Genomic DNA, 72089 nt, shown 5'->3' on the forward strand with positions numbered 1-72089 from the left:
GTTTTATCGCGAAAAATAGATATCGTCATTTAAAAATCTAAAAGCGTGAAATACGTACTCCAGGAGTAATAATCTTTCGATTCACGCAATAAAAAAATAATAGGAAACCACCCTATTGTTGCTAACTACACACCGACTTTAATTCAATATTTTTATCGGCAGTACTTCCAACTTTTATGGCCATTTCATGCTTAATACGGATTATACATGAATATGAAAATGTTATTGATGAAGATAATTTGCGATAGCAGCCATTATAAAACGTTCATTACACAAAAAGTAAAAAAAAATGACAAAAGATAAGTACTTATTTAAATTATTTAATGTTGATTAAAAATTTAATGTCTCGGAATATAGGTATAGACTTACACCTATATTCTGATCAACGTTAATACTGGTACCAGTATTGTGATAGTTGTGATATTGGTATAGTGATTTTTGAAAATTAGAGTTACCTGATTATGGCACCACAAAGTCTCATTACTGTAGCTTGCTTTCCTTCGTGTTTACAGCAATTCAAAAATTCTTGATTGGCATAATTTAAACAACTGGGTTCTTTTTTTTTTAATTTGTTACATAAAAATGCTCATATCTTGGAGAACATTGATTTCTAGGTCAAGATATTTCAGACTTTTCTGAACTTATAAGGTCGTAACTATACAGGTTGTCCCATTTATCTTGACCACCCGAAATAACTTTTTGTCCAGATGCAAATTCAAAAATGAGTCAAGCAAATGTTCACTAGCCGTCAGGGGGACATTGATCAGCATGATTGCCTTCCTTGTAGCTTTGTTATTTACAGAGATATTAAAAGGAGGAGTTTATAGGAGAAGAAATGAATTGCCAAATAAAAAATATAGGGTGCCATTTAAAAAAGACATACAGCTGTTCATGAAGGCAAAATACGACTGGCACATAGTGTGAATCTTCCCAAGAGATAGGATCTTCGGGGGAATCTCAGCGTCAGGAATCCCAAAATACATTTGGATCCGAAAATATCCAATCCGAAAGATCCGGCTCCAAAAAAATCCTGGATCCGTCCATCCCTAACTTTTTTTTAAAATAATAAAATAGAAAGAATTACGCCAGTTCTGTTATCTCTTCTTCTCTTATCTCTTCCTTTGCCAAACGTCTCTGATGAGTCTCCAAAACACCACAAAATCCTACACAAGTAATTCTCTGGGAAATAATGATCAAAATCTGAGATGGATAGCATAGGGAACCCATAAAATTGATTCAGTTAACATGAAATATCCCAAAACCATAATTAGGGGTACATACATACTTTCTGGCGTTCACTTTACTTTTTACTGATTGGCATTTGGATTTGCCAGGAGGTTGTAAAGACAATGGAGGCACTGCATTCCAGTTTTAAGCGTAGTCAGAATTCCACCATCTCGGTTTTACCATTTTTGGACTTAGTCTCAAACAGTGTACATGTATAATCAAGTATTCTATCCCTTATATTGCCTCTGATTTATAAAATGAAAATGCAACAATTACTTCTAGACAGTCACCGGATTTTTCCGATCGTTCATCATGCCACTGTGTATATTAAACTGTCCATATAGTCATATCGCGGTGATAATATACATCGTCGTGAATATACTTTCGTACTATTATTGAGACCCGTCCGCTATGGTAAGATTTCCATCGGCTGTAATCTTATTAATTACCAGTATAAGTGCAGGGGAATGGATATTTTACCCTTGTAAAATGTTATTTTTGGCTAAGGTAGTTACTCAGCAGAACCGTGGTGATTGACAATAATTTTTCCTCGGGAAAAGATATTCGAGGCATATTCTCATGAAGCCTTCCCATAATTATAAAAAAAGGTTTACTGTGTTTGTTTGCGATAGTTTATTTTAACCTAACAACGATCGTGACCGAATATTTCACCCCAAATAGTTAGCATTGACTCTTATAGGATAATTAATGTTTTGGTCGAAGTAGGCGTGGTTTCCGAGCACCCCCATTCCTGTTACACTGCGCCCAATGCTCAGAACCAGTGGTGCCCCCTCCAGTGTATTTACAACCTACTTGGGATTTTCTTATCTATAAGAATAGAATACAATCAAAATTAATGGTAACTAGGTGTGGCAATACCTTAGTAACATAATATCGATAAATATGTACAATGTTAACACATTCCGTGCTGACCGTTTTTTGAAGAAAATGCCCTGTGGCTGACTTTTTGGCAAAAATTTGTATTTTTTTATTATTATTTTAAAGACGTGATCTTATGATTTGTGATGCCTGCTACATGTTTTCGCACTTTTTTTTTAAAATAACCCTTCATTTGTTAAAAATTTGAAATTTAAATTTTCTAAGTATCCTGTCAAACTTTTGATACCTTCCCGCAACACACCTACATGTTTCCCACATTTCTTTGCTCTTTGTCAGTACTGTAGCGAAAACCCGTTCAGACTTTATCACTTTATGGAAAAAACTAATGGAAATAGTAATGCAGCAAACTTTATTTTTATAATCTGGAAATGATACATTCAAATACGATTTTAAATGTTTTATTGCTCATAAGAAAATATTTCGAGTATTACCAATATTTCCAGCAAAAGTGTTGCTCCCTATGGTGGAAAAATTATTATAAACGATATGATATCCTCTGGATAAGATTTCATAATTATATACATTGGTTTATAAATGAAAGGGAAAATTTGTATAAACGAAGAATTGTTGCAATGAAACATATTGTTTTACAAATAAAAAATTGATCAGCATTTTTAGAATAATTTTTCAGTTGCTAAATACTTCGCATAAAATAATATATTTTTAAATACATATTGAAATAGAAAATATAAAAGGTAAACATTAAAAAATGATTTTTTCACAAATTCTTGTGATACTTCTGGAAACAGTCAAAACACAATCGAGGATCAGATAGGCAGGTGGGGCTATAATATGATGTATCCTGGTGGAAATTCTTCTTGAAGCACTGCCTACATCTCTTCTGTTTTCGTCTTTTCTGTCTATCGTGTTTTTCATTTAATCGGGTATATGTCCTAATAAGCTCTTGGTTTTGGTTGAGGCAGGCTAGGATGACTATCTCCTCAAAGGGATCGAAGGTACAGATATAGTCATAAGAGATTCTATAACTGGAATTAGAAAGTCGATGAGAGGAATTTTTCAAAAATTTTCTTTGAATAAAAATAACGGTTCAGCAGCAGTAATTTCAGTAGGTGGATTCCCAATTTTTAGTACCAGTTGATGGATTTCCTTTCAATGGGAAAGTCAGTCATCATTTGATCCCAATGATCGATGCCACAATTGTAATTGCTATATTCAACCACCGCCTGTGGCTCTCTTGGCGTGCACCCTCGTCTTTTCGTAGATTCGTTCATTTTTTGCACTGAATTCAGCGATGATCGTACGCACTTCCCTCTTATCCGTCCACCTTAGGATACCGATTTTATACTCATGAAAGGCCTCCACCACCTCACCTTTCTTTAATTCGTCGCAGAGCACCAAAAGAGGAATAACTTTCTTGCCTCTCCTCAGTGCCCCCGTCAAGTTAGGTTTCCATTTGGATGGAATCTAGAACTGGCTACACTGTTATAAAAGTTATCAATATAAAAGGATTAGCCTCAGTCTAAATGATCCTCCATTATTTGTTTACCATCTTCTCCGATTGCCCTTTTCCAGACATTTCTGAGGTGGAGGACCTGCAGCGCCAAACCCTTTGCTTCCGTCAACATATACAACTTTATTGCGTACCTGTAGCGCTTTCCCCTCACATATTCACTATATCCCAGCCTAGCTCTCCATGGAACCATAGACTTTTCCAAACTTAGGTCACGTGAGCGGGTCACTACTTTTTCCATTGATTCCTTAAATGCGTCTATATGGGGCTAATTTTGAATAATCAGTGGGCCAGAGGAGTGTTAGAGTCAGAGAACGTAGATAGGTTCTTGTTGATTTGAAGGACTTGGAGAATTGACATGAATTGATCAAGCGACTTCTCTCTCATGAAGCAATGCAAGTCATATAAAGATTAAGCTTTTCAATTATTGGAGATACGGAAGATTTGGATAATTCTAGCACGAAAAGTAAGGCCAAAAAGTGGGGAAATTCTTCTATGGTTAAATATTTCCATCTAGTAAATTTCCTTCAGGACACGTGTTGCCCATTTTATATCCTCGGATGTATATATCCTCGGGCCGGATCAGTTTCTCCGAGTTCGGCGGCATATGACTGGGTTAGTGGAAATTGTTCTCTTAGGCATTTTTTTGTTGGGGAGGATGCCAAATAAAATGCTTGTAAGTATTTCGAATATTATGGAAAAAATCAAGTAATGAGTCTCTAATTCAAATGCTAGTGAACATAAGGATGGGGAAGTCTAGCTATTGTGCGTGAAATTTAAATAGTAAAAATAAATTGCAAAGTGGAACCAGGACTTTACTGAAGTTATTGTAAAATTTATGCAAATATGCTTATTATTTCATGCACAGCAGCAAATAAACATAGGGATAACAACAAATTTTGCCATGATGAAATCATAGCAAATAAAATTCACTCGGAAACTTTAAAAGTATAAGAAAGGAATCATTTATTATTATCGTAAGGATAAAAATACACATACCTGGAGTATGTCCGAAATTAGGCAACCAGCTTAGCAATTTACCACGATAGCGTTAATTGACGTTAAAAATAAAAATAACAACAAGGGAAAAATATTTCTATTCCTTCTTGTAAAAACCAATTAAATAAACACAATCTAATCATTGCGTTAAAAGTCATAAAGAAAGATAAAATACCTTGTAATAAAGTAATTACCTATCCTCGTCAAATGCAAAAGTATCTTTTTATTATTTCGCTTTGAATATTTGTAAAAGTTTTTTTTTAAGGTATAAGAACAATTGTGAGAATATATAACTGTTTTCTGCATTATAAAGTGAAAGTAATAAAAAAATACATTGTAAAAAGCCACCCCCAAAGACGTCCTTGCAAAGCAAAACCGGGTAAAATAGAAAAACACTGAAAAAATCGATAAAAAATTTTTTTTTCGGAGCTTTCCGCACAGCAAACAGGCGAAGAGTGGTGACTGACCCTCTCCCATACCCTAACAGCGGTGGCTGGCGCTCAGGGTGGAATATAACGCAAAAGGGAATCATGACGTAGCGTCTACGTCATCAGTCACTGGGTAGTGGCTGCCATGACGTAGACGCTACGTCATCAGCACGGAACGTGTTAAGAGGTATGTCAAAACATTTTCTGTATTCAGTTTTTTTTTAATCATATTATTGCAAAAAAAACGTGATCGTAACATTTTTATGTAAAAATATTGTGTATCGTTGTTATCTTTGTATTTTATATTGTTCTCATGTTTTTTTCTTTCATAGCCCTGATGATGATTTAAAATAAATAGAAACGTTGGCTATAACTTGTTTTTGCATTGACCTAAACTCCAGGAAATATTATAACATGCAATAAAAAAGGTCAAGATAAGAGGAGAGAGAAAAAAAAATAATTATCTATAAGAGCCCATTACACATCGGATAAACACTTATCTAAAATCTTATCCAATCCCTGGATGTAATCTTTGGAATTCCCTGTCATTATCATAAATCCTGACAACACTAGGGTCTGATCCTTATCTACTGTATTTCCCACGACATCGGACCACTAGTTAATTGTAGATCTACCGCAATAAATACTCAGGGTCCATACCACAAAGGAGCAAAACTCCACAATTCACTCCCTCAGAATATTAAGAAAATCAGCAATTTGTATACATTCAAAATTGAGCTCAAAAAAATTTTAATAAAAAAACCTTTGTATTCTATTAATGAATTTTATGCTCTATGTAAGGAAAAACTCAAATGAGTAAGGGTAACTATATTATTTATATGTATTATGCCTTTACACTGATTTAATTATTGTCCTGATATATCTTTAATTGCCATTTGTGTACATACTGTTCTATTGCCATCATTTGTTTGTGTTTTTATGCTTTATGTAATGTATTCCACTTGACGAAACTATGCAATTGTATTGCCTTCAGTGAATAAATTATTATTATTATTATTATTAATAGTAAATCATTTCTTGCAACAGCTTGTCGTAGATGCCAACTGAAATTAAAAATTGCAGAACTGTTAAAACATTTGAACTGAAATATTATGATTATTTACTTTCTTGGGAATATCATCAGTTATTCTAATTTTATTTCAAATTCATGGTCATGTTATTGTGGTTCCTTATTTACAACACCATTTCAATATTTTTTTAAGATAACAATACATGAGTTTTTTTTTAGTTGTATCAAACCCAGCTTGGTGTATTGCCATTTACCTTTTTTTTTAAGTAGGCACATACATTTTTAATGCTATGAAATGGGAAGACTGTATATACATACATAGACATTTCAAAAAATGAGAATTTTATCTTTTCCTGCAATGATGGATGCACCTGAAAACTGAACAACTATTATTTTTGTTCTTATGGATTTTTCTGAACAATAAATATATATTTATATCTATCTATTATCCACTAAAAAATTCTCTCCCATTTATGGTTGAAAAAGGCTATTTAATTAAATCTTCAGAGCACTGGTAATTAAAAAATTAATTTATTTTTATGGTATATTATTAGATATAATCTGGGAAATTTTTCTCTGATTTTTCACTACCTTCTCATTATTACTGTATGTTCTCATTATACAGTGTGTCCCAAAAAGAATGGCCCAATTTTAACTTGTAATAATATTGAAAAAAACGTTACTAGGCAAGCGAAACAGCACTACATGTGATTGGCATTGTTTAGAGTTTTAGAAAAATCCGCAGAATGTCACTACAAGCACTGATGTGGAGCGTGCAACCCTTAAACCATTGGTCTAACAATTAGGTCTAACAATAAGGTGCAGCCAGTCTCGCTGAAGATGACGTACAGGACCGCGAGAACAGGCTTTACACTCTTGGCCTCCTAGGTCCCCTGACATAACACCTTGCGATTTTTTCCTTTTTGGGAATGTTATACAGCGTGTTAATTGTTCCTCCCTTACCTCGTGACATTGAACAAAAAACATGAATATCAGCTGCTTCAGTGACAGAAGACACCTTACACTCAGTTTGGGATGAATTCAGCTATCGGCTAATGTCGTCCGCGCAGCCAATAGAGGACATATTGAACATTTATAATGGTTTTTTTATAAAATTTTGTCTTTTGTGAGTAATTTAGTAAACAATATGTTTATGTTAAGCCCTTCTTCCTAATGAATAATCTTATTTAAAATCGGGTCATTCTTTTTGGGACACACTGTATTATGTACTTCTAAGGGGAGACCACATGCTTCGCTACACCTTCTTCAACGCTATATATTTTACGGCATTCGGAATGCCAAACGCTTCACGGAACGATTAGTGATTTCATTGAATGGGCCTTAGTTCGGCTGTAATTATTTTTTGTGCAGTACTTTTCACATGCCTCATATTAGTCCAAAATAGCAGATCTGCACTCATGTAAGTTCCATAGTGTAATGGTTATTAACTCCCAACCCGTGGACAAGGGTTCGTAACTTCATCACGATGACATACTTTATACAATTCGATTCAATCACTTTTGCCCGATTTCAATCAGTGCTAAAACATTAAGGCAGTACTCACCAAAACTTGCAAACTGAACAGCTGAACATTTCCTATATGTACATCCGGCTGCGATTGAAATGCATAACTACAGCTCTAATATTAGTTCCGAGTTGTGCCACGAGATAACTGTGAACAAGCAAATAATTATTTCAGATTTTTCTTTCTGAAATCCATTGAACAATAGAGTAGATTCTTTCGTCAAAGAAAACGAAAGGCATTGATTGCGATTCGTTACCCACCATTAGTGTATTCATAATATACAAATTATTTCGTTATTGAAATACCGGTTTAGACGAATAGCAATGGTCCATTTTAACATGCCATTGTACTCTTGCCAATCGGTGAAATAAATTATTAATATTATTATTATTAACCGCATTTGAAAAAGGCCAGATTGGCGCCCATGCGATGCCACTCCACGTGACGTCACAGGAACCTAGTTTCTATATGAGTAGATAGGAGTTATACATCGTCTGAGGTTACCAATGCATGCATGAGGCACAGAGCTCAGGGAAACATCTCTTAATAATCACCTATTAAAACTCCTATCTAATCACCTATTAACCCTTAACCAGTGACGTGCAATTCTCGTTACACTACCAGTGACGTGCGGTCTGGGAGACCCCAATAAATCAAAAATTCATAAAATATTGCTACTCCATTTTTATTGTTTTGTTTAATTTTTCTACTATATTACTAACTATTTAAAAACTTATATTAAAATTTTTACACTCCCAATACGAGCCAATTTGTCATAAAAATTGTGATTTAAAGAAGGATCAAAAAACTGATGCCAAAAACACTTGCGTTATAATTATTATATTTATGTATCAGTATTTCGCCAGATTCAAAAAAGGCCTTAAATGTTAAAGTTGGAAGGCTAAGTAGTAAGAAGCCATGAAATTTATCCCGCTTATTTCTTTTCTTGATGCATTCTTAGTAAGTGACGTGCGGTCTCACAGACCGCCAATCGAGTTCAATGGCAAATTTACAGAAATTAATAAAAGGAACGTTAAATTTTAAGAGTGGGATGTCCTTGTTATGCAAAAATACGAAGCTAACGAGAGTTATAGATATTTTGAAATCTTAATTTTGAAAATATTCATAGTTTCAGAAACGCAGCGGTCTCTCAGACCGCACGTCACCGGTTAAGGGTTAAACAGGAAAAGGGTTGGAAAAAACCTTGCATTTTTTGTGAAAACGTAAAATCATACTTAATCTTCTCATCGTTCAGGTCCAGGGAACTCATAATTCAACTATTAAAACAAAATGCAAAATAAAGTGATCAACACTACTTCAGTTGACAATGGTAATTACTTTGATGCAAAACACGAGGTATCTACAACGCAACTAGTGGCTTAGGGACATACCGAGTCTGAATATCACTTTGCACAATGTTTACGCTTCACAAATATGAGATAGACTGACAAAAAACAGTTGGGTGGGAGGGGGGTGAGTAGACTTGAAGCTACTAAAGCCGTGTCCCAATTGGCCATTTGGCTATGCCAATTCCAGGATTTAGCCATGACGCCATCTTGGAAGGATGTCCCAACTCGTTAGCCAGCATAAGGGAGGGAATTTAGGCAGCCAACGCGGCCGCCAGATTTAGGCATCGGGGAGTGCATCCTTCGCCCCACTTTTCCCATGATTCAAAGCGTGCAAAGCGTCTTCAGGAAGAAATCAGAGAAAGGGAATCATGGCTGTCGATAAGGGATAGTACTTGTTTGCAAGTAGTATTGATATTTTGAGACTTGTTCAAATAATTATTAATTTTTATTATGTTTATAATAATTAAATTGCGTTAATAGAAGTGTAAGAATTACGGAGACATTAGTTACAGAGAAGGCGGCGTTAATTTTAATGCTTATTAATGTTTTATAAATCATTCCAATTATCTCTTGTTTTGAATTGGCCTAGTGCCCAGTAGATGGCAGCACCTGCGTAAGGATGTCCCAATTCATGCTCCCTTGTGGTTGGCTGCCCAGAATCTAGCTGGCTAAATACATGATGCCTAATGGCTAACAAGTTGGGACACGGCTTAAGTATCTTAGCGATGTTGCCAAATCACCGTGGAATTAAACAACAAATTTACCAGCCTAGGGATCCACCATCACCACACCCCAGTTGTTCGGAAATAATTGAGAGAGAGGCCGCTAGGTGTCGGCCTATGACATGAGCTCAACTGATTGTTGAGTTGTATTGTCGTGTGGATGGGACAGTACGGTGTTGGGCGTGGTGTGACGCGGACCGCGAGCCGAACTCATCGGGGGAGAGGGGAGAAGGCAGAGCAGCGGAAGGTAGGTGGACATCGAAGGGGCGTTCTCTCTCTCTCCTATTCCTATTCAGAATACAGTCCATTTTTTATCCGTTTTTCGGGGCAAATTTTTAAATTTCATATTTTCGTGAAATTATATTGGCCCACCAGTAATTAAGGGTTAACCCTTAGGCAGCCTACAAATATTTTCTTCGCTAATCAGGCATTAACCTTTAGGCTGCGGGAACGTTTATGAAAGGTCTGCATGGTTAGTGCAGGAAAAACGTTTTTCTATGTTTGACCAGATTTCCTTACCACTGTCAGCCTTTAATTTATTAAGATTTTATCGTTTTAATTTCTGCGGTTGCTTGAACTTGACCCAACCTAGTGGCAGAGTGCACCAGTGCTACAGCGAGGGGGGAGGGGTTTTTGGGGGAAAACAACTAATTAATTAGTATTAATTAGTTGTTTTCCCCCAATTTAGGGATTAATTAGTAGACTAGTGTAAGTACAGTGAGTCCTCGTTTAACGTTGTTGATTCGTTCCTGAAAAACTCGACGTTAAGCGAAACAACGTTAAACGATGCAGTGTTTCCCATAAGAAACAATGTAAAAAATTTAAATTGGTTCTTAACAATCCATTTCTTCGTAAAGAATCCAGAATTTCCCGGGCGAGAATCCAAGGAGGCCAATTATCGGAGCCGTAACTTTAAGCAGACTTTGTGACCAATCGGGAGACACCTGAATCAGGCCAAAATGAAAAAAAATCTGAATCTGACACTCGGAAGCACGAGGATGAAGGGCGAGTCAATTTTCGTGATGATATGAATTCTTTAACACGGCGGAAATCGCGAGAAATATTCATTAAAGATTATTCACTTCAGCATGATAACGATTCATTCGAAAAGTAACGAATTTCCATAACGAAAAGGTTGGGACGTAGGCATTATTAAATGAAATATAAAAACTAAAAAGAAAGTATTTTAATGGCGAAACATCGATATTTTCAGTAACAGAAGAAATTTTAATTGTAAAAACTCGACCTGCAAACCTAAAACTCGACCGATCTCTCCAGCAGTTGCACCTTCTTCAATTCTTTTAATAATACCAAGTTTTTGTTCTAATATCGCCGTTTTTTCATCACGTCAGAAGAACCACCAGGATAGCCACTCTTCTTCGTGGACATTTTTTTCGGTTGGCATCAGAAAAATATACGGATAATGGGTAAATGAAGCGATAATTATTCGCTTGGATGCATATTTAACATACGCTACCCACGCCAACCTTTTCTGTCGAACGAAAATTACCAATCGCATTAATATAGTAATATTTACTATACATCAGATGCGCTTGCGTCCTATTCGCCATTCATTTTTTTTTCATCGCGCATAATTTGAATAACGTTATCGCGAAGCAATAACGACGTTAAATGATCAAGGGTTTCAATTTTTGGACAACGTTATCGTGAAACAACGTTAAACGGGACGACGTTAAACGAGGACACACTGTACTAATAAAACATCCCTCAGAAAGCCATAAAACTCACCTTTTTGAACCATTTATCTTAAAATTCCTCAATTTATCAATATCGCACCTTCCGCTTATCATGGTGGGTATTCCATACCCCCACACACCCCGGTATTAGTTGCACATAAACCCCCCCCCCCAGCCTTAATTCCTAGCTGCGCCCCTGTTCCGTGGAGTCCTTTATCAATAGGGTAGTTTCCTTCAGCAAAGAAAACGAAAGGCATTGATAGTGATTCGAAACCCACCATTAGTGTATTCATAATATACAAATTATTTGGTTTTATAAATCCCAGTTTAGACGAATGCTAATGGTCAATTTTAACCTAATTTGAAAAAGGCCAGATTGACGCCCATGCGATGCCACTCCACGTGACGTCACAGGGACCTAGTTTCTATACGAGTAGATAGGAGTTTTACATCGTCTGAGATTACCAATGCATGCATGAGGCACAGAGCTCAGGGGAACATTTTTTAAAAATACCTATTAAAACTGCTTAAGGTCAGAAAGTTTCCATCGTTTGATAGGGTATTAATAATCCTTATTTAAACCAAGCGCAACCTGCTAGCAGGGTACCCTGCTACCTACTAGCAGCCTGCATCGTATCAGCGCTCAAATCCTTGCTCCAAGGTCCGGACACGGCGACAGCGGGAACGAGAATGACTCATGATAAACTTACCTATGACTTAGGTTAAACCTATTTTACTTAATTGGATAAATATTGCTCACAGAAGAGTGTGAGTATTAACAAATTATCGTTCAGAAGTTCATAAAATTCAACATTTTGAACCGTTTATCTTAAATTTTTTGCTGGCGGAGGGCCCCCGCACCTACCACTTAACCCCGGCGGGTATACCTCACCCCTAGACATCCCAGTATTAGTTGGGCCTGAAACCCCCCCCTAGCCTTAATTTCTAGCTGCGCCCTTGGTGTAAGGATTAATAAAATATCCCCTCAGAAAGCCGTAAAACTCACAATTTTGAACCAATTCTCTTAAAATTCTGCAATTTATTAATCTCGCACCTACTGCTTATCCTGGTGGGTATTCCATACCCACACACACCCCGGTATTAGTTGCACCTGAACCCCCCCACCCCAGCCTTGATTCCTAGCTGTGCCCCTGGAGAGAACAAAGGCTTCTTTCGAGGACTGGGCAACCTCACCAGGGGGGAGTGCTACCCGGATTATCCCTTCTCTGAAAGAGAAAGAGTTCCCTGCTCTCCGCGGCGCATTCACGATGGAAACAATTCCATATGCTTCGCAAATTTCAAATCGGCTGAAATATTGTTGAAATGTCATGGAATATGGTTAAAAAACAACGGATTCTATTACTGTTTGATATCAAATCGCTCGTAAAAATGTCATGCCAGCCAAATTTGAGGGAAAAGATCCATTTACATTCGATTCACAAAAAGTAACGCTCAAATATTTAAATTTCAATTAAGATTCTTAGAAAGGGCTCAATTGTATTCATGGTCTGTCTTCATGGGGTAGGGTGGGCAGTCCAGGATTATGAGGGTCCACCGCCTGCTAGACACACGCCAGAAGTGGATGGAAAAATATCTTCCCCGTTCATGTCCCGTGCACAGTGGCGGAAATACTTTGATGCTCCCGCAGATAGAGGGTCTGGGAGGGGGCCCGTGCCTCCGTGCCCCCCCTATATCCGCCTACGCTAGGAGGGAACTCTGCATTATCTTGGAATCCAGTGGTAGTTGGACTCAGTCCTTTTTGGGTTTATTACTCTACAGCACCTTTGCTTCACGGTCAATCATGCTTCGTTTTTATGAATTAGCTACATGGATAATTGTTTCTTGAACGTAAATTGCAGACTTTGAATTGAACTCCTAGTTTTCTTCTGAGTATCGTCACATTTTGAACGAAGCTCTACCGTCAATATTAACACATTTAATTCAGCAACAATTTCCATGTTCATGTTTATATTGAAATCGAGATGTAAGTTAATGTTTATCGTAGAATTTCGTTTAAAAATAATGAACGCGGCTCGAGAGACAAATAATTCAATTCTTAGTTTATTTTTCTTGAGAAATGAACAAATATTTATTTCGCAAAATGACTGGATAAACAATTGTATGACCATGGTCCCTTACCTCTAATAGAGGGGTAATATAAGACGAGGGGTCCGGTTTACTGCTCCCGGATTTCGAGGGTACGGCCTAAGCCATGACCACCTAGATACTCAGTATACTCGGTATCTAGGTGGTCATGCCTAAGCCCCGCAGTGTTGGGTCCCAAAACTAAGACTTCGCAAACCCGCGACCGTAATAAAAGCAAGGAAACATATATATATTCCACATTCGTTCACCTGCGTAGAAAATTCTCTGACGAAAATGCAAGGCTTTCGATTCCCGGGTCAAGAAACGTCCAGATGCATATTAATGACATGACCTTTCCCAACCCATCCCCCCTTATTACTCATTACACTCTTAAATCCCCCACAACCCATTTGAAAAACTGTATTCCCCCCTCCTGTTCTCCTCCAGGAATTACCGATCCCCGCCTGAAACTAAACCTCCTCCCCCCCCACATTAACAACCATAGTATGTGATGGTTTTCCGGGTTTACACCGGAAAACCATCACCAATTAACGAACCGCGGAAGCCTGCGTAATAACCATAGTATGTATTGTAACCGTACGGGCGCCTTCCCTCCGGTACAATGAACTACAAACTAATATGCCGGGCTAGCGTCGTCGGCGGTGGGCCGTGAAATAGGTTCTCTCTGAAACACGTGGCAGGTATAGGAGCGGAGGCACAAATACTCTAAGTTTTTAACATAATCATTTATTGATCTAATAGATACCATACGTAACAACAAAAAAAGAAACAATGCCACAAAGAATCCCTTCATTGAACAAAACTAACCAAATCATGGGCTGAGCTCGGTTGCGGGTAGGTTACGAGAGCTAAAGCACGGAAACATAAGCTAAAGTGCCGTTGCGACCCGACAAAAATTAAAAGGACGGAAAACCCATGCTTCACCCCAGCCCACCCCAATTCTGTTATCAATTTTAATGACCTAGTACGATAGAGTTTACCAGCGTAGGATGGAAGGTCTGATGGTATTGGCTGGAGTTTGGGAGGCACAGGGAAGTCGATTGCAGGTGAGGTGACCCCGGTTGAGGTCTCTGGAGGCACCGGGAAGTTGCCTATCGGTACTGCACGGTCGTCTTGCAACAGCTGTCTGGCCACCGGCATAGCATTCCGCCAACTTCCTTACGCCTTGGCAGTCAGCGATCGAGAGAGGTAGAACTCGCCTGTCTCCTCCTTGCGACCGCCGCTCTCCCCTCCTTCCCCTCTTTTCCCGTGCCTTTCTCAGCTGACTTCCTCTCCTCACTCTCCTCTCCCTTCCCCTCTCTCCGCCGGTTGCTCACTCACGCCGGTCTTGGGCCAGGTAAACTCTATCGCGCATGGGTTCCGTCTTTAACAAACCCTTATTAACCACTCATGCCCTCGCTCTCGCAACCACCCAGCGACCTTGTGTTGTTACAGAATATAAACCTGCCCCCACCACACATTGTCCATATATGATAATGGTGTCACAGCCAAAACGGGTAATAAAATTGAAATTTTTATAAACTTGTGGGTTTAAAGTCGCGCGAAAGATCCACAGAGGAAATCATTCGCCTTGACCGGGATTCGAACCTGGAAGAACTTCTGGAAGAAACAAAGCGTCTTTCATTATTATTATTTACATGGTTCCCACTCAAACTAAAATATAAAATTCACGGTTTTTTCCAGTTTTTCACGGTCTACATGTCGTCAAATTCACGGTTTTTACATAAACCATTTCAGACAGAAATATTGATCGTGCAACGATCATTGGCCGCACTTCAACTAAAAATTAAACAAACGCGACAGACACCATGAATGAAAACGCAGCAATCAAAGTGCTATCCCTCCTGACGTGGCATATCGTTTGTAAAATTCAGCTCCGACTAATGGTTTTGAGTGACAAATAGGAGAGCAGTGGGTGCCAGGGAAGTTAATAAGTGTCTGAATTTTCGCCAGGGTTAATGAACACTTTGGTTACCAGTCTTACAGTTTTGGTACGGGCTTAAGGTCGATGTGTCATCATGGCACACGGACCAATAATTGTGCTTCGAATATACGTGTGCAGATGAATGCATGGAGAGTGTCTGCATATGACTGACCTTGAAATATGATGGAAACATCCATTTTTCTTTTCATCTGTCAATCGTAGATCTAAAATCAAGTTTGAGAGATTTCTAAGGTTTTATGATGAAATTCACGACCTTTTTCAGGTTTTTTCATGGTGGACGGAATTCATGGCTAATTCATGGTTTTACGGTTTTCATGGTTTAGTGGAAGACCTAATTGAAGCACATGAGTACTAACATACTATAGAAGTATTTAGGAATTCTTCTTGAGCTCTGTGCCAGATTAATTCAGTCGTATTACCCGACGTTCGCTTATTGCTGGCTGTGGCTGGACATAGTATTAATGAAAACCATGCCATTAGAAGGGGAGATGCAAAAAATCTTTGCCACGCACAACGTTACTGGAGCTGCATAATTAAGGAAGCAATAGAGATCCGCCTCAATCCCAAAAATTTCAATCTCGACACCAGCCTCCATCTTAGCAGTACATGAAGACCTGTGATCAGTTGTATGAAAAACATGAGGAAAGTATAAAAAGAACTTCAAAAGAAGATCAACCAATCAGACGACACCAGAGCCCTATTGTTATACACTAAGGATGTCCATATTTTCCATTTTTCGAGTTTCTTTTGGGATACCCCCTCATTTTATGCCAACTGGTGTATCACTCATCGTAAAACCATAAAATTCTTGGGATAAACTTTAAACTTCGTCAATATAACCTTGAATTCTATATTTATCAATATTTCTTTCCAAAACAGGCAAGTATTTGGGCTTAGTGATTCATTCTTCAGAGGTTTTGAAGTATTTAGAACGGAGGAAAATTAGTGTCCAAAGACTTACTGAACTTTGCATCGAAGACACTATTTAAAACCAGCTTGTGTATGTAGCGCCGGCATGGTAGAATAGGGTAGTTTCCTTCATCAAAGGAAATGTAAGGCATTGATTTCGATTCGTTACCCACCATTAGTGTATTCATAATATACAAATTATATGGTATCCCTATCCCAGTTTAGACGAATGGCAATGGTCAATTTTAACCGCATTTGAAAAAGGCCAGATTGGTGCCTATGCGATGCCACTCCACGTGACATCACAGGGACCTAGATGCTATACGAGTAGTCACGAGTTATACATCGTCTGAGATTACCAATGGATGATGCATGAGGCACAGAGCTCAGGGAAACATCTCTTAATAATCACCTATTAAAACTGGCCATGGTCGGAAAGTTTCCTTCGTTTGATAGGGTAATAATAATCCTTATTTAAGCCAAGCGCTAACTGCTAGCAGCCTTTGTCGTATCAGCGCTCAAAGCCTCGCCCAAAGGTCTCCTCACACGGCGACAGCTGGAACCAGAATGACGTCACACGGACTTTCCCCAGCATTCCTACTTAGCCGTTGCTTGCTTTTTGCGTGCTTGAAAATTTTCACTTTTCGTTTAATCGCGAAAAATAGATATCGTCATTCAAAAATCTAAGAGCATGAAATACGTGCTCCGGGAGTAATAAGCTTTTCATTTAGGCAATATATTAATAATAATAGGAAACCATCCTATTTGGAAATGGAAACTTGTAACGCCCATCAAATATTGTTAATGCGTGAGAATGATCAACAAATATTGAGTGTATGCAACCCGCGAGCCACCCAAAGTATCTGAATGGGGTGGCACTCGCTCACTCCACTGATCTGTCAGCATAAATGCGAAAATCACACGGCTGCATAGAGCGCGTCAAAACAAAAAGCTACTCTATGTGTCAAGGTTCCATGCCGCCTAGTGAGGTAGAGAATTTAAAAAAAAAAAAAACTTGCACTTTGGCTGTCATATCCATTGCACCCAACGGAAGGAGACTATAGAGAGGGTTAAGTGATACGCACCATTTTTTCATATCCTTCGGAAATGAATGGCACTAATGTCTTTTAAACCATTATATTTATGCGTTTAAACAAATATGCATGCAATAGTGAACATATATTTATTATTTAATAATTACAGAATGTGAATGCTATCGCATGATCCCATGATTCGAGAGAAAACGATGTGATCTCTCTTAATTCAACAGTCACTTAAAATGATTGGGAAAGTTAGATACCTTTTTTCTTATTTACTATTAGGTATGCTCTCATATGAAACAAAATGGCCATAACTAATGATTAACGTGAAAATTACAGCATATTTAAGGTGTAAAAGAAAAAAAAATAAGGGTGAAACATTTATCGCTGAAAATGTCATTCCATGTACGTAATCGCGGCTGCATTAATGGTCTCTTGTTGTCTTGGTACGATTTGCGGAGGTAGATGGGCCGTCTCGGGGGTATCTCCTTGGTATGATAAGTGGAGGTTTTACGAGGTTAAGAGGTTCACTACAAAGAGGTTTGCCTTTAAATTTACATGCAAATCTGATGGGACCGTGGGTGTGGTATGATGTATGGAGGTTTACAATAGATATTGTCCACTTACCTGCGATTCCTAATAATAATGATTACGGAAATATTCATCTTTTCGGCTAATAAAGAGTATCTATTGAGGCCCCAACGACGGATTTCAATCGAGCACGCAATGTCTAAACAAATTAAGGCTGAAATAATTAGGCGGTTTCAATTTTATATTCACGAATTGTTATATCAGGTCCTACACATTTATCTCCAATAATAAGCAGACAGCCTTACGAAAAAATGAGATATCATGTTGACATCCATGGCGCGAGTGCAAAGGTGTTAAAATGAATTAGACGTTGTTACAACGTCAAGCTTAAGCAAAATGTCACGCATAGCGCAGGAAACACTAAGAACTTTGACACAAGTAGAAGGTCTGGTGTATCTAAGCCAAATGTGTGAGCATGGAAATCTGCAAAAATCTGCACAGCACAATTGTTTTAAATTTTGTCTCCCCTGACAAAACGTTAAATCAGGATTCTATCTGTAATTAGCATGCAGGCAGGGCAAGTACAGATGATAATTATATCTACAGATATTTACAGTGATATTTTTATACATTTTGTATTTAGGGAAAAAGAGATATCTCGAATAATTACATGCCGCAATTGCAAACACTGCACCAACAACCACCGACACGTTTCGATCAACTTTTCGTTTCTTTCTTCTACAGCAACAACTGCCTTCAAGCTTGAACGCCACGCGCTTCCTGTCAAGTTACTGAATGAAAAGGAATCAACAATTGTTCTCCGTGATTGAAGCTAGTGTAGGTAAATTAACAAAATAATTATTTAATTTTAGCTCTCTTATTTTTGTCAGATATGTTTTAATAGTGTCTCTCAGTTAATTTTAAGACTTCATCACTACATCGCTATGCCCCCCCTCCACCATTCAACACCCTGACTTATCAGAATAACACATCGAATACTCATCGATTGAACAAATAAAATCGATGTTGTAACATAACATAAACAAGCCACCATATTGTTTTTATATAATTTAAAACTGACAATGGTAGTGAGGGACGGGGGATTGTTGTGAAGGAAAAGGAGGAGTTGTGTATGGAGAGTCAAAGGAGGCAGACGTGTTTAAAGGAAGATTCGGGAGAGGCGGCAGTAGCGGTGTAGCAGAGAAAGGAAGAGAAAGCAGAGAAGGGGAGGCGCCTACAAGAGGAGAAGAGAGCGGGGGGAGCGGAATATGGCGGAACTCAGGATCCACGCGGGTGCAGTTCATGGCGGTGGTTCAGTGAATGGTGGTGGTAGATATAAATGGAATTGTGATATCATGGTGGCTTTTGATGTTGGTTTTATGATTTAAGTTTCAAAATATAGAGTTTGTTTCGAATGGTATTGGAATTATTTGTTTATAAAGTAGCGAAGATTAAAAAATGTTACAATGTCGACCACATAACGATCTAGAGACATCGAGTCGACGTAGATTAGAGGTGGATTCGATGATCCATTTCTCACTGGGATAAACATTTCTGATCTAATACGATTTACCAAACGATAGGGAGGAAAAGAATAGGATTTTTGGATAAAATGAAAGGGAGTAGGCCTTATTGTGAATAGGGTAGTTTCTTTCATCAAAGAGAACGAAAGGCATTGATTGCGATTCGTTACCCACCATTAGTGTATTCATAACAAACATATTACTTGGTTTTAGAAAACCCAGTTTAGACGAATGGCAATGGTCAATTTTATCCTCATTTGAAAAAGGCCAGATTGATGCCCATGCGATGCCACTCCACGTGACGTCACAGGGACCTAGTTTCTATACGAGTAGATAGGAGTTTACATTGTCTAAGGTTACCAATGCATGCATGAGGCACAGAGCTCAGGGAAACATCTCTTAATAATCACCTATTAAAATTGCCTATGGGCGGAAAGTTTCCTTAGTTTGTTAAGGTATTAAAAACCCTTATTTAAGCTAAGCGCTACCAGCTAGTAGGGTAATCTGTTACCTATTAGCATGCTGCGTCGTATCAGCGCTCAAAGCCTTCCCCCAAGGTCACCTCACTTGTGGCAGCGGGAACCAGAACGACATCACATGGGGTTTTCCCAGCATTCATACTTAGCCATCGCGTTTTCGCGTGCTTGAAAATGTTCACTTTTCATTTACTCACGAAGAATAGGTATCGTCATTAAAAAATCTAAAAGCATGAAATACGTACTCCAGGAGTAATCTTTCGATTTAGGCACAAAAAAAATAATAGGAAACCACCCTATTGTAGAGGGAAGTCCATGAGATAAGGGGAGGCTCTCAGAATGCTTCTGAAGTAATCCATTGAAACCTACCTTTATCGGTAGAATACTATAATAATTATTACTATAACAATAATGAAAACCCAAATTTATTGGATGACAGAGGCAGAAAATGTGATAATGCCTCTGAGACAAAAGACTATCTGCACCGACACGATCAAATATGCAACATCATCCACCAGAAATTAGCTCTGAAGTATAAACTCACATAAAATGCAGTTCCTTATACACCCCTAAAACATCTTTGAAAACGATCACTGTAAGATTCATTATGACCGATCAATAGGGTAGTTTCCTTCATCAAAGAAAACGAAAGGCATTGATTGCGATTCGTTACCCACCATTAGTGTATTCACAATATACAAATTATTTCGTTTTAGAAATACCGGTTTAGACGAATGGCAATGGTACATTTTATCCTCATTTTTAAATGGCCAGATTGGCGCCCATGCCATTCCACTCCACGTGACGTCACAGGGACCTAGTTTCTATACGAGTAGATAGGAGTTTTTCATCGTCTGAGATTACCAATGCATGCATGAGGCGCAGAGCTCAGGGAAACATGTCTTAATAATCACTTATTAAAACTGGCTATGGTCGGAAAGTTTTCTTCGTTTGATAAGGTATTAATAATCCTTATTTAAGTCAAGCGCTACCAGCTAGCAGGGTACTCACCTACCCGCTAGCAGCCTGCGTCGTATCAGCGCTCAAGCCTCCCTCAAGGTCACCTCACAGGGCGGCAGCAGGAACGAGAAATACGTCACACGGAGAGATTTCCCGGCATTCATACTAACCCGTCGCGTTTTCGCACGCTTGAATATTTACACTTTTCATTTAATCGCAAAAAATAGATATCGTCATTTAAAAATCTAAATGCGTGAAATACGTACTCCAGGAGTAATAATCTTTCGATTTAGGCAATAAAAAAAATAATAGGAAACCACCCTATTTTCATTAATGAAACAGTCTGTGATGTCTCCACCTTACTACTATTTTTACTCAGATACTTTTCGAAGGGAGAACCGTCAACCATTCGCAAGCTTGTTTATTCAACAACTCAACAATCAGCAGGGCTCCAGGGTAATCTTTTAGAAATAAATTCCATTTTACATAAGCGGCAATTAACATAAAATATTATATTGAATACATTACAAAGTCCATAGCAATAGACCTGATCTAGTAGTGCAAGATAAAATTCACAATAAAACCTACTTGATAGACATTGCCGTACCTAATTCGCATAACACCACGACAGCCTACACCAACAAAATGGAATAGTATGAAGAACTTATAAATGAAATTAAGAGATTGTGGGAATCAGGTGAAGTACACAAAATACCAATCATTATCTCTGCCACAGGAGTAGTGCCTCATACAATCCATCAAGGTCTTAAAACTATGTACTGGACTGCCGAAAAACTTGTTCATTACAATACAAAATGCAGCAATTTTAACCCTTTCGCACCGGACCTTCGTTGAGGGAAATTCTTCCTCAATACGAGTCTCTTGAAAGTTTTCTTTACTCCCTTGTACGAAGCTTTTTCGCATCGACTGAAGGCAGTGGTTCCCTCCCTAACCATTTTTGGACCGAACTCAGTGGGGTGCCGATCCCTTTCCTCAGCCTCTGTCCCAGACCCCTAGAAGGATTAAAAGCCCCTTCCTAGCACGAGCCCGCAGTCAACTGGCTAAAATATTAATGCAAAATATATGTACATATTTGTTGTTCGCATCGATTTTTTTTAACATTCAAAATGATTTTTGTGTTTTTTTTCTGAGCGTGCAGAAATTTTAAACGATGTTCTAACGTTGATGTAGACGGATTTAGTATATTTACTAGTTGGTCTATAACTCCGTTGATATTAACGTTAGAATTTCGTTTGAAATTTCCATGTGGTCAGCAAAAAAAGAATTCATTTATAGCATTGCATTTCAAAAGTAAGCAACAAATATTTTTTTGGAAAACACACCGCAAATAACAGTAGTTGACCGCGTGGAGAGGATAAGAAAGGGTCGACCTGAGCGGCCGAAGATGGGACTGGGCTCACGCTAAGCCGGATCTCGAGGGGCGGACGCATTCACGGGTCTATTGTGTCCACCACGGTCACTTTTTTCGACCTGTGCTGCACATTCGTTGGTTAGGGGAGGAAAATTCATGCCGCACGAGTGTGGCATTCGTTTTTTATGGAAGAAAATCCTTGCCGCACAGGTGCGGCATTCGGCGCGAAAGGGTTAAATGTGTGTCTGATTGTCAGAAATAGATAATAACCATTTATACCATGTACAAAAATATGTAATTAGACTGCCATAAAAAAATCAAAACTGGTGAATCAAAGATAAAGTGGAATATTATTTTACGTACCCTTTGTGGCGAGTCAAACAGCAAGCGCGACGTGCCAACACTGGTCAACGAAGCGAGGCCGGTCACCGTGGCGAGGCTGCCACATCAAACCAAAAACCGAAGTTCCAGTGTACATATATAAGACCGGCGGAGAGGCCACAGCCAGAAGCAGAACTATAAAGAGAGGTGCCATAAGAACACTGTGTACTCACCTCAGTGTAACTCAATTTTGTTAAATAAAAATCGTACATTGGAGCAGTATATCGATTGCTAAGTTCTACCAACACGTACATATCTCAGAAACAGCAACTTTTCAGGAGAGCAAAAAAAAAAACAATTAAATTTTTTACTTGTACAATTACAGTAAAACCTCTTTACATCGTAATGGAGGGGACCAAAATTTGGGCAATTTGATGCATGGAGGTTCACTATAGAGAGGTTTCAGTGATAGGCACCATTTTTTCATATCCTTTGGAAATGAAAGGCACTACTGTCTTTTAAACCATTATATTTATGTGTTTAAACAAACATTCATGCATTAGAATATTTTTATTATTTAATAATAACAGAAAGCGAGTGCCATCACATGATTTTTACCATGATTCAAGAGAAAACGATGTGATCTCTCTTAATTCAGCAGACACTTTAAATTATTAAGATAGTTTAATTCTTTTTTTCTAATTTACTGTTGGGTAATCTCTCATATTGAACAAAATGGCCACAACTAATGATTAACATGAACATGACAGCATATTAAAGGTGTATAAGAAAAAAAATAAGCACGAAACATTTATTGCTGAAAATGTCATTCCATGTACGTAATCACGGCTGCATTAATGGTCTCTAGTTGTCTTGCTACGACATGCGGAGGTAGGTAGGCCATCTCGGGGGTGTCTCCTTAGTATAATAAGTGGAGGTTTTACTAGATAAAGAGGTTCACTATTGAGAGGTTTGCCTTTAAATTTAAATGTAAATCAGACGGGACCATAGGGGTGGTATGAAGTATGGAGTTTTACGATGTAAAGAGGTTCACTACGTAGAGGTTTCACCGTATATTAAAAGACAAAAGTTCATAAAACTGAAAAAGAAGCATTTATTTCCAAGCAAATAGTTGTTTTTGCTTGTATTTTATTTTATTAATGTTATTACACTTTGTTTAAGATACCTGTCTCAAACCGGCTGAATTTGAGATATGTGTCGTTAGAACTTAGCCATTGATATTGTTTTTACAACATCACCCGTCACCGACCTACACATTTTACTAATATTAGTGACAAATTAGCAAAGAAAAAAAATTATATCCCACAAATTAAATGTCCAAAGACTATGATTCATTTTGTCCGCACACAGTCCCACACAGATTTTAGAAAGGGCGTTTATAGGATTAACAACCTTAACTAAACAATTTACTACAAAATCTATGATAAAACAAGTAAGTTACAATAATATAAACATTCCAAAAGAGTAACCACTTTACATCATAATGGAGGGGACCACAATTTGGGTAATATGATGTTTAAGTACGTATATATTCACTATAGAGAGGTTTTAGTGATATGCACCATTTTTTCATATCATTCAGAAATGAAAGGCACTACTGTTTTTTAAACCATTATATTTATGTGTTCAAACAAAAATGCATGCTTTAGTGAACCTATATTTATTATTTATTAATAACTGAAAGCCAGAATTATCTCTTGATTACCATGATTCAAGAGGAAACGATGTGATCTCTCTTAATTCATTAGTCACTTAAAATGATAAGGTTAGTTGCATACCTTTTTTCTTATTTACTGTTAGGTATGCTCTCATATTGAACAAAATGGCCACAGTTAATGATTGACATTAAAATTTCAGTATATTAAAGGTATATAAGAAAAAAAATAAGGGTGAAACATTTATCGCTGTAAATGTCATTCCGTGTACATAATCGCGGCTGCATTAATGGTCTCTGGTTGTCTTGGTATGATTTGCGGAGGTAGTTAGGCAGTCTCGGGGGTGTCTCCTATGATAAGTGGAAGTTTTACGTGATAAAGAGGTTCACTACAAAGAGGTTTTCCAATAAATTTACATGTAAATCTGACGGGACCAGGGGGTTGGTACGAAGTATGGCAGTTTATGATGTAAAGTGGTTCACTACATAGAGGTTTTACTGTATTTATTATAAAATAAGAAAACATTCGTCCTACCGAAAAAAGCAATGTAAATGGACACACAAGAAAAAAAGAGAATTCTTCATAGGATATGGTGGCAGCCTCGAACAACAAGTGTGTAGAGAAAGATATTGTCAGCTTTATTGGGTTGTTTGAATTTATACTTGATTTATTGAATGTTTTAAGGCTGGAAGAAAAATTTTAAAGTTCAGTTTTTTGAAAAAGCCAATATCATCAGTCTGTAAAACTTCGTAAAATTAAAATCATTCACTAATTAAAATTGAGATATCTTTTGCAGCTACAAAATGCAAGTTCAATTAGTAGCTTATTGAACCCTAACTTATTGCAAGTCTCAACAATAACTTAAGTTAGGGGAAATCGTCATGTCCTTGGACATCATGTTCGTGAGATCTGCAATCCATGGACATGATAGATGGTAACGAACATGATGATACCTACACTATGACTATTTACATAATTTCCAATGACAAATTTAAAAAAAATCTCGTGAGTAAACACAATATTCCTCTTCTGCTATGTTCGTGGACACATATATCATGTCCGCAGACTGCACAAAAGTAAAAATCAATAAAATTGTAAATACGGTGTGTCCCAAAAAGAATGACCCGATTTTAACTCGTAATAATATTGAAACAAATGTCACTAGGCAAGCAAAACAGTGCCAGATGTTATCGGCATTGTTTAGAGTTTTAGAAAAATCCGCTGAATGTCACTACGAGCGCTGATGTGGAGTGTGCAGCATTTAGACCATTGGTCTAACAATAAGGTGCAGCCAGTCTCGCTGAAGATGGCGTCCGTGCAACAGAAGGCATATTGTGTTATCGAATTTAGTCGTACTCAATCAGTGATCGCAGCTCAGCGGGCATTTCGCATTGGGTCATTCCATGTCAGTTCATCCAGGCATGGCACCCACCGACTCGGATTTTGATGAAACTTGGCAAATTCCATCCTTCCATGTAGGAATGAAACAGTGTAAAATATTTCTTGGCTATCTCTAATAGTTATTTTTCACAACCATTTGAAGTTTGGGTTAAACTGCAGTTTTTCAATGAATGCGGTCTCCAGAGGCACTTGTACCTCCAGAGGGAAATAATTTGCCACAGCCATACTTTTCATCCAATTCTTATGAAACTTTGCAGATTTACTATAGAAGTAATGAAGATTCCAAGTACTAATTGAAAAATATCCTAAGGAATATTGGAAATTCTCTAAACTCGTATGCTTCATAAGATTTTAGAAAATTTTGCATCAAAAACATGGTTCTATAAAACATCAAATTTTGACCTGAGGCAATATCTGAATCAAGCAAAATTATTTTTTCTAATATTCCTTAAGGTATGAACCACCACCTGTAAAAATAAAATTCATGGCTTTTTGCTTGCTTTGTTGTTAAAAAAAATTATGTATAAAAAAATCCCTTTTCACGACTCTGGTAGTCAGTGTTGGGTCCTCCTTCAAGTGTGATGAATTCTTCATCACACTTGAAGGATGACCCAAGAACAGAGATGGGCAAAATACATGTCAAATGTATTTTAGATACAAAATACAAATTACTTTTAAAATCTGTATTTCAAATACAAAATACAAATTACTTCTAAAAGTTGTATTTTCGATACTAAATACAAATGTAATTTCAAAATACTCTATTAAAATACGAAATACGTATCTTCACCGAAGTTCTTACCTAATAAAAAATTTAAATATTTTCAAATATGAACTATTTTTAGAATGAGAGGCTCAAACATTCTTGCAACGTATCTATAGGAAACTGGCAATTTGACCATTATCCATGGCGAAATGTCTTGAATAAAATGGAGAAAAATGTCTCCTGCACCTTTGGGAACAGCGTCGGATTCTACAAGTCCCCTCCACAAATTACTCAATGCAAAACTTCGTTTCGCAAAATACTCCACAGGCGACTACGTTTTGCAAGTATACAAGCGCCTCCGGGTGTTACAGAAGTAAATTAAGGGGAAATTTATTGTCCCATAGATGGCAGGCTAATACAGACTCATTCGGGATCCCTCCCATCTCGTCGCACGCTCTTTCTACTTATCCACAAAAACATTACATGTACATATTTTGATTTTGAATGTATTTTAAAAATACAAACTACTCTTTAGATGTATTTTCGTTACAAAATACAAAATACTCTCAGAAAATGTATTTCCGATACAAATTATATACTACAAAAGTATCGAAAATACGTATTTCAAATACAAGTATTTTTGATAATGCCCATCTCTGCCCAAGAACATACAACGGTGGTATAAACAGTTCGAAGAAACCAGGTGTCTCTGTAAAGGGAAATGTAATAGTCGTGAAATCTGTAGTTCATGGACATCACGGGTGGACACAATGATACCTACACTACCACTAGTTACAGAATGTCCAATGACATATTTAAAATAAAATTCACGTGAGTAAACACAATATTCCTCTTCTGCTATCTCCGTTGACATATATATCATGTCCGTAGGCAGCACAAAAGTAAAAAAAATACAAGTGTAAATACAGTAGATTCCGTTTAATGGGTCCACCGGGTACTTGGGGCAGCCGCTTAATTGGGGCAGATCTTCAAGAACAGAACCCAATAGAGGAATATCCCAGAGTATTCTCCGCTTAATTGGGACAGCATGCCACTTTATTGGGCCATGAGTCGGCAACATAGACCCCATACTCGCGACGAAATTAAAATTTTTTGTTTACAGAATACTATTTTTTTATATTTTCCTAGTTTGATTAACTCTTATTTTTCACAAATGTTCCTATTCTTGGCCTATTTTGAAAGCTCTTGTTGTTATATTATCCGCAAGAGGATAAGACTTTTCTTTAATAGGACTTAGTAAAAGACATTCATTCAGCGTCGCCCGAGGCTGTGAAAAATATTTTTAACTAAATTGTTATAATTCTTAAGAATGATAAATTAGCCGATTTATTAATCAAAATGAATAGTTTAATAAACTTCATATTCCATTATAATCATTCCTTAGTCTTCTTTCTATCATTTCAACCTTTGTTTATGCCCATATACAGGATAGTTCGCCTGATTGGGGCAAAGTGCACAAGTCCCGGTAAGTCCCAATTAACCGAAATCTACTGTACCATCATAATTAAACTTAGCATTATCTCGCAAGGAGAATATTATCACACCATCTAATTTAGTCTTAAAATTATCTCGAGGTCCGTATGCTAAGATTTTGTTTCCGTGGAGTGGATAATGGATGGACTACAGCTCCCAGAAAGTTATGCCATGTCGTAATGGCTATGACAACAGAGCTATATCCTGTAATATTAAATAGATCTTCATCTACATACTACCCGAAAGCCATCTAAAAAAGGCGTGTGCCAAGGGGTGTTCGGACACCAGCCACCTACACATAAAAAGGAAATGCGAAATAACGATTAGCATTTAGTTATGTCCTTTATTGTTATCAGGTGAAAAACGAATTCCCATATCTATCCGTTCGTCCAAAATATCTCTCCCAACTTATCACTTCTGTCAGACCTGGAAATATAGAGTGGCTCTAAATTATTTATTTATTTAATCCAGTCCAAAAACAGCATGAGGCCAATTACAGAGGAGTACAATAACAGGAAAAACAATTTAATAATATTGAGCAACGTAACCAATTACGAACAAAAAATATTCAACCGTGTTTACAAATAAATAACAATGAATAGTCATCGGGTGGTGTGAGGAATAGGGGGAATATTACGATAGTGATGGTGCAAGATGGATGAGGGATGAAAAAAAAGGATCAAAATTTGGAACACATTTGGAATACGAGTTAATGGAAGAAGGAAGTCTGAATAGAAAAGAACGTTAAGAAATAGAAAGGTGAAACAATGAAATAGTTCACTTGACCTCGTCGTGCACGAAGGAACACGAAGCGGAAAAAAAGTAAGAAGGTCAGATGATCTGTATTTGCCATTAATGATATTTATGAAGAGTCTCCAGTCATCGATACGGCGATCAGCTAAAGTAGCAATGCCAAGAGAGGATCTAATCTTATCTAGGGAGAAGTTACGAAAAGGCAAGTGGTGGTGGTATCAGATAATAGAAAGGAAACAATTCAATGGGCGTTCTATGAGCTTTAATGAAGAAGGCCATAGACCAGATTTGGCTGCAGTATTCTAGGACCAGAGAGAGACAGGAAAGGAAGAAGGTGCGTAGAGCAATTAAATCCAACACCTAACTGTGGCGATACATCATACCCACCAAAGACATAGCGCGGGTGCAATTAATGTGCCCACGAAAGAGCAGCTTAGAGTCAAAAATAACCGCTAAATCCTTCCGAGAGGTGACCAAAGGAATATGATGTCCAGATAATCGGTAATTTATACTCAGGATAGACTTGTGTAGGGTGAATGGTAGAATGGTAGACTTGGCTGGATTTATTTTCAGACTCCAAATCTCAGACCATTGGTCTATGGCATCAAGAGCCTTCTGCAGAGCAAGGCAGTCTTTCGGGGAATCAATCTTTTTTAAAATCTGCGTATAATAATATTTTACAATTGGTGGAGGAGATAATATTAACCACATCATCCATGTATAAAGCAAACAGTAAAGGCCCGAGGACACTCCCTTGTGGAACTCCAGATGTAACCGGTGCCATCAAAGAACGCGACCCATTTACAATAGTGTGTTGTTGCCGGTTCTGAAGGAAAGATGATAAGAGAGAAAGCAAATTGCCATGGACATTATACCAATTCTCTAATTTGAAGAGCAGTTATTGAAGGTTAATTTTGTCAAAAGCTTTGGCAAAAACTATGTAGAATACAACCAGCTGTGATGAAGTCCCGAAAGCGTCAATGCAATGTATCTGCAAAATGGACATATTTGTTACTGTAGATGATCCGGTAAGGAAACCATGCTGTTAGTCAGATATTAAGGGAATAGAGAAAGACAGGATGAATAATAGACGTGTGATTATCGGTAGATAATCAGTAATTTATACTCAGGATAGACATGTGGTGTGCATGTGGGGATCCATTAGTGTGGTTTCCAATTACTTTTTTAATTCGTGCGAAAGATCCACAGAGAAAAAAATCATTCGCCTTGACCGGGATTCGAACCCGGATCCCCCGATTTCCGGTCAAGTGCTTTAACCGGGCCTGCTCTCCGGCTGTGGCGCTGTGCGCACGATTTTGACTGCTTGTGGCATCATATGCTCAGCAGTCCAGCAACACCTTGTCCGGTAGTGTCCGAAAATATCCACAGGGAAGAATGACGCCTCGGTAGCTCAACTGGCTAAAGCACTCGACCGGATATCGGGGGATCCGGGTTCGAATCCTGGTCAAGGCGAATGATTTTTTCTCAGTGGATCTTTCGCACGATTGTGCATTGCGGGTGGCTCCCGTAAAAGTTATCACCGCGGCTAGTCCCGGTATACTTTAAACTTTTTTAATTGCCTAAATCAAAAGATTATTACTACTGGAGGACGTATTTCACGCTTTTAGATTTTTAAATGACGATATCTACATTTAGCGATGAAATGAAAAGTGAAAATTTACAAGCGCGATAAAATGCGACGGCTAAGTATGAATGCTGGGAAAAGCCCGTGTGACGTCTGGCTGCTGCTGTGTGAGGACACCTGGGAGCTGTTATTACTGACGTTCAAAGTGTCAAATTAAAAACTAAATGAAGTGTCAAAAAACCGTTACGTATTAAGTAAATTTATAGATGCCGTTAAGTTTTGTGGGGCATTTGAATTGGTTTTTAGGGGACATGATGAAAAGGAAACTTCTGACAATCCTGGCATTTTTCGTGGCTTAGTTGACCTTATGGCTGAAATGGATACAAAACTGAAACAGCACATTGACAGGACGAATAACAGAGTGTTTTTGGACATTTCCAAAACCATTCAAAACGAGCTTCTTGAATCCATGTATGCCGTATGCCTAGAGATTATTCACGATGAGCTTACTCAAACACAGTTCATCGCAATTGAAGCAGATGAAACAACATGTTGTGCTGTAAGTAAATTGATAGATGCCAATGGTATATTTAAGCTTTAGTATACCTAATAGATTATTTTCATCAAGCTTTATTAGCTCCTATCTACTCCTATAGATATCTAAGTCCCTGTGACATCAAGTGGAGTGGCATCGCATGGACGCCAATCTGGCCTTTTCAAATGAGGATAAAATTGACCATTAAAATTCGTCTAAACTGGGATTTCTGAAACCAATTAATTTGTACATTATGGATACACTAATGGTGGGTAACGAATTTCTATGAATGCCTTTAGTTTTCTTGGATGAAGAAAACTACCCTATTATCACAATTGAAAATTTCTCTGAAACACTAATCAGTAAGACTGCAATTATAATTTCTATTTTGTATCTTAGAGATAAAGGGCACTATGCCTATTTTCCTTATTTTTAAGGAGAGCAATTTACAGATTTGTTGAAATTTTAATCATTAACTAGTAGAAGGTTACAACATTTTTATATCACAATGTTATTGGTAGAGTAACCTAACCTTCTAGTAATTACTGGTTAAATTTTTAAAAACATAGAAACTGGTACCCTGAAAAATTAGGAAAATGGGCAGCATCTTTACTTCTGAGGTACAGAATCATGATTCCAAATGGATTTAATTTGTCTCATGAAAATGGTACCATCTCAGTCAATGTCTTCTCTAACTGTGAGTACTAACATCCACACCAGCGTTTTGGTTTCATTTAATGCCATTTCATAAAAAAATAATTAAAATATTTGATTTCGGAACTTTTAGAATAAATTAATATGTTTTGTACCAAAAATTCGAACCTGTGGATGAAGGTGATGCAGCTGTAACTGTCTTAAGTTTGCGTAGAATTAAAATTTTCACTATCAATCACTAAAACATAACGATTACTCACACGAGCTTAAAAGCATATCACAAATGAAATTTACCAAAATGAAATCGTTAACAGTAATTCGATTACTTTCACTTCGTCACATATCACAACACTGCTTGACACCTTGAATAGCTTACTCGTAACACAGGTGGGGATGACTAATTACACACGCTGTTTACGTGGCAACACATCCTATTCAAGCAGCTATTCCTCTGAAGTTGAAATTGCACAGAAGTATACATCCATTCCTACGACTATATTTTAGCCATGACTGACATAAGATAATAAGATACTTCAGCGAAAGGTCAAAATTCACGGTCTGAAATAAAGCAAGAATAATATGACACACATCCCTAAGCACTTTAAAACATCACGTGTTAAAATGCCTCGCATGAATTCAAAACGGACATGTGCTCATTGCAAACTCAATTGCGTCTTAAACAGAAACGTCATGCGCAGTAACCACTCAGAAACATTGATAAACAAAATTTTATGCCACTTCTACAGTAATTTTCAACAGGAGTAAAATGTTTTCATCACTTATTGCCATAAAATGATATATCGTCACAAGCCGGTGATTCCGCAAAACATTTATCCATAAAACAAGGCAAATAACGATTGACATGAGCTGAAAAGGATCTCCATGGATCCACAGAGTTACTTTGATCATTAAATATAGGTAAAAACTTACCAGAGATCGACAGAATTCACGAATCCACGCAGTAACTATTTCTTCCACTTAAACACAACCACCGGAGTTCCCTCGCCACCGGATACGCCATTTCAAGTTTCATTTGTCAAAATAAAGGTGGCAGCACTTATGAACCAACTCGCGCGCATTTCTGATGAATTTCAATGCATTAGTCTAAAACCGATAGGTATTATCGAGGATTATTTTATTATCTCTGGTATTATACACGGTGTTTCACGAGGAATCTGCAATACTTGGGTTCGGGGAGGTGGGGCGGAGGAGAAGGGAAATACTCTGAGATGGTAGGGGAGACAATTTTAAGCATTTTTTTCCTGTAAATATCACGTCGTAACTCCTTAGTTACTGAGCTATGGCAACAAAACATTTCTTTTGGGATGCACTTCTCAGTTACCACGAAAAAGCTTTTTCTTGGGTATCCAGTAGTGATGGGCAAAATCGATCATTTTAGTGATTCAATCATTTTGACTCGAGTCACATAAGTGATTCAATCAATTGATTCAATCACTATGATCGAAAAGACTCAAATCAAGATTCATCGTAAAGACTCAAAGGAGTCATGATTGAAAAGACTCAAAAGGAATCATGATCGAAAAGACTCAAAAGGAATCAAGATCGGAAAGACTCAATCAATGGATGTAATTAATCACTTTGAATAATCGAATAAATACTGCCTCATCTGCGTAGAGCATTGGTAACGCTGATTGCTATCCATATTATCATTTTATATACTATTTTAATTGTGAATTCCTAGATGAGTAAATTAGATTGCAAAAATGAAGGAAGCAGTGTCATGAAAATATTTGGGAGGGCGAAACTGCCACAGTTTCTTAACACTAATAAAATAATTTCTAACTATAGTTGATTAAAATATAACACAAAATACACCACACACTATGCATGAATCTGATCTGCAGGATAATTTTATGAACGGCACAATAAAATGTAACCAGCTTTAACTTCTACTTCTTAACGTTCTCCTACAGGAGTCATCTTAATATTTTCCTTTTACGTGTATTGGTGTTATTAATACTGATAACTGCTGGAAAACATTTAAGAAAAAGATTACACAAGTATTTAGTTCTTCATAACATAGTAAGTATTTAATTTTATCACAACTATTTCTGCCCTGACGAAAAGAGATTAAGCATAGGTCGTTCCAAATTTTGAATCAAACCGGAAACCGAGATGATTGATATGAAACCGGAAGTCCGAGTGATTGATGATCGACTTGTTTAACGAAATGAATCATGAGTCATTTGATTCACCTAGTGACTCAATCTTTTTGATCGAATCGTTCATGATCGACCCATCACTAGTATCCAGCCTTTTCGACATTTTATTTAATGCAATGGATTTGTAAGGACATTTAATAATTAAATTTTTATGGAAATTGCTGTAACAACGTCTGAAGCAATTTATCTTTGAGCTTAATTACACCAGAGCTTTTATTTGAACTTTGAACTGATGAAAACATCGAATCAACAAGCGGATGAGAGAAAGTAGTATCAATAACAACTTGAAATAATAATACCTTAGCCATTTAAAGTCAGGGGTGCCGAATTCGGCACATACCTCCAGAATCATTATACATCGAGGCATCAGTAGTCAAGTAAGTTATTTCACTATTGCCCATTGTGACGTTTTCTGCACGTTCTTATCTGCCGACAGTAATACGTTTTGACACCAAGAGAGGAAAGGTAGAACTCCTACTTCGATAGGAAAAAATAAAAAGACATTCTACTAGCTGTGTTTTTCTTTTAGATTTTGGCTTCCCTAAGTAAGTTTATATGTTTCTACATGTGATTTTGTATTCCTCTTGGTTTACCAAAATGTTATACGTAATCGTGACATGATAACATTTCAGAATATTTTTAATTGAAGGAAGAATAGGTGTGAGACTAATTCGTCCCATTGGGCTTCTACGGAATAGCAATGTAACAAATCGCGATCGAAACCTGATGTCTAAAGGTTTTACACGGGGCACGTACTTGCACAATATGACGTGCGTACGAAGGCGAAGTCAAATTTGCGTCGTGTAAAGCGCTGCATTGCTAGAACACATGCGAGAATGCGTGGACGTGAGATGGTGAAATGGCCCCTGTTCTAATTTCGCTCACGCATTCGCGCAATAGGGTAATTTCCTACATCAAAGGAAACGAAATGCATTGATTGCGATTGGTTACCCACCATTAGTGTATTCATAATATAAAAATTATTTGGTTTTATAAATCCCAGTTTAGACGAATGTTAGTGGTCAATTTTAACATCATTTCAAAAAGGCCAGATTGACGCCCATTCGATGCCACTCCACGTGACGTCACAGGGACCTAGTTTCTACACGAGAGGATAGGAGTTTTACATCGTCTGACGTTACCAATGCATGCATGAGGCACAGAGCTCAGGGAAACATGTCTTAATAATTACCTATTAAAACTGCCCAAGGTCGGTAAGTTTTCTTCCTTTGATAAGATATTAATAATCCTTATTTAAGCCAAGCGCTACTAGCTAGCATGGTACTCTGCTACCTGCTAGCATCCTGCGTCGTATCAGCGCTCAGAGCCTCGCCCCAAGGTCACCTCACTTGCGGCAGCAGGAACCAGAAATATGTCACACGGAGTTTTTCCGGCATTCATACTTAGCCGTCGCGTTTTCGCGAGCTTGAAAATTTTCACTTTTCATTTAATCCCGAAAAATAGATATCGTCATTTAAAAATCTGAAAGCGTGAAATACGTACTCCAGGAGTAATAATCCTTCGATTTAGGCAATAAAAAACAATAGGAAACCGCCATTTTAGAAATTAATGCAGCTCTAACCTGAGCAATTCCGTGTAAAACGGCCTTAATACTTCATAAATATACTCCATTATATCGTCGTAGTTATGTAACTGAGAGTAAAGTGTAGCTATATGTAGCTAATTGCAAGTTCTAACATTTGTACATGGCATTATTTGATGTTTTTTACTCTGCTGGCATTTAAAAAATGAATGCCGTAACTTTTTATGGGAAAAGGAATAGGGATGTTGTTCCAAGTGTGATTGTGCCACCAGAGGATACCAATGACACTCATGCTAGTGAAAGCTCGAGCTATGAAGATATTTAAATTGGAATCAGAGTCACCTGATGACTCCAAGAGTTCTTCATAAAGTTTTTCAGAAGTGTGCGAAATTCAATGTACACATGTGTTTGCATAAGAATTCCAGGTGTTTCATTAAATTGAATGAAAATTAACACGGTTTACTGATATTTATACCAAACATCTACAGCATTTCTTCAAATACTATCCAATTCATTTTTATGTTTGAAAAGATGACAGCACATAGTGCATCTATTTTATTATAGGTGTTTGATTATGATATGTAACTATTTCCAAATTTACTTCACTGAACATTTCATCAGACACGTTATTATGGATACATTGTTGTTTACTGCTTGGAAAAATAACTTTTCTCCGGGCATATGTATACCCTTTCAAACGAAGGAAACTTCCGACCGTAGGCAGTTTTAATAGGTGATTATTATAGAGATGTTTCCCTGAGCTCTGTGCCTCATGCATGCATTGGTAACCTCAGACGATGTATAACTCCTATCAGAGAGGAGAGTATTCATAATGTACAAATTATTTGGTTTCAGAAATCTCAGTTTAGTGGAATGGCAATGGTCAACTTTATCCTCGTTTGAAAAAGGCCAGATTGGCGCCCATGCGATGCCACTCCATGTGACGTCACAGAGACCTAGATTATATACGAGTAGATAGGAGTTTTACATGGTCTGAGATTGCCAATGCATGCATGAGGCACAGAGCTGAGGGAAACATCTCTTAATAATCACCTATTAAAATTGCATATGGTCGGAAAATTTCCTTCGTTTGATAGGGTATTAATAATCCTTTTTTAAGGCAAGCGGTACCGCGCTAGCCAGGTACTCTGCTACCTGCTAGCAGCATACATCGCAGAGGCGCACATATCCCCACCTCAAGGTCACCTTACGCGGCGGCAGCGGGAACCATAATGACGTCGCATGGGCTTTTCCCAGCATTCATACTTAGCAGTCGCGTTTGCGCGCGCTTGAAAATCAATATTTTTTTATTTAATCGCAAAAAATAGATACCTATCGTCATTAAAAAAATCTAAAAGTGTGAAATACGTACTCTAGGATAAATAATATTTCGATTCAGGCTATGAAAAAATAAAATGAGACTGACCTGTTATATGTGGCACGTTCACGTGTTGGTAAACTATCCACTTCATTTCCTCTTGCGGCTGATAACAAAACAAAAAATGTCGTCAGAACGTGTTTGACTATATGCCGCATAGAGACTGCTCCAAAATACCGAGAATAGCATTGAAAAGTTATGATTTCGATAGATCACATGTTCTTGTATACAAATGTCGGTTTACACCCATAATTATACCTTATTTTCCCGTTAAACGCGGAATAATGCTTCCGTCAGCGACGCGAGTGGCGACTTTTGTAAACACATTGAAATGCGCGGTGGATGACAACACATTTAGAGGACGACTTGAGGTTCCTCCTAATGCAACATTCTACATCTACATAATACCCTCCGAGCCACCTCCAGGGTGTTTGGCATCGGGTGACCAATCACCAGGGGTGCCGACTTACAAAAAATATTGGGGGGGCCCAAACCGGGGATCTTGCCCCGGTAAATTTTATAAGTAGTGAATTTTAAGTTTTTTAGGCATTTTAGAAGAGTCATATGATCAAAATTAGAACCTTGATCACTCGAATCTCGATATCTGGACACTCCGGGGAAAATCGGCAAGCCTGACACATTTTTCCTCACATCTGTAACGAATTTTTGGGGGGGCTCGGGCCCCCTCAGGCCCCATGGAGTCGGCGCCACTGCCAATCACCAACATGCAGCATGCAAGAGGACCGCCACATGCACACCGCACGGTCATAGAAATATTACGCACACCAGAAAAATATACATGCTTATTCATAAAAAAATTGCTAATGGTAAGTAATTCCTTGTGCAAATACATGCAAGGTTAGAATTACGAAAAAACATGCAATGGGTGATCCTAGCGAGCGACGCCATTAATCCTATCAATTGAGACGACGTTGCTATCCTTAATAGTACGAGGGAAGAATGACATTTAAAATCTCTCTGTTTTGCAGTCTATTTCTTTTATTTCATTCTCATGATCACGTCTACCATAGTGCAATGGTAAACGAAGGATATGATTCACGTCGTCTGAGAAAACATCTTCTTCGAATCTCCTAAGTAAATTAAGTCTATACTTCGATCTGCGCTCCTGTAAAGATTCCCATCCTAACTCGTGTAACATACTGGAAACGCTGCACTTTTTGTCGTAACAACTCATCACAAATCTGGCCGCCCTGCGCTGTACTCGATTGATTTCAGCTATTAGTCCTACTTCGTAAGGGTCCCACACGCTGGCAGCATATTCCAAGTGAGGCCTCACTAAAATTCCATTCGTGGTCACAACACCCGGGTAAAATCAAATAAAACATTTCTCAGAAATAACGTATTCGTAACGGGTGACATTCCAAACAAAGGCACGGGGTACACCGGAAACGCACGGAAGAAACATTCGCTGCGTTTGAAAATAATAACAATGTTATCGCAACGTGAGTCATTGTCGAGTATGAATCCTCCAGATAGCAACCTCGTGAGTAACGGTTTTTAAAAACAACGGCAAACACCGCATTACGCAACAATGTGCTTACGAAGCAATTTTCACCGCCGGGAGGTGTGGACGGGACTGCGTCATCGACCAGCAACGCCATCTGGGACTAGTTTGGGTATATAAGCGCGCCGCGTTCCAACGTGAGGTTCATTCTTCGTCTCCCGCTTGTTCGATAATAGTTCGAGTAGCGATGCCTGTTCCTGTGCCCACCACTGACCAAACGGAATCCAAACGGACGATCAGGATTCGCACAGCTCGGGGAAGAACCGCCAAGATCGTCATGCCAGGTAAATATGCATCCCCTCAACCCTTTTTTGCAGTTGGAATCAAATTTGTAAAAGAAATCGTCGTAATGAATTTCTGGAAGAAGAAGAATAACTCCCTGCGACGTAGCCATACATAATTCGGGGCACCCAATTAGAGACTGTTGAATCCGTGAAATATCTCGGAGTTAAGGCTGGGACACAATCAACGCTAACGTGAGACGACGGTATACGGGATCCGTGATGCCGGGTCTACGCTAGTAACTTAAGTGACTACTTAAGTTGGCTCTCTATTTAAGATGGTAGTGTAGGTGTCACCAGCTTCATTTAAGTACACCTCCACTTAAGTCATCTTAGAACCCATCTTAAATTGCGTAGGCAACTGTTTCCGCACGGCTGAAGCTCTTCAAGTGTTGTAAATGGCACATAATACCCATGTCACCCCTGAATCATCCCGTTGTTTATGTTCTAAGTTGTGCTGTATTCTATGATATGGTTATTGAGCGTTCTATTTCGTCAGTTAAATTTCTAGTGTCGGGGTTATTAAATCGACGAATTTATTTTGTGGAGTTTCTCATCTTATTGTTGGTTTTATTCCGGTGAAAACTAATTGCTATGCCTGTTGCTCACGGTGAAACTCGATTTATAAAACTTAGAAACGTTTTAAGGGATTTTAAGACTGACAATGAGACGATGGCAGAGGATCCGGTGAAACAGTTAATTTTCCATGATGTCATAATCTAAAATAACGTAAACGAATGCACTCAGTAACATCCCGCACACTGTTATTGACACCATTGCATAGGGCTTCAATTTTAGTCCTGGGGATGCCGAGGGGGATAAGATATGGCGATTTCATTGGACGTGGGAGGAATTAAAGGTTGAAACTTAACATCAATGGTTTTAATAAAGCAGTGGAATTTGACTAGCAATAAGTGTTTTCGTTTACGTTATGAATATAATTAATATAATTCTAAATTCCTCTGGCTCCATCACCTCTCGCCATATAGCGTTCCCTCAGGAACTGAAATCGGTCTTTCCTCTTAACCTTCTAAATCCAAAATGGTTAATTCTCGGAGTTTGGAAGTTTATTTCAAATAACAGTCGCTTTGGATCAAAGAATCACTGCTCTCCTAGACCTTCATCTGTCAACATAACTGTTTCCCGATGTAGACAATCACGGCGCTGAAGTCGATTTAAAGCTCAAGTGTAGCTACCGCACCACATTTAAGATTATATTTAAGTGAAGTCACTTAAGTTAAGTCTGTAGTGTAGACAAGGCATGCGAACCAAGGTCGGTAAAAGACTTCGGTAAAAGGCTTTTACCGACCTTGATGAGAACGTGAGACGGGGAACGCCACCGTGCGGTCACAATTGACGTTCCCGTGGCCGGAAAGAAAATTGACTAACGCCCGCGCAGTGGTTTTGTTCGTGGTCTTCAGTATTTTCGTTTGTGTTTAGGAAGAGTTTTGAAGAATGTTCGAAATCGACGAGGATAGTATGCACGTAAATTAAATCAAGTAATGGCTTACCTTAACTGACTTCTCTTCAGCTCACGTTGCACACGAAAACAACAACTGCTCTATTCAGCAATGGGCGCCAACAATGCTGTACGCTGTGATTGGCTTTCCACTTCCACTTCTTAATCCACCCTAAATATCCGTTCCTACATAACAAGAGGCCCCTACATGCGTTTCTCAGTTTGTTGGCAAGGCAACGGCTCAAGGTGAATAAACAATCTAATAAAATAAAATTTGGAGCTAACGATGACTTTAGAAATGTAAAAACAGCCAATTTGAAAATATTTATGATTTTGAAAGTAAGTAGCGGTCAGAAAAATAATTAAATCGCTGCATTACGGTAATTTTCCCAAACATTTTAAGCCGCCCAAATAGCAGAATGTTGGGATTTCCTCAAAATAGACATTAGGTTGGTTGATGACCTTCTTCTGAGATTTTAACCTTTGTTCGTCAAGTCAATTCTTCAAGTTGGGAAAATAAGATACTGTTCGTTTACTTCCCTGATATAATCGTAGATGTCATCAACTTCTTCATCCTCGGGAGATATACGGGAGAACGTGAGACGGGGAACGCCACCGTGCGGTCACAATTGACGTTCCCGCGGCCGGAAAGAAAATTGACTAACGCCCGCGCAGTGGTTTTGTTTGTGGTCTTCAGTCTTTTCGTTTTTGTGCAGGAAGAGTTTTGAAGAATGTTCGCAATCGACGAGTATAGTATGCATGTAAATTTAATCAAGTAATGGCTTACCTTAACTGACTTCTCTTCAGCTCACGTTGCACACGACAACAACAACTGCTACATTCAGCAATGGGCGCCAACAATGCTGCATCGCTGTGATTGGCTTTCCGTGTAGGGGCCACGGGAGGAGATGAAAGTTGCCCATCTCTCGCGTTTACATACTCTCCGTAAACGGTGGTTGTGTCCCTTCCATAAGCTTTCCCTTCCGCCACAATTTTTACCGATTCCCGTGAACGGCTCGCGTCTCACGTTAGCGTTCATTGTGTCCATGGCTATTCAGTAACTCTTTACGCGGTCGCCAAGACGACAGATTTCGTGGGATCGCGAAAATCACATTGTTGCTATTCACTAAGCCATTTCGAACATTCCGCCGCGTAAGTTTCGTGCTTCTGGGTGCGGTCCAATGAATGCTACTTTCGCTACCAGACGCTACTGACGGAAGTGCTCCGGAGCTCCGGTCCATAGGCGCTACGTTCGCTACGAGAATTTTTTTTTCGGACTGGTCAGGAGCGAAGTCAAAATGGCGGAAATGAACGAGGGTGGGCAAACTGGGATTATGAAATCGAAGAGATGGTTTTAAATGCGAATTGAGGCGATCATGGTCATTAAATATTAATAAATATGTTCGAATATCATTTAAATAAATTTTATTTTCCAGTATCGAGGTTCCACAAAGTAAAGCAAGAAACTTTGGACCGTATTTCTCACACCTACCCTCGTTGAGTTGTCAACGAAAACTCAAGTTTCCGCCGCGTAAACAGCAGACCGCAGTGGACGACAGGGCCACATACTGTTAATATATGACATATATTTGCTTTGCCATGTAAACAGCGGTGTTCATTGTAGTTGTGGACGTCACTTCATTTCGTGCAAGTAATAACTTTGCTATTTCTCTGTTAATTTCATGAATTTTAAATTATTCCTGTCTTGTATATGCTTCTCATATTCTCTTTTCGGAATATATACCTATTGGAGTTGGAGGTGTTATTATCTCTCATTGAGGAAATGTTTTATATTTTTCATATTTATCGTTATCTCCCGCTTAATTGTAAATCTCAATAGTACTCTATTTATTTTGAACCGTTTATCAAAGTGAATACTTAAGTTGAAAATGTGTAGTTGCATCTTATTTTTAATCCGTGTTTACAAGACATTTTCCCGTCGTCTTTTTCACTATGAGTGTAGATGATGCATGAGCGTAGATATTTTAAATACTTTGTTCTACTTTTCCCCGGGACGGTTACAAAGTTGACAAACAGCGGGAACTTAGTTGCGAACCTAATATTTCAATTGTTCTAACCGAATTCGTACACCTCCAGGGCCGCTTCATCAATTAGGCACAGTGGGCACTGTGCCTAGGGCCTCTATGGACTTTTCAAGGGCCAACAAAAGCCAGAACATAAAGTGAAAACGAGTTCAGAATGCCAGTAAAATTTTTTAATTATGTTTGCATTAAAGTAACTATATATAACTGTGTGAGGTGAGCACCGATCTGTAAATAGGGAAGTGCACTAATTTTTTTTTATTGCTGAATTTGAAAGTTTAGCCTAAAAAAGAAACATTAGTATAGTCACTTTTATTTTCTGCATCTGGGGTACGCACTTTAAAACGTTTTGAAAGTCGGAAAATTTCATGTTGCGCTGAAACACAGTGCCTCCATCTTGATTGAGATGTGACGTCACAAGGCAGTAGTCACCAGTGGAGTATCACTGAATTCCGTCGCCTTCTTTAGCGCGGCGAGAGTTTCCGGGAATCGGTGGAGTTTGCTTCCTAAAAATGTCGTCTAGTACCGAAAACATAAATTCAAAATAGAATTATAAATGATTTTTTGTTTCAAATTTCATCTCGACGTCGAAACAAAAGCCTGGAGAAGATATTCATTCCCGTGCCTTAAGCACAAGCTATACGGAATAAATGGTTCAAGGCTGCTCCTGACTCTTACCTATCGATGATATTCTGTTTTGAAGATCATTTGAGGGTATTGTAAGATCAAATTGATATTTATATTATAATAATTTACTTAATAGGTACCTCAGTCACATCAGAAAGTGTGTTGAGTCAAAATATAGCATCTTCCGCGTAGACCTACGTAATTTATAAACTGAAAGTAGTTTGGTTAAAGAATTATGGCGCGACTGTTTTTTTACACGACCGGGCAAAATGCGTACTTTGCCCATGATATGTGCATATATGATAACAAACGATTTTTGTTAAAGTTAATCTTTATTTGTTGAAATTAGTACATTTATAGGTGATACAGATATAAAGGTACACGGCAGGTCGCGCGGCGTAATTTGTACTCCACTGGTGACGGGTTCATCTTGCTGATCCAAAAAATTAGCTACAATACCTCGAACTTTGAAAACTCGCAATATAGGCAGTCAAAGTACATTGTAAGAATACACGAGACCATTATAGCCCAGAATGTACGTACAATGTCGAAATCCTTGGTTTTCAAAGATTGACGTATTTTATACGCCAGCGCGCCCGGTCCAGGGTTATCAACTTTTATTTCATCCAATTTGTTAGTTGAAATTATATTTCAGAATGGTTCTTTTAGCACTGCTACTGAGGTAAACTGGTTGGTACTGAGTACAAGGTACTGAGGTATGTACTGAGTAAGTAAACTCCCTTTGGAGTAATGTGAATTACAAGTGTTCGAGATATATGGCATTTTATATTCGCTTTGTGTTCTTATTAATTATGCCTGTACGCATATTGTTGCTTGCCGCGAGCCTTTAATGGTATGTGCTCTTGCAAGAGTGGTTTTCATTTTTAATGTGGAAGTTGGTCAGTATAAGCAAAGAAAATATTAACATTTTAGCGCACACCAACCCTTGTAGTCATCGTATCTCTGCGTTTGTAATGACACTGCTAAAATACCTAAACGCCATAATGATGATACAAAAATTGTCTCACGTCAATGATTGCTGCAATTATAATTAATGATAAACTTGATGCCGTATAATCACAATGAAGACAACAAAAAAAGCAGTCTTGAACCACGGTCCCTCGGGTGAAATCTATCCTCAGAGTCGTGCACGCTACCACTACCCCAACCGACCCATTGAGTGAACGAGGACATTTTGGATTTATATATATATCTTGTAAAAAGTAACGCATGAAAATTAATTAATTACAGCCTAACTAACGCCCTAATTGAAAAAGATGCAGCAAGGTACGCGGTCTACCCTTGTTAGCCTTAACGTCTCGCATTTCTATGGAGCTTTGAACCTGTCCTCCTTATTCAAAAATTCAGTAACCATAAATACATCAAAGTTTGGTATACCATTTATAAATCGTTGGAATTTTCCTTCTCCCAACCAAGATTATCTTTTCTTGAACCCATCCTGGACAGCGAACCATTGCAACAACCAGCCAGCTCGGAAATAAGGCTAACATCCCATGATTCTAGTTGCGAAGGGCGAACGTTCCGGCCGGCGTGAATACATACGCAACGAATAAGTCTTGCAGCAAACGTCTGAAATAGGTTTATTAGTTTGACTTGGTTCTTACAAAAAAAGTTTTGGCATGATAAACGGCATTGTGTCAAAATATACCCAGCGAAAAATAAATGCCATCATGCACTTATTAAAGATTCAATGTGCTATTCGTACTACTCTTTCCAAACTTGAAGTTGACACGTAAATGAATATTAATATATTACGCAATGATGAAGTCGTTTACTCAAAAGAGAAGCAGCCACATATATATTCTGAAGATATTTTATGACAGCAAAAAACGGATACCCTCAAATTCTGTAATTTTTCTATGCAATAATAGTGGTAGAACTAAACGGTGTAGAAGCTGCCTTCTGCTACTGCCTTGTGACGTCACGGCCAATATTCAACATGGACACCCGTTTTCGCGGCCTTTGAATTTTTCCATATTTCAGACGGTCATCTCGAATAAAGTATTCACTATTAGGATTTAAACTGTGGTTTTACGACATTATGTTATTCTGAACTCTAATTTAAAAAATGTGTTTGGTGCATTTGAAACACTAGTGCACTTCCCTATTACAGTATGTTAACTTTTCGGCTCTTTGTCTTCGCAAAGTCACACATGACGTCCTCAAATGTCATTTCCCTCATCAAATCCTTTTCAATTGAAAGTAATGCCAGGGAGGATAGTCGTGTTTGTCCCGTCGTTGACTGAAGATACGTGTTTATCAATTTGAGTTTAGAAAAGGAAACTTACTTTGAAACTTTTTAAAAAAATTTCAAGAAAAAAAAAGGAAGCACATGATTAACAATAAACGACGAATGCGAAGCGCATGATGTAACACCGGAATTACTACATCAACACCGCATAGAGTCTGCATAGAATAATTAACAATGCGGAAAGTTCATTTAGATTTCAAATCGCAAAGAATAGGGTGGTTTCCTTCATCAAAGAAAACGAAAGGCATTGATTGCGATTCGTTACCCACCATTAGTGTATTCATAATACACAAATTATTTGGTCTTTGAAATACCGGTTTAGACAAATGGCAAGGGTAAAATTTTATCCTCATTTGAAAAAGGCCAGATTGGCGCCCATGGGATCCCACTCCGCATGACGTCACAGGGACCTAGTTTCTACACGAGAGGATAGGAGTTTTACATCGTCTGAGGTTACCAATGCATGCGTGAGACACAGAGTTCAGGGAAACATGTCTTAATAATCACCTATTAAAACTGGCTAAGTTCGGAAAGTTTTCTTCGTTTGATAAGGTATTAATAAACCTTTTTTAAGCCAAGCGCTACCATCCAGCAAGGTACTCTGCTATCCGCTAGCATCCTGCGACGTATCAGCGCTAAGCCTCGCCTCAAGGTCACCTCACCGGGCGGGAGGGGGAACCAGAAATACGACGTACGGAGATATTTCCCGGCATTCATACTTAAGCGTCGCGTTTTCGCGCGCTTGAAAATTTTCACTTTTCATTTAATCGCGAAAAATAGATTTTGTCATTTAAAAATCTAAAAGCGTGAAATACGTACTCCAGGAGTAATAATCTTTCGATTAAAGCAATAAAAAAATAATAGGAAACCACCCTATTGTGGGTGAATTTTTGAAAATATTTTAAATGAAGTCGGGTGAGCCCCTACGACTTTGAAAGTGCCTAGGGCCTACGATGACTTTAAAACGGCCCTGTCCACCTCTATCAGTTTTCACTTCCCTATCTTAACCCACTATTCCCCCAAACTGTACGTGATCCTTTTCACCTCGGTTTTTTTCGCATTTTCTAATTTATTTAGGCCTAAGCAAGATGAATTTTAGGAAAAAAATATTTACATCATATATATTACGTGATTTTCAAAATGCTGCGTATACGCAACGCTTGGAAAACTTCGGTAAATAAATACAAAAAAAGTAATTTTTAAAAACTTGGGTTACACCTTTTATGTACACTCGAAAGGCCGTTTTCCAATTCGCAATTATTCACCCTTCGTGCACTTTTCGATCGTCAACTTACGGATGTGACGACAGCAAGGGTGGATCCAATCGGCGAGGGCGCAAGGGAACGAAGGGTAAGTGAGCAAGGGAGCGCGGATGCTCCCTCACTACCTTCCCCTCGTAGGAAGTGGACGTCAAAATGGCGGCAATGGAAAACTCGGAAATCTTGAACTGGAGTTGTAAGTAATTTTTTGTTTATTATGTGAAGAGAGAGCGTCCAATCGGTGCCAGAAAAGTCAAAATACTAAGCAGTCTAAATTACAAACGTAAATAAACCGAGTAGTAGGGTGAAATTAATTCTTAAATCAACCACAAGATGTCCTAACCCGACCCTGCGCTTCACATTTCGTAACTGCCAATAGTTCGCATTATTTCCGTTCACACTTTATGGCGCCAGTAGAACATTTGAAAGGAAGCAGGGTGCAAGGGAGAAAGGGAGCGAGGGAATGAGTGCATACTACGTGGATTGGAAAACGGCCGAAATCTCCGCCGGGAGTTAATCAGTATTCCTTCGGAGGAAATGTCCCATTCTGCCTTTCAACGGACATGCTAAGGGGTATGTCATTTTTCCTAAGGGTGTCTCGTATGTGCGCATCGATTTTTTTATGCCGAACGCCATCAGTCATAAAAAATACACTTAACACTAGAATGCCGAAGAGTGTCATTTTGACACCTTGCACGAAATTCTTCGTTAATAGCAATTCCACGTAAATGTCATACTGACTGGTTAACTAAAAAAAGTGGTTGGAGGCTCTGATATGGATCAAAATTTGTGCTATAAAGTCTAGACTTTCGTTATTAAGTGCTGACACTAGTATGAGTCGCGTGTGTCTCTGATAAGAGAAATTTTTTTATGTGCTCACCACAGTTTTTAGCCACATACTAAATTTAATGAGTCTTCTACGCGCAAAAAACATCTGTTTCGCTAATTTATTTTTATGGCCACTGTATTAATAATTTTTTCTATTTTGAGGTTCGTTCATTATTTTGAATGATTTGAAGGGTTTTTGCACAAATTTATTTTGAATTAAAGAAGTTATTTTGTAAAATTTTTGGCAGTGAATAAATTTATACCAGAAGGGAATCACAAAAGTCAGTCCGTGACATTTCTGGTCAGTCCGTGACGATGCTTTTCAAGAGGAATTACTCCTCTGTAAAATCAGTTATTGTAATGGGCTTTGCAGCAATACGAAATTTGCATTTGGTGTTCTGAGATGTATTATACAGTAACTCTGATCACTCTTTGTTTCAGAGGAAACCTTAGAGGTTTTACTCTGAGCTGAAAGTTCGTTTCATTTTTGTCAGTCCGTGACAGTGAATTTTAAGTCACGTAAGTCCTGTATTTTTCAAGACAAAGTAGTGTATCGACCTAAGTTAAACTTCACACCATTGTGCAGCAATTTGGAAGTTGAAAAAGTTTTGTATGTCAGTCCTTTCGTGTTACGTGTGTTCTTAAAAGTTCAAAAACGCATTGTGACGGTCAGTCCGTGACGCGTGGAATCGCCCTATTACTTTTGTTCTTACGGAATTTTTCCTGGAAAATAAATATTTTACTATCTATCTATCTATATTTCATATTTTTCCGTCATCATTTGAGCTTTTCCTTTAGCTTTCCGTTAAAGAAATGAAGCAAATGAATTTGTAATTCAGTATTAAGAATGACGATTCTAACTTCAAAGAGGGCGATAAAATCATTCAATTTCAACTAAAAAAAAAAGCAGAAATCAATGCAAATATTGTGATTATTTCCTCTTTGTTCTTCAATTTATTAATTAATAATTAATTTTCAAAAAACAATTTAATCAATTAGAAACAATAAGTGTTATATTTGAGTCTATATGTTATATTTAATACGCGTTTCGTTTTCTTATCGTTTAGAAATCTTCCAACAAATGACACATATTACATATTTCTTCTCCCTCGAATTCGTATAATAGGGTGGTTTCCTAAATTTTTTTTAATTGCCTAAATCGAAAGATTATTTGTACTGGAGTACGTATTTCACGCTTTTAGATTTTTAAATGACGACGTCTATTTTTCGCGATAAAATGAAAAGTGGAATCGCCCTTAAAACTTTCGCGGGTGCTCGTCATGTCGAATGAAAACTTTTGGGCTGTGTCGCCGCGTCAGATTTTGGGTGGCCCCAACGTTTCCCGACCGATGCTGGTCGCTTTCTCAAGGGAATCTGAAGAGGTGGGAATTTAAAATTGATTGAAAAGGCTTTAAACAGAGGCTCGTAAGAGAAGCAATAGAAATATCTAAAGAGGAGAAAAACAACTTCAACAGAGACACTGGCCTTAAAATCAGCCGTACTTGGCAACCCGTAATCGGCAAAAATAATCGACAACCTACTCCTCCAACCTCTCACTCCCCTCCCCCCCCACCACCTGACACAGATACCTATATACATCAATTTTAAATTCCCAACTATTCAGAATCCCTTGAAGAAGCGACTAGCATCGGTCGGGAAACGTTGGGGCCACCCAAAATCTGACGCGGCGACATAGCCCAAAAGTTTTCATTCAACATCACCTTACACGAACATTTTTTTCATAGCTGGCCTTTAAAGATTGTTGTAGAAAGAAATATTTCGTGACTTTTAATCATTTTTTTTATCTCAATAAGACGACAGTGTATGGGATAACCCCCTTTCCTTTTCCCGGCCTAAAAAAATATAAATTACCTTGGATGCCGGACGGTGTCATTTTGACACCCAGTATATTTTATCATTTATCAGTTCGGTTTTAGGTGCTTCGCGGGATGCAGTTTGATTATTACCAGCCAAATTAGTATTTTAGCATGGTAAACCTTCGTGATTGTCTTATGTTTTACATAATTTCAATAAATAGGTATCAGCTGTTTATCGTTCTTTTTTCGAAAATTTATTAGCTCGTGAGATCAGTATATTCCGCTCTATTTGCGAATGATTTTTCGAGAAACCAGCCACATTTTACCGCGACGACACTTACTTTTTATACGCTTCACACGACGGCATACAAAAAACATAAGCGTAAAAAGACTAGCGACTAAGAAAAAAATAATCTGCAACATAATACAGAACGTGGGTATCAAAGTGACACCCTCCCGGCATTATTGAGGTATGCCCATTTCCCAGCATTCTAGTGTTAAGTATATAAATGAAATTGTCGGTGAAAATGACAAAATTAGAACTAGAGTTTATTTAAAAACAGTCAGTAAATCGAAGAAAAAATTATTCTGAGGTAGAAACTTGTTCTGAGGATTAGAATTTAATAATGTTGCGTTAACGCAACGCTGGCGATTAAAAGGATTAATGTTAGTCTTGACTTCTTCTCTTCCGCTGCATGCTAAATATCTTCCCAGACGGCACAGAATCCTCCGTATCTAATTCGTATGCAGATAGTATCCATTGACGAAAAGCGCCGTAGCGGTAATCAATGGATACTATCTTCATACGAATTAGATACGGAGGATTCTGTGCCGTCTGGGTTGGCGCATAGAAATTATCAAACTTTTTATAGCCTGCATTCTTCTTCATCTTTTCACAGGCCACTACACCGACGAACAGATGATGGAAATGATCGAACGCTTCAAAGGCTTCATGCAATAGATTGGCCAAGAAAAGGCTTCAAGGTAAGTACCAACGAAAGGTGTCAATTTGGAGTGTACGAAAGTGCGAATGGGATGCTCTCGTAAAATTAAAATAGCTATTTTTTCTACATGTATCGATAAGTAAGCTGAAGTTATTAAGGTTTGCAAAATATGACTTCATGATTCTCAATATTCTTGTTATTTCGGAGCTTCAAAGTTCGCGAAATTCAACAATGTAATTTTTATGCTCTTGGAGTATAGGTCATGACAAATTAAACTCACATTTGGCCAACGTTTCGGAGAAACTAAAAAAACTAAAAAGTAACATAATATACCACATACCATGCCTCGATTGTGATAGTTGTTACATTGGTCAAACTTCTCAATATTTAAAAAACCGAATATCCCAGCACAAATCATCAATAAAAAATAAAATCACTCTTTCTGCTCTTGCAAATCACAGTCTAGACTTTAACCATCATTTTGATTTCGAGAACAACAGAATTTTAGACATAGAAACCAATTTTAAGAAAAGATTATTTAAAGAAATGGTTTACATATCAAAATCAAATAACAGTTGCAATATAAGATCAGACATCGAACACCTAAGCAAAATTTATTATTATTTAATTCATCGAAATTAAAATTGTTTAGTATAATTTAGATACCATTTGTTAACAAATGAATCAATATTTATAAGTAACCATGATTAGCCTAGTAACGAAACTTTTCTATCACAGGTATGTTGTTTAATTCTGTACACAATTTTTTAATTTACCAATGAATTTGTACTGCACAATTGTATTCAAATTTTTGTAACCACTTAATTAATTTATTTTATTTATTTTCTTTGTAAACATTCATTACAATTAAGAGCCCTGAGGAAGGAGAATAAATCTCCGAAACGTTGGCCAAATGTGAGTTTAATTTATCATGACCTATACTCCAAGAGCATAAACATTACATTGTTGTTATAATAAGGAAGGTCAGGAGAAGAAACTTTATTCGCGAAAATCACTAAATCCTTTCGCGCTACAAAAGCGTCCTGTGACGTCAGAGTGCGAGTAAGCAGATTCGCTCCATGGTGATAACAAACAGTAACGACCATAACAAACACAGCTACGACGATACTGATTCATAACATTGAGGGTGTGTCAAAAACAGTTGCGAATGGTTTTTAAAGACTTTACGATGCACGTATTGCGCGATGGCTGAATCCGACTTGGTGAAGGCGCATTCTAGGAACATTTTGAAGGTAGATTAATTCATGGTCGCTTATTTCTTCTCAGGCAATGAAGATTTCGCGGAGTTCAGAAGCTGGGAAATTGAAACTTAAGATAAATTAAATGAACTATCTCGTTCGATAGTATTCTAGAGCTCGTTTTGTATCACATTTAACTACTGTCATTTACTCATTGCTTTGAGATGCATAGATTTATATGCTATGAGAGATCCGTAGATTTTTCTAAAACTGGGGCAAACAGTCTACTGGCACCACGTAAACGTTTTGTTTACTGAACTCTGACGTCACGCACAGCCAACATGGCGATAGGTCGTTTAAAGCGCAAGATTACTATACGACTTTCAAAGTGGAATTATGCGAATAATACGCATGTTAGAGAAGAACTGCTTTCACTATAATTTTTGCGTGGAGGATACTTTTTTATTGCATAATCACCCATTTTCAGTGGAATTCCCCATTGTAGGAAAGTTGAGGACCGCCTGTATACAAAACAAAACAAACGTAATGATTATTATTCTGGTATTCTACCGATTGAGGTAGGTTTCCATGGAGTACTAAAGAAGTGCTCTGGGAGCCTCCCTTTCCTTCCAGAGCTACCTTCTTCAATTCACTGTAAGGCCTACTCCCTTTCAATCTATCTGAAAATCCTATTCTTTTCCTTCCCCTCCCTTGTTTCCCTAACATTCTACCCTCTACCACCATTTTCAACATCCCCTCCCCGCTAAGGATTCGCTCCATCCATACCTTCTGTCTCCTCCGTATCTCATCTATAAGCTGCCTATCCTCACCCACCATGTCCAGCACTTCGTCGTTCCTCCTCCTCTCTGTCCTCTTCACCTTCTCCATTCTCACATCTCGAATGCCTCCAATCTTCTTTTCGTCGTCTTTCATCAATGTCAACGTTTCCGCACCGTAGAGAGCTACACTCCAAATCAAACTCTTCACTAACCTTTTCTTTAAACTCTTACATAATGTGTCTCCCCCTGCAAGTTTCGCATTTGGTGATTATTACGGTTTTTGGATATCCCAAGAGATACAAGCAACACAGTTGTGATCTTCAATGGCGGGTCCAGGATAGCGGAGGGGGCTAAGTGGGGTTAAAAATTCCAGCAGTAGTGGGGGTCGGAAAAAAATCACCATTCTATCTAGTGTAAATTGGACTCCCAAGGGTGGGGGGGGGGGCCATAGCCCCCTTGGCCCTCCCTCCACCACACATCAGCCACTGGTGCCCTTCAAGTCTATACAGAACATATCGATGGCTATGTTCTAACAATACGTATCTCAAAAAATAGCAACTTTTCAGGAGAGCAAAAAAAAAGATTAATATTTTTTTTACTTTTACACACTGAAATTAAAAACCTAAAGTTCATAAAACTTATAAAGAAGCATTCATCATCACACAGAGAGTTGTTTTTTGCGTGTATTTTATTTTTTTAACTCGTTAACGCCTAGCGGTACCAAATGGTACCGGCTGGTAGTGCAGTGCTAAACGTAACTTTTTTTATTATTTATCGTAATTTATTAGGGTTTTTGAGAGTTTTAAATTGATAAAAATATTTTTTAATAACATTTTTCCGAAAAGTTTGCTATTTTAAAGCCGTAATTAACGCATTTAGAGCCGTTTGAAATTTGTGAATTTTCAACCAGCCCAAAAACAAAAACAGAATTTTTAGACCAAACATTTCGATTTTCTTTACTTACGCCTTATGTACTGTTAATACAAAGGTTTTATTATGAAATTATGATTGTTTTAACATTTATATCTCATATAAAGTATGGTTATTTGATGTGAGCCTAATATTTGGGATGTAATTATGCAAAACATTTTTTGTGGTAGTGACTACCACCGTGGTACCACAGTTACCACTTATAGCGGTACCATAAGGCGTAATTATTAGGGGTAAAAGAATAAATTTTGCACCTAATGACTCCGAATTTCATTGATATTTAGATACATGATCACCACAAGAATCGCAGAAACTTTTTAATAGGGTGGTTTCCTATTATTTTTTTATTGCTTTAATCGAAAGATTATTACTCCTGGAGTACGTATTTCACGCTTTTAGATTTTTAAATGACAACATCTATTTTTCGCGATCAAATGAAAAGTGAAAATTTTCAAGCGCGCGAAAACGCGACGCTTAAGTATGAATGCCGGGAAATATATCCGTACGTCGTATTTCTGGTTCCCCCTCCCGCCCGGTGAGGTGACCTTGAGGCGAGGCTTAGCATTGTTACGTCGCAGGATGCTAGCGGATAGCTGAGTACCTTGCTGGATGGTAGCGCTTGGATTAAAAAAGGTTTATTAATACCTTATCAAACGAAGAAAACTTTTCGAACTTAGCCAGTTTTAATAGGTGATTATTAAGACATGTTTCTCTGAGCTCTGTGCCTCATGCGTGCATTGGTAACCTCAGACGATGTATAACTCCTATCCTCTCGTGTAGAAACTAGGTCCCTGTGACGTCATGCGGAGTGGAATCGCATGGGCGCCAATCTGGCCTTTTTCAAATGAGGATAAAATTTGACCCTTGCCATTCGTCTAAACCGGTATTTCAAAAACCAAATAATTTGTGTATTATGAATAAACTAATGGTGGGTAACGAATCGCAATCAATGCCTTTCGTTTTCTTTGATGAAGGAAACTGCCCTATTCAGGCGTTACGGGGTTAATGCTATTACACTATGTTTAAGATACCTGTCTCAAACCAAATATTCCTACTTTCGCCCCTGATCCGAACCCACATCTCAAACGCCCCAATCCTGTCCCTGTCTCTCTCCCCAAAGCGCAAATTATTCTAGCTAATTTACTTTTAGATCGTTAAGAGGAACCCGACACCCGTGGCGTATAAATAAGGTAGTTTCCTTCATCAAAGAAAACGAAATGCATTGATTGTTATTCGTTACCCACCATTAGTGTATTCATAAGATACAAATTATTTGGTTTTAGAAATACCAGTTTAAACGAAAGGCAATGGTCAATTTTAACCTCATTTGAAAAAGGCCAGATTGGCGCCAATACGATTCCACTCCACGTGACGTCACAGGGACCAAGTTTCTACACGAAAGAATAGGAGTTTTACATGGTCTGAGGTTACCAATGCATGCATGAGGCGCAGAGCTCAGGGAAACATCTCTCAATAATCACCTATTAAAACTGCCTAAGGTCGGAAAGTTTCCTTCGTTTGATACGGTAGTAATAACCATATTTAAGCCATGCGCTACCATCTAGCATTGTACTCAGCTACCCGCTAGCAGCCTGCGTCGTATCAGCGCTCAAGCCTCGCCTCAAGGTCACCTCACAGGGCGGCAGCAGGAACCAGAAATACGTCACACGGACTTTTTCCCATCATTCCTACTTAGCCGTCGCTTTTTCGCACGCATAAAAATTTTCACTTTTCACTTAATCGCGAAAAATAGATGTCGTTATTAAAAAATCTAAAATCGTGAAATGCGTACTCCAGGAGCAATAAACTTTCCATTTAGACATTAAAAAAATAATAGGAAACCAACCTATTACGCCACGGCCGGCCGTGTACCACCTGACTACCTTTATATCTGCATCACCTATAAATGTACAAGCTTGAACTGATTTCTACAAACAGAGATAAATTTGAGGAAAGATCGAGTGCTATCATATAAATGCATATATCGTGGGCAAAGTGCGCCACGCGCCCGGTCGTGTAAAATTATAACCGGGGCGCCCGCTCGAGGGTTAATAATGCATTATTAGAGATGCGTGAATATCGCAAATGCGATATAGATGCGATGTGCGCAAATAAATGCGACATATATGCGATGACTGGACTTTTATGATATTTTTACGCAAATTTGCCTTTTCGACGGCAAAATTCGTACATTTTGTACCGAGCGCAGTCTAAATGCTCCGCCGACAATCACCGCTTTAAAGCATGTTAGCTGACTGGCCAGCTGCTAGGTTGGCTGGCTGACTCTACGTGGCCGCGAACTACAAGTGGGCAAGGGCAAGCTTCACCTCCGCCACTATATGTCTTATTCCTTAATTTTTTATTGTTCTACAGCATAATCTACCGATTTGATCGATTGATTTTTCTTCCTCATAGGAAAATCTACTAAAATTGGTAGCATATTAATCGCGTAAGCTTGGTTTCGCTGATGGTAGGACCTGCCCGCCTTGTGACGGTGCAGGATTCCTCGTCCCCTCCCTTCCTTCCCCGTCCTTTCCCTGGAGGCGTCGTCGGGCTCTCATCGCGGCGGCGCCTCCTTTCCTTGCTCCTTCCCGTCCTTCCCCTTCTGGTGGCAGAGGAAAAAAGCTGATCGCTTATAGTCCCTGCCCCAGGAGTGCATCCCGCGAGCCCGCCCTAAGGGTTTCGTTCCCACTGTTCTACAGCATAATTATTTAAAATATTTTGTATTTCGTCATATAACTGTGTTTCACTACATTATATCGTCATCTACCTCATTATAAAAATAAAAAATAGACGCTACAAAATGCGATAAACTGTTATTGAAAGTGCGATGAAATAAAAATGAAAGTGCGATTTTCACGTCTCTCTACTCATTGTTACTGTCTATTCGGTGAATTTTTTTCTCGAAACCGCGCTTAAAATCGATAAAGAAAACCTCTAAAAATAACTTTTCGAATGACCTTCCAAAAAATTACAGGTTCTCTTCGTCTTCCCATCATTCATAATTTCCATGCATACATTGAGGATTTTTTTAAATGTAAATACTTCAAAATTCTCAACTGAATCGATTAAAAAACGCGTGAAATCGATTTTTAATCCTCCTAGCCGACGAAAAAATCAGCTTCAACCATTCTAAACTCATCTCCTTCCATGGTATTACCTCGGATACAGTGGCGCCGACTCCATGGGGCCTGAGATGGCCCGAGCCCCCTCAAAGATTCGTTTGGGGTGGCGGAGCCCCCTCAATGATTCAAGGAAATAATTAAGTTATATTATACTTTGTGGAATCACAAAAATTAATTGATAATTTTTATTTCCCATGTTTGACGATAGTTACCTTTTAAAATAAATTCAACAATGTGTTAAAACAAATAATTATAAGGCTAAGCAGGTTTACTGAAAACAAGTGGTGTGAATCATGATAGTGTTTCGGTGCTGCGAGACAATTTGAATTTAACCTCTTCCCGGGGCAAGACCCCTGATATGGGCCCCCCCAATATTTTTTATAACTCGTTGCCCCTGCTCGGATATCAATATAGATTGATCCTCCTATAGATTCTTCCCATGTCTTTTGTTAGCAAATTTTAATGGATTCCGTCATAACTATATAAATCCTCACCTGCTTGTTTTTAATTACCATAGAGTAAAGCATGCCTTCATCTACCGGCTATCCAGAATAATGGAGTAGAACTAAAACTAGCCAGAACTGTCCGCGAAGCCTTTAACACTCTTGAGTGCCGGCCGCTAATATTAAAGCCCTAATGAAAAATCCAGCCATTTTTTACTAAATTCGCAAATTTTTTAAAAACATTAGCATCAAAAACATATTTATATCGATGTGTTAATTCAATCAAAATGGACTTTTCTCTTCTTTATGAATGAGCCGAATAACATTCATTGCTTACTTTTAAATAAGTACATATTTTAATAATGGAAACCTACTGTTTATGAAAAATAAAAAAGTTGCAACAAATGACGTACCGCCATAAAATGCATGATATATATTTTTTATTACTCTCAATTTGAACTATTTAAACCATGGAAATCATGCAAAAGCATTGTTCTAATCGAATCATTCAAAAATCCTGGATGACAAAAAGGGTCACTGCACGCTCAACGAACGGTTCTTTCCTCCAATGAATTTTCACACAAAGTAGGCTGAGATAAGGGTGCCGGTAGCTACAGAGGACTTTTCATCCTCAAGACATTAAAAGAGCTCCTTTTCCATCGAGGATTTGATTTTTGAAATAACAGAACCACTAAGCAGTAAACTGGAAAAGTACCACGGGCGAAATATTACGGCTTCACGCATACAAAGTCAATTAAACAGAAAGACGTAATATTACGTCCATGGCAATCCTCAGATGGATTAGCAGGACGTAATATTACGCCCATGGCACGCAAAGTGTTAAGAATCTTGGATTCATCGAGAGAATATGCCTTCCCCTTTCTTACCCCCTCTCCTCAACCAAGAAGGGCTTTGTTGAGTCGCACTGTGCGAGCGGCTCTTTAAAGTGTACTGTGAACGGTGAAGCAGCTCACCAAAAAGAGTCGTTTATGCCATCACTACCACCGCAGTTAAGGGTTAATTAATGATTCTATTTCAATTATTAATTTACAGATGACTGGAACCACTCAACAGAATGATACATCAGAAGAAGAAGAGAAGCCATTTTCCAAATTCATTCAGGACTCCCAACACCCCACCATCTTGGAGAAACCTCATAAATTTACGACAACATCTGATTCATATGCTCTGAGAGATGGCACTCTCTCTACTGAATGTAAAATTAAAACGTTCCATGTTTTAATAATAATGTTGTAGTGTGGATTCCCCGATTAAAAATTTTTAAAAAATACTTTCGTCTCATTTAAAAATTTTCAGTCCATAATTTAAGATTAAGAGTCAGTGAATAAGTTGCAAAACTGAATTGAGGCATATAATTATTATTATTATTATAGTATTCTACCGATTAAGGTAGGTTTTCATGGAGTATCTCCTTTTCCTTCCAGCACTGCCTTCTTTAATAGGGTGGTTTCCTATTATTTTTTTATTGCCTAAATCGAAAGATTATTACTCCTGGAGTACGTATTTCACGCTTTTAGATTTTTAAATGGCGATATCTATTCTTCGCGATTAAATGAAAGGTGAAAAATTTCAAGCGCGCGAAAACGCGACGCGTAAGTAGGAATGATGGGAAAAAAGTCCGTGTGACGCATTTCTAGTTCCCCCTCCCGCCTTGTGAGATGACCTTGGAGAGGCTCTGAGCGCTGATACGACGCAGGATGCTAGTGGGTAGCTGAGTACCATGCTATCTGGTAGCGCTTGGCTTAAAAAAGGTTTATTAATACCTTATCAAACGAAGAAAACTTTCCGACCTTAGCCAGTTTTAATAGGTTATTATTAAGACATGTTCCCCTGAGCTCTGTGCCTCTTGCATGCATTGGTAACCTCAGACGATGTATAACTCCTATCCTCTCGTGTGCCTCTTGCATGCATTGGTAACCTCAGACGATGTATAACTCCTATCCTCTCGTGTAGAAACTAGGTCCCTGTGACGTCACGTGGAGTGGAATCGCATGGGCGCCAATCTGGCCTTTTTCAAATGAGGATAAAATTTGGCCCTTGCCATTCGTCTAAACCGGTACTTCTAAAACCAAATAATTTTTGCATTATGAATACACTAATGGTGGGTAACGAATCGCAATCAATGCCTTTCGTTTTCTTCGATGAAGGAAACTACCCTATTCACTGTAAGGCCTACTCTCCTTCAATCTATCTAAAAATCCTATTCTTTTCCTTCCCCTCCCTCGTTTCCCTAACATTCTACCCTCCAACACCATTTTCAGCATCCCCTCACCACTAAGCACTAACTCCATCCATGCCTTCTGTCTCCTGCGTATCTCATCTAAAAGCTGCCTCTCCTCGCCAACCATATCCAGCACTTCGTCGTTCCTTTTCCTCTCCGTCCATTTCGCCCTCTCCATTCTTCTCCACACCCACATCTCGAATGCCTCCAATCTTCTCTCGTCTTCTTTCCTCAGTGTCCACGTTTCCGCACCGTAGAGAGCTACGCTCCAAATCAAACTCTTCACTAACCTTTTCTTTAAACTCTTACACAACGATCCTCTCGGAAGCTCCTTCCTGTTCATGAACGCCTCCTTCGCTAATGCCATTCTCTTCCTGATGTCCTTACTACTGTGGCATATAATATCAAAGTAAAATGAAAATTTTCACGGGATTCCCACCGGGTGTGGTATTGGGTTGATTCTCCCAACGTTTCAATGGCTAAGTCTGCCGTCATCTTCAGGGGTTTACTCTTTATGGTACTTATTTATTTATTTATTCATATCCCTGGTTGCCGTTATTGTTGTGTGCGGATGTAGCGATTAATTATGGCATTCCAGGCACTGCTCAAGGGATCCGATCCGTACAAAACGGCTGATATACTTCAAGATCACCTGGATGCCTATGAGGACTGGGCATCAGAATGGAAGCTTAGCGTCAATGCACTAAAATGCAACCACATCATCTTCAGCAGAAGACCAAAAGCCGGCGATGGCCACGATGTCTACTATGGCAACAAACGCATCCCAAAATGCACCACGGCTAAATACCTAGGCGTTCTGCTTGATAAACGACTCACCTGGGCCAACCATATCCAATCAAGCATCAAGAAATCGAATGGAATATACGCTGCCTTATTCCCGTTGCTGAAGTCTAATTCACCGCTAGCGCTCAAAACCAAACTTCTGCTTTATAATTCATCCATCAAACCGCTTTTAACATATGCCTCTCCCGTATGGCTCCATGCTGCCGCCACCCATTTAAAACGCATTCAATCTTGCGAAAATAAAATCGTCAGGAAAATTATTGGAGCCCCATGATTTATTAGTAATAGACAAATACGAAGAGACTTACGAATTACCCCTATTTTAACATTCCTAAAATCTGCAATAGACAAATTTCAATACTCTCTTGGCAAAACTAATAATGAGCTAATTATGAATCTCTGGGATTACGTAATTCCGAATAAACCCAAACCCCTAAATTTGCCCTCCATCCTTCCCACATCCCTTTACCCTTACCTAAACCAATGCATGGACTGAAACTTCAACTGAGAAGCAAAATATAGTATATAAACCAACCCCGTTCCTGATTCGCTGAGAAGACAGCCCATTGGCTGGGAGCTTAGAAGAACGTATAAAAGAAAACTCCGGTGGTGGTGGTATCAATAAATAAAAAGGCACTGCTCAGTTGGAAGCCTTCATCTTTGTTTAAGCCATTATTCCCCAGACTGACAGACTCAAGGCTTTTAACTTCGGTTTTATCGCATTTTACGTTTTATTTTGGCCTAATTAAGATGAATTTTTGGAATAAAAATATTTCAATCGTATTATATGGTTTTCATAATACTGCGTACACGCAACGCTGGGAAAACTCAGTAAATAAATACAAAAACAGTAATTTTAAAAACTTAAGTTACATCTTTTATTTTTATCTTCATTTGCACACTCGATATCTTCGCCGGGAGTTATCAGTATTCCTTCGGAGGAAATTCCCCATTCTGCCTTTTAACGGACATGCAGGGGAATGTCATTTTTCCTAGGGTGTCTCTCGTGCGAATAGATTTTCATGCCAAATGCCATCAGTCATAGGAATACAATTATATGAATGAAAATGCTGGTGGAAATGACTGAAAAATTAGATCTAGAGATACTTTTAAAAAAGTCAGTAAATCGAAGAAAAAATTATCCTGAAGTAGAAAATTGTTCTGAGAAGTAGGATTCAATAATGTTGCGTTAACGCGACGCTGGGGATTAATGGGTTATGCTCTTCTCCTCAAGCGTATAGTAATTGCCTCCTTGACAATTATAACCCAATAGTTATTAGTGCGGCGCAAAATCTTCTTAAAAATATATAAGTACCGTACAAAAGTACCATTAAGAGTAACCCCCTGAAGACGATGGCAGACTCAGCCATTGAAACGTTGGGAGAATAAACCCAATACCACACCCGGTGGGATTCCCGAGAAAGGGTCCAGCCGGTTAACTCATTATTTCCCAGACTGTATGTAGGGCTATTTACTTTGGTTCTTACGCACTTTCCGATTTATTTTGGCCTAATTAAGATGAATTCCTGGAAAAGAAATATTTTCATCGTATAATATATATGGTTATTTAAATGCTGCGTGTACGCAACGCTGGGAAAACTCCCGTAAATAAATACCAAAAAAAGTTATTTAAAAAAATAAGGTTACATCTTTTATTTTTTATCTTAATTTGCACACTCGACATCTTCGTCGGAAGTTATCAGTAGTCCTTGAAGGAAATTCCCCATTCTGCCTTTTAACGGACATGCTGGGGTATGTCATTTTTCCTTGGGTGTCACGTATGTTCGCATCGGCTTTTATGCCGAACGCCATCAGTCATAAAAATACAATTATGTGAATGAAAATGTTGGTGGAAATGACAAAATTAAAACTAGAGATACTTAAAAAATTCAGTAAATCGAAGACAAAATTATTCAGAAGTGGAAACTTGTTCCGAGAATTATGATTCAATAATGTTGCGTTAACGCAACGCTGGGGATTAATATCGGTTAAGATGGTGAAAAGTGCCCCCCGTTATTTTAAGAAATAAAAACTTTAATTAAATTTTTTATTTCTCAAAATTAATTTAATTAATTAATTTTAAAAAAAGATTAGGTAACTCCCTCCTTCACTCTCTCTTCTCTCAACCGTGTGTTTTTTAATCGATATCTACAGGATATTCAATCCGGATGTGCTGCTGGAAATGTTACGGTAAGGAATTTCTACAATATTTTCCAAGGAATTCCGTAGAACTCTAGAGAAACTTCTAAGATAATCTGAAGGCACTCCATAAAAAAGGTGTCAGTATTTTAAGGAACTTCTATGTACAAATCTAGCCGTGCTACTAAAAAATTATTATTATTATTATTTTTTGAATGGAAATATTTTAGCTGTATTTTTGAAAGTTCTGAAAATATTTTACTGATACTTACAGGCATAATGTCAATTTGTGTTTAAAATATTTTAAAATAATGCAACAACTTTATTTGCAATATACAGCAAAAGAAAATATGATGCAATGTCTTGTATGAAAATCATTACATGATCCTATCTTTTGTTTTTTACAATTAAATCATAAATACATAAGTGGAAAAATAATCCGAACAAAAAATACAATCTTTTATACATATTCATATATCAAATGAATAATTACATTTTAAGTCCTCCTGAGCCACTGGCTCGTCAGGAGGTGCTTATGTAAACAAACATATAGAGGGCAAATTAAACTCATCATGACAATTGATCATTAAAATTATAACTAGAAAAATAACTAAGAAATTATTTTACACTAATTATACATATTTTCAAAATTTGCGAGTAAAAAATAATGATTTTATTTTAGTTTTTTGTATTATTTTTCAAGTAACATTTTCTTACAATTTCGTTTTAATTGGGAATAAGTTGTTATATTTTGTATTTTGTGGTTTACATAAGTGATCAGTGTTGGTACTTTTACTTTTAACATTCTCATTCCATAGTTGGTGTAGGATTTAGGAATTTCATACAGCCCTTTACCTCTCAGAACCATTTCAAATTTGTTTACTTTCTTAATTTTATATTTATTACTAAAGTAATTTGCTGTAATTAGTATGTACTCATAAAGTTGATTTAAGGGTAGAACACCTATGTCCCTATACACCAGTTTAATATCAGGTACCTCTGCATAGTTTTCTAAATTATGTTTACATCTGTAGATTGTTTTGACTATTCTATTTTGGGAATTAATAAGAGGGATTTTATGAACATTTGCAGTATTACCCCAGACTGTCAGACCATATAGAATATTTGCATAAAATTCTGAGGAATTCTACAGAAACTGCCTAAGAATTCCGTAGTATTTCTACAAGGTATTAGACAGTAATTTTTTACAAAAAACATTCAATATATTAAGGCACTTCTGTACAAAAGACTATGTATTTTTGTGTTAAACGTTTTTAGCAATTTCTACAGAATTTCCTACTTAGATGTAATACTAAACAATTATGGTTAGAAATTTCTGCATTGTTTTCTAAGGAATACGGTCGAACTCTACCAGAACTTCTAAGAAAATCTGAATGCATTCCTTACAAAAGTGTGCAAATATTTCAAGAAAGTTCTATGTAAAAGTCAAATGAAATATGTAAAAAAAAAAGTTTCTAGACGTTCTTACAGAATATTCTAACTGATCGTGCTACTACAAAGTTTTGTAAGGAATATTTACATAACTTTCCAAAGAACCCCATAGAAATTGCCAAGGGATTTCATAAAACTTTAACAGAAACTAGAAAGTATTCAGTAGTAATTCCTTAAAAAGTGATTCAATATTTGAAGGAACTTTTGTGCAAAAGTCTAGGGAATCCTGTGGAAAAGTATTTCAGGAATTTCCACCGAATACGGCTTCTTTGTTGGATAACTATTGCTTACACCTCTTATTTTTAGAATAAAGGGCAAAAAAAGAAGTAAAAAAATACAGAAAGGGTATAAGTAATAGCTACAATGTAATGTTTATGCTCTTGGAGTATAGGTCATGATAAATTAAACTCACATTTGGCCAACGTTTCGGAGATTTATTCTCCTTCCTCAGGGCTCTTAATTATAGTGATTGTTTACAAAGAAAATAAAGAAAATAAATAAATTAACTAAGTGGTTACAAAAATTTGAATACAATTGTGCAGTACAAATTCATTGGTAAATTAAAAATTGTGTACATAATTAAACAACATACCTGTGATAGAAAAGTTTCGTTACTAGGCTAAACATGGTTACTTATAAATTGTAAACTGTAATGTTACATATCAAAATCAAATAACAGTTGCAATAAAAGATCGGACATCGAACACCTAAGCAAAATTTATTATTATTTTATTCATCGAAATTAAAATTTTTAGTATAATTTAGATACCATTTGTTAACAAATGAATCAAAATTTATAAGTAACCATGTTTAGCCTAGTAACGAAACTTTTCTATCACAGGTATGTTGCTTAATTCTGTACACAATTTTTAATTTACCAATGAATTTGTACTGCACAATGGGGAATTTTCACATTTTTTTAAAACTATGTCAAAATGTAGTAAACCTCTAGGAAAGAATATCTACCGGGGGAAATTTCAATACTAGCGCTAGTTTTCAAGATATTAAAGGTCAAAGTGGAGGAGTGGGGGGTGCGGACGAAAGTAGTGTGTCCAAGAAGAGTGACGTCATTTCTCCCCAAACAGAGTTGCTAACGTCCGAGGCGTGGAGTTAGGAGATTGTTGCGGTATACGTACGCCAGGAAGACGGTATGTTTACCTACGTGAAGTGCTGTTTATAATATCGAATAATAAATATTGCGTGGTGCCTATGCGTTCAAACACATCTCGAAATTCTAATAAAATATTCGTCCTTATGTCTAATAATAAAGCAAGAAGAAAGAAGTGGGTTAAGGCGATGAAGAGGAAGAACGACCTGTCGACGAAAACGACGGGATTTATTCGTGAAGATCACTTTACCTTAAGTAATTACGATAGAATCATGCTGAGAAATGACTTGAGCGTGTGGTGCGGAGGACGTGCAGTTGCCCTGATCGCGCAGTACCCGCCTGTCGCTTGCATGCTGTTTTTGCTGAGTTATCGTAGGTTGACGGCCCTCGTAGTACCCGATGTCTTATAATTATTGTATGTTTTGAATTTATCAATGATTAATCATGATAAGAACACTTAAAGGGTGCATACAGTAGGCTATCCTCCCTCTCTCCGAAATCAATTGATTCACATGTATAGTACTCCAACTGAACTCCCTCGAAACCATATTTGCTACCTAGCAGTGTATAATTTGTAAGAAACTCACTGATGCATAATCACTACCTCCTCCAATCAACTGACTTAGAGCTATAGGAGGAAATACAACCTGAGGAAGTGGTGGAAAGTAGAGGTCAGGAAAAGTCATGCCAATTGTAACCAGAATCAAAAATTGTTGGTGTTCAGAAAAGAAACCTGTTACCGCCACTGCTGCTACTTCTCCTATGAATATGATTAGTGACTGACATGGAATCAAACAGGGAGATATGTAGCCAAAGGGTCAAGTACATTGTGTTTTTCTTGGAAAAAAGGCAGCATTGTATCTGAGAGTAGATTGTGAAAATTATTTTACTGTCGATATGCTATCAGGAAAGACTGGGTTACCTGTTATTGCTATGTTCAGGAAAATTAGACTCAACAAATCCTTCAATATTTTAGCCTATAAGAATTCAATGTCTCACCCTCGACAGCGGCACGATATTTCTCTGCTTCCATTATTCCGATGGCTAGTCTTTTGAAAAATCTAGTTTTTTGGGTTGACAAAAATAAGATGTTGCTTAATATGCCAATTCCCTTTCCTGCTCGCAATTTGCATGTAGAGTCAACTATTGATTGTTTAGAAATAGGCATCGAAAAACCAGGTAACCCAATTTAGCAAAGTTTAACCTGAATTGGAGCATAAAAATAGGTCAGTACTCACTGCAGTGAGTGACATTTTCTATTGTATGGATCAGTTCTTTTTACTGCGATCAGTATAACAAATTACGCTTAGTTTATTACGCTGCGATAGGTATAAAATAAAAAAGTGAATTGCGAAGGAAACTCTAAATCCATTTTTTACAGTACTAATCAGTGCATTATACTGCTGATAGTGAAGAAAAATAGAAATAATGTTTTTTCAAACGTAATTATTTCAAAAGGAATCATTTTTAACATTACTATAAAATCAATGAATTGTTTATAGCTCAAATATTTCTATCTAAAATCAATCAAAAAAATAAATCATACGATTCTTCTTTAGAAAATTTCATTTCGAGGGGTAATGGTGGCCGGGAAATAGATAGTGTCATTCGCATAGACTGGATTTCTTGAGCAAATTCTAAAAGGCTGTGGGGTAAAAGTAGATCGCGCGTTCAAACTAACTGTTCAGTCATTCAGTGGTAAAATTTGAGAGTTAATTAGACCACCAAGAGTTTCCAAGAAGGAGAGAGCTCTCAACATGAAGTTAAGCTAACTAAGCAAATAGAAAGCTTTAGGACCCATTTGGAGAGATTAATAAGAAAGGTCAGGGAATACAAGTTGCTTGTCCTTCATTCCTGCATTGACAACCGTTTCGTGCAAAAAAGCAGGATTAGAGGATAGCTTTAAAAGACAATCACTTCTACCGTAACGATATTCGGGCTCTGCCTCAATGATGGGGAAATGTTTTAGGAAGCGACGGAAAATACTTCGAATGATTCATTTATAACCTTTTTTAAATAGAGATGTATTTTAGCTTTAAAAAACAGCGAGAGATTAGTTGCGTACCTAATGCTATTTAACATAAAAGATTGAATTTTGCCATACGTTTTCTAAATAGCTTATAATTATTTTGTTGGCATCTAATAGAAGTTTCATAGCTAACATTAAAAGCTGTATTATCTTATGCTTATGCCTATCGTTAAGCAGCCACTATAAAAGCGGCTACAAAAGTTCATAACTTGTCAAAACCTGCACACACTTCAGACAGTATGCATACAGAAGACACCTTAAAACTGTACATAGTATGATGTGCATAATGTGTACAGAAAAATTACCTTAAATCTGTGCACAGAAAGCATTTCACAACATACTGAATCAAAAAGCTGATATCATACAGAAAGCAAAAAATCATAACTTGTACCATATAAACTATGTTTGCACTAACTAGATGCATCAACATTTCATGCAGAAATTTTCAACGGAGGCCGAGTAACTACTACTGTATACTACTACTACTACTGTAAAAGCTGGTCCAGTAATGCCATAATAAACTATAAAAACTTAGCGCGAAGCCTTCACTTCTCTAAATTCTTCAGCAACAAAGTCTGGGTTACTTTTAAAATATAATGCTATCATTATGGAATTCACCTCTGGGATCGCAACAGCCTTTTCACGAAACCGTCTTCCATTTCGCATATATTCGATATATTCTTGTTCTACGAATACAGAAAATGGATAAAATATACTTGACGTGACTAAATAACGTCATAAAATGTCTGAGAGAAAACACGGATTATAAAAATACCGAAACATGCACTTACTCAACGACTGCTTCATTGTAGCTTCTGCGGCCGTACATGCAAAACGAAAACGCTGTAGGGAGAAATGACGTCACCAACAATCAGAGCTAACTTCGCGTTTGCAGACGCATTTCACTATTTTAAATGAATTTAATGATAAAATCAATGGTTTGCGAGAAGTTTGATTGGTGAAAATGGATTCCTGGTGAAAATTGCTATAAGAATCATATATTATTTCGATGAAAAAAATTTCATGCAACTTCCCCATTGTATTCAAATTTTTGTAACCACTTAATTAATTTATTTATTTTCTTTATTTTCTTTGTAAACATTCATTATAATTAAGAGCCCTGAGGAAGGAGAATAAATCTCCGAAACGTTGGCCAAATGTGAGTTTAATTTATCATGACCTATACTCCAAGAGCATAAACATTACATTGTTGTTATAATAAGGAAGGTCAGGAGAAGAAACTTTATTCAGTAATAACTACCCAACCAAAAAACTTAAAATAGAATGCCACAAGGTTAAAAATTAGCGAGTGAATTTTTTCTACAAAACATTTAGCTCGACGTGGAACTAAAAAAAATTCAGGAAACTAAGAAAAAACTAATAAATTTCAAAAAAACTTTCGAATAAATTTTGCAAAACTCAGCAATTATCCTCTCCAAAATATCATTGAGAATTCTTCAAAAGATTCTTTAACACTCTTGAGTGCCGGCTGCTAAATTTAAAGCCCTACTGAAAAATCCAGCCATTTTTTACTATATTCGTACATTTTTTAAAACATTAGCATCAAAAATGTATTTATATCGATGTTCATTTCAATAAAACTGGACTTTGCTCTTCTATATGAATGAGTTGAATAACATTTATTGCTAATTTTTAAATATATAATTTAACAATGAAAACCTATTGTTTTTAAAAATAAAAAAGGTGCAACATATGATGTACCGCCATAGCATGCATAATATTTTTTTAATACGCTCAATTTGAACTATTTAAAGAATGGAAATGATAAAAAAGCATTGTTCCAAGCAAAGCTTTATAAATCCTGGATGACAAAAGGGTCAATGCACTCTCAACGAACCCATTGGCCCAAAGAATTTTCACACTAAGTGGCCTAAGATGAGGATGCCGGTAGCTACAGAGGACTATTCGTCCTGAAGACATAAATTGAACTTTTTTTCCATGGAACAGTTGATTTTTGAAAAAACAGAACCCCTAAGGAGTATACTGGGAAAGTACCACGGGCGAAATATTACGGCTTCACGCATACAAAGCCAATTATATGGAAATACGTAATATTACGTCCATGGCAATCCTCAGAAGGATTAGAAGGACGTAATATTACGTCCATGGCACGCAAAGTGTTAAATAGTGCCTTCGCCAAATTTCCCTCCATTTAAATGTCTTAATATTTGCACCAAAATGGCCGCCGGGTGCAATGTGCATGCGCGGCCTCTCTTCGCCACGAACCACACACACTCCTCCGCGTTCAGAGCCGGCGATGCTCACTTGTCATCATAGAGTGAGACGAGTGAGAGCAGCAACAGGCTGTTGAGAGTCCGCAGCGCCCGGAGACTGTCTTTCGCGTGACATTCGCACCCTTGTCTGGCAGACACGCGTGTTTAGTTCGACCTGAACGTCTCATTTTCGAGTCTAAATCCTTCTCCTGTGCATTGAGCTCGTTGCTAACGGCTTGTTTGCGATAAACAAACGAATTGTTTGGATCCCTGGCGACCGGATTGTAAGGGAGGGGCGTGTGCTAGTATATATATAACCGTGCCTCTCCGCAATCGATTTTCAATTTGCTCCAGTGCATAGGACGAAGAGGCTGAGTTCCAGGAAGTTAACTCAGCCCACAACCAGCTATCCCATCCTGCTGTCGGCCGGCTATATCGGTCGCCCACACAGTCAAACTGCAATTCCCGGGCGAGGTGAGGTCAACTTCTTTAAATAGCACCTCGATTATTATTTATTTGACCGTTGCTATGCAACTAGCATGCGTGCGCTTCCAGTCTTGAAGCTCATAGAAAAATTATCATTTATCGTAATGTATTTATTTTTTATCAACGGATCTACTGTTTACAAAACAACATACTAATTTATATAAACATATCATGTATGCAAAATATATCCATTAACTCAAAACTCGAAAAACTGAAAAAATAATGAGCTGAACTCAACAAGCAATAAATAGTTAATTTAAGTTACAATCATGTGAAACAATACGAAAATAACTAGGTGGTTTGAATACACATGCACCAATAATTGTAAAGCCAATGATATAAGACTTTCATCCTTGAACTTGACACCATAAATTCCAAGAAAGTTAACATCCAATAATAATAATAATTTATTTACTCCTATATTTTGTTATTACATCTTTATACAAAAATAACAAACAGAAGGAGCTTCAGGTGGTCTCCTAGGTCATAGGACCAGAATTTAGCTACCATCAAATAACAAATTGTATGCCAATAATAAAATAATAATATTGCAGTAAATGACACATGAGTGTTTAAAATAAATAACATCAAAATAAATTTTCAATTATTACTTGCGAGAAAAGCCAGTCTTTGGCAAGTCATAACATTTCATTTCATGATTTATTTTTTTAATTCTAGCGGGCAGTAAATGAAATAACTTTGGCCCCATGTAAAGAAAACAGCGTTTAAACATAAAGTTAACTTGGGTCTGTATGCTATTACAAATGACTCACTCCTTAAATTTTATATATATTTATCACATCCGCTCGGTATATTTCCACTTCTGGCAAAAAAATAACAATTTCAGCACATTGAATAAATACAAATGCCTTAGTGAAACAAATTTAGGGCCACAAACAACGGAAGTGAGTGCTCATAATATTTTTAGACAATATTATCCGAATAATTTTTTTTGCAAAACAAGTACACACTTAAATGCGCTCACGTATGCACTACCCCATCAGATTATACCATAAGAAATTTTAGGATAAAACTTCTGATTCTTCATCTCCACTTATAGACGAAGGAGTCGCAATTTAAGGCAGAGGAGATGGGTTTATATTTTCTGGACAAGACTGTCCTGGAACTTTTTCCTGCAGGTATCTTAATGTCAATTTTCCCCGGAAGATCAGGGAAGACTATAATGTCATTCACTATTTTGAATACGAGCATGAGGTCAGAGATATCACGCCTTATCTTCAGTGACTGAACCCCCAACATTGCCACAGGTGGCAATTTAAATCGCCAGATCGATAGCTGTTGTAATAGTTCTTAATCACGGTTAGGAGCCGAAATACAAAGAAATCCAATCAGAAATTTACGAACTTTAACGATAAGAGGAAATATGTGTCACACAAACACGGACGATACAAAAAATTTGAGAAAAATATGCATAAATTGATACATAGGTATATATAGAAATTAAATAATAAACCACTACAAAACATCACTGACATTACTCGGAAAGTAAGGCACGAATTAGCATAGACTATAAACAGTTAGCTGACATAAATCATTTTAACTCCAATCAATTTTCAATGGCCATTGTTAGTTCTTTCCTCAACAGACCACAAGTGAGTCTTGATGAATATCAATAAATGTAACAATGGAATTGTATCATCGTAGCGTAGGTCCAATAACAGAATAATTATCGCAACAATCAACATAAAATAATTTCGCTCTTCTGGTACACGTGAGTGAAGCATCAAAATGTAATAATGCAAGTGGCGATAGGCACTTAATAATAGTATTACATGTACTGAATACAGACACAATAACCTTCCGATTTGTCTCATAAACATATCACAAAGTCGCGTAATTCCACACAATGTGCACATAAAGAGATTTACATGCATAATATCGATACCTCCACTACACAAACGATAAACAATGGCCCTCCTAATCCAATTCGCTCACCTAGTACTACTAAGGCTACTCTAGATGTGCGGATTTGATTCAGTGGGCGTTTGTGCAGTGGAATTATCGATATGGTTGAGATGGCCTTCATTAAATCACGCTGATTCGTCATCAACAATTCTGGCGGTTGCCTTAGCAACCTCTCCAAACGAGAACATAAAAATCGTTAATAACCGCTACACTTCGGAGTAGTCTTTAGCGATACAGTGGTAACGATGAGTGAAAATTATGAAAAAAATAAGTGGAATTCGCCCAAAAATTATGTATATTTGTATCAACGGTCCGCGTAAGCTTCAACCAGTTAGTGAAGACAAAATCGTAGCTAAAAAAGTACGATTTATTATGTTTATGTAACAAATTGTATACTCAATTTTATTTCCAGCCCTGATGATTGTTTATAAATTAACCGAACCGTCCAAAAACATTTTAAAGAAAATAGCAATTCAATTTAAATATCTACAAGATTCATAGATTAAAATTTATTTTTGAAATTAAATTTAAATATTACGAATCCGTTCGCCCCGAGAATACCTGTTCGTCGACTTACACTTTCTCGTGGCGTGTTGCATACAAGTAAGGATGTAAGCAAAAGTTTCGTTCACTTCAAAGATATATCTAAAGAAAGACTATCTCCGTGAATCAAGTCATTCTGGTGATTCAATCACTTCGTTCTTTTGATTCCTTTTATACGAGGTTCGGTCAGTAATTCGTTCAGAAAAATCTGGAGTAACAAATTACATTCCGTCATTTTTTATAATTTTTAACGTAAACATTTTGATGTATGTTCTAAATGATAAAGAAAATCCTCAGTAACTTTGAGTATCAAAGTTGCCATGGAGGAAACAATAATGAGTTGTTTTTGATTTTGACAAGGAAGAAAGGAACACGGAAGTTCATCATTTTTGTGCGTCAAATATTTATTAACCTTTTACCAGGGACGTGAAATATTTGCCACACTATCAGTGACCGCAAGACAGTGGGACAGCTAAGGAACAAATCATACAGATACCTCAGTGATCTGTTTTTAAATAGAACAGACAAAAAGGCCAGATTGGCGCCCATGCGATGCCACTCCACGTGACGTCACATGGACCTAGTTTCTATACGAGTATATAGGAGTTTTACATCGTCTGAGATTACCAATGCATGCATGAGGCACAGAGCTCAGGGAAACATCTATTAATAATCACACATTAAAATTACCTAAGTTCGGAAAGTTTTCTTCGTTTGATAAGGTATTAATAATCCTTATTTAAGCCAAGCGCTACCTGCTAGCAGGGTACTCTGCTACCTGCTAGCATCCTGCGTCACAGCGGTGCACAATATCCTCGCCCTAAGGTCACCTCACTCGGTGGCAGCGGGAACCAGAACGACGTCACACGGAGTTTTCCCAGCTTTCATACTTAGCCGTCGCGTTTTCGCGCGCTTGAAAATTTTCACTTTTCATTTAACCACGAAAAATAGATATGGTCATTTAAAAATCTAAAAGCGTGAAATACGTACTCCAGGAGTAATAATCTTTCGATGTATGCAATAAAAAAATAATAGGAAACCACCCTATTGATGGCGTCCTCCTGTAGCCTATGTTGCCCACTGTAGTTTACAAGTTTATGTCTGGACTTCAGTGCATGCCATAATAATGAATAATACGTCATATTAAAGGACTTTTC

General features: G+C 37.7%; 1 long non-coding RNA gene across 1 annotated transcript; it reads left to right on the plus strand.

Moving 5' to 3' along the window:
* The first annotated feature begins 38093 nt into the window (after positions 1-38093).
* LOC124172831 lies at positions 38094-57249 on the plus strand. Its single transcript, XR_006868285.1, has 3 exons — positions 38094-38248; positions 49449-49533; positions 57023-57249. It is a non-coding gene; the product is annotated as an uncharacterized LOC124172831 (long non-coding RNA).
* Positions 57250-72089: the final 14840 nt, after the last annotated feature.

Source organism: Ischnura elegans (genome assembly GCF_921293095.1).
Source record: "Ischnura elegans chromosome 13 unlocalized genomic scaffold, ioIscEleg1.1 SUPER_13_unloc_3, whole genome shotgun sequence".
In the NCBI taxonomy this organism is placed as follows: Eukaryota; Metazoa; Arthropoda; class Insecta; order Odonata; family Coenagrionidae; genus Ischnura; species Ischnura elegans.